Source organism: Trachemys scripta, chromosome 8 (genome assembly GCF_013100865.1).
Source record: "Trachemys scripta elegans isolate TJP31775 chromosome 8, CAS_Tse_1.0, whole genome shotgun sequence".
NCBI classification, from domain to species: domain Eukaryota; kingdom Metazoa; phylum Chordata; order Testudines; family Emydidae; genus Trachemys; species Trachemys scripta.
Window position 1 is genome coordinate 2,748,844 of NC_048305.1, and position 72,089 is coordinate 2,820,932.

The following is a 72,089-nucleotide window of genomic DNA, read 5'->3' on the forward strand; positions in this document are numbered from 1 at the left end:
AGGTTAAGGCAGATCATCTTGCTTCCAGAGTATATTAGGACTTTTTTTTTTTTTTTTTTTTTTTTTTTTGGAAGAAAGCATTAAAAATCAGGCTTGTAATTAAACGTTAACATTTTCTGTAACAGCTATTCATTAAGAAGGCAGATTCTTTGACTCTTTTAGAGATGATACTGAAACATCTTATTTCCTCTTTCCATATTGCATTTTTGCAAGAACTCCCGCAGAGGGTCCTTGAACTCTCGATATTGTTTTCATTCCTTTAATCGGCATACAGGGAGCCCTGTAGCTTCTCTCCCTTTCTCCTTCCCATTTTCCCTTAATTAAAACTGTTCAAGCTAAAAAACATACTTCCCTGTGAATTTCTCATCTCCCTTCTTTCCAACTTCTCCTATCTGTGTAATTTTGCTAGCACCTGCTGGGATACTGACATTGTTTGGATTTCATTATAATGCACATGGTTTGAGAAAATACACATCCACTTCTGTTCATTGAGTTATAGAAGTACTGGCAAATAATTGTGCAACATGTAAGCCGACAAGCAAGCCAGCTCTAGCTTGGGAAACTACCAATTTAGACTCTAGTGGTTGTTTCAGTTTTAAGTTGACCAAAAGCCATTTTTACTGGACTGATTCCATCTCTCATGTAATCCCTAGTCTGTCATCTGTATTCTTGAAGACTAATGGAATAGTAAAAACCTTCTTAAAGATAACTTAAATGTGTTGTATAATGTCCTCAGGGTAGCTTCTGCACTAAAGATGTTTTCTTTCCCACCCTGTAGAGGTATCTCATTAAGGTACCCACTAGTGTCATTATTAAGTTTTCATGTGTTTCTCAGTTTGATGCTAATCTTCATGTGTGTGTTAATTTTTTTCCTTTGCAGCACCAACGTGGTTATGAATTATTCAGACATTGAGTCTAAGGTTCGAGAAGCAACCAATGATGATCCATGGGGACCTTCAGGGCAGCTCATGGGAGAGATTGCCAAGTAAGTGATAATTTGACTCAGCGTTGAAGAAAAAGATGCATCTTTATACAGAAATATAAAATTTGCTGCCAGACCAACAGGGTTGCCAGGTTGATATAGAGGAGCTGACAAATAATTAAAAATTAAATTTTAAGATTATATGCTGGGGAAAAAATCATCAGAATCACTGAATCAAAAACCTGTCACAGTATACTTGCAGTGTATTTTATTTTATTTTTTATTTTATTTTTTAATTCTTGGTCTTACTATATGTATCATTTTGTGGGTTTTTCGGAATAAAAAAGATCCTATTTGGGCCCGTTGCTTCAATACTTTTTAAAGGTTTTAAGCAGAGTAAGATTAGCCAAATGTTTGCTCATGAACATATGTATCACTTTATCTTTCAGAGAAGGGCTTGGATAGTGTGTGATGAGCTAGTTATGAAGGGCACCACCATAGTCATGTTGTAGACATTAAACCATTGCTTTGAAGAGAATAGATTCCTCTCCCTCCCCCCCAGATTGATAGATACTCAGCTTTGTTTGAAATGGTGGTGTGTGAAATACATCTGTATAAATAAGAAATTTTGGTAGCTCTTCACTTGGAGTTTGATGGAATTACAATAGTTTTAGACCAAGTCTGCCATCTACTGTCAACATTAAATTGTAGCAAACTATTATGGAAAGTTATGAAAATAATTGCTTTGCTCCTTTTGTTTAATTCTCTTAGAGCTACATTTATGTATGAGCAGTTTCCAGAACTTATGAACATGCTGTGGACTCGAATGTTGAAAGATAATAAAAAGAACTGGAGGAGAGTTTATAAGGTGTGTGCATATAAAAGACATTTTTAGGATGTGATTACTCTTACTCTGTGTACTGCAGAACAAACACTAAGGTATTAATTTTAGTTTCATATCTCGATGCACTGTTGTGCATGTACGTATTCAACTGTTACATTTTTGTATTATCAAGAAACACTAGTTACAATAAACTTTAGATTTCTCCTATCAGATGTTACTGTTAACTCTGTTATAAAAGTCTAATTTCTCTTTTGTTGTTCTGCAGTATTGAGCTTTCTAAAAACAAGTGTTTTGTGTAAAATGCTTTTTAATTAACATAGCAATCTTATTTTACTGTTGCACAAGTGTCAAACAGAATAACATCTACATTTTGTACTTAAAAAAAATCATTTGCATGTATGCCTGTTGATAAACAATTCTTTTTCAAATTATTTTCTAATTCTTTTTAAGCATTCTAAAGGATATTGTTTCTAACTAGAAAAATTAAAATTGTTTCCAAGTTAAACCACTTAAAACTTAATTTCCATTAGCATTCTGCCTCAAAAGAATCCAAATTTTCCCACTCATTTTGAAGATTGTATTTCATTTGCCTTTTTGTCTTACTAGTGGTAGAGAAGCACTGAACACCAGTTGAAGTTTTCTTGGCTTTGAATAATTTGTGTAGCGCAGATCAACTTTTTCCTTAATATTGTTATGCTGTACTTCCAATGTAACAACATATGTGGGATTATATTGGGGGTTTTCGAGGGTGGAGTGGGATTGGTATAGCACATACCATTTTTAAAATTTAAGGTTTAGATCCTACTGTATCTTGTTTGAGGCTCAGATTATAACTAGACAAAAATAATTCTAAGGCATACTCTGTTTTCTTGGGGTGCCCAATGCTTTGTACTCATAGTAATTGTTTTCCCTGAAGTATAATGTAAATTAATATTTAATGCTATCATACATACTACTTAATGTTCTAAAGACTCGTTGGAATTATCTACCAGGTTAGAATATATTGCATTTTGATTACGTATTTTAGCTAGTAGACTCTGCTTCACGTATGACTTTTTTTTAAGATGGAACTTACTGAAGTTCAAGGAAGTTCACAATTTTAAAAAATACTTTTTCAACTTTTAAAAATTTTGTCTTGAAGTTTTCTTTAAGCTTACTCCAGAATACTGTTTTATACATGAACACATTCCTGTAGACAGCAACATAAATAAGTCACCATAAAAATTGCTTTTAAATGAAAAACATTGGGGGAATTGAAGGGGCGGAGGGGAGACAGGAAAACTGTTTTTTGTTTTACAGGGTTAGGTTTGCTTTTTAAATTTCCATAACCATCTTTTTCTGATGAAAAGTTATTTCCTTCAAGAATTAGTGATGATCTAATATTAACAATCTACTTTGGTTTTTACTGAACAAATGCAATCTAAATTTGCTTGTGATACTTATAAACAAAAAAGGGGAAGAAAAAAGAGAACCCGATAAAAGGCAAATCAGTGTAATAGTTACTTATTTAAAAGGGGAACAAATCTTGTCATTGACTAACTTTTGGATTTTAGGGTTTAGTTTTTTATTACACTTAAAACAAATTCTGATAGAGCTTTTGTTCATGCAATCATTTAATGTGCTTTGTATTTTTATAGTCTTTGCTGCTCCTAGCTTACCTCATAAGGAATGGATCAGAGCGTGTTGTTACGAGTGCCAGAGAACACATTTATGATTTGCGCTCCCTGGAAAATTACCACTTTGTAGGTGAGCAATAGAAAAATCTTATAAGCAAATTAAAACAGTAGTTGGAGTTGTCAGTCACCTGAACCAGCTTAGAAGCCTCCCTGCTCTAATTAGAATGTGACTGTTGCCGGTTGTGTGAAGAGTGCAGAATCCAAGACGTGGGACCCTAGAGTATTAATTAGTGAAGACAAGAACTTGCAGAAAAGACTGGCTAATAACAACAGAACCAACACAACATGAGTGTTCGGGTTTATATTAAAATATGCACTAGAGACTGGTCCCCTGTGGTGTCCGTAAAGGAATAGCTTTAATCATATGGGAAGAAAAGGTTAGAGCTCCAAAACACACACATCTGTTTGAAGCTGGGGGTTTTTTTTTCCTCCCACCAAATAATATTTACAGTGCAAAGGCAGCAAGGCCAATGTGTGTTTTGAATGTGAAAGAGGCTGGTGAGAAAAGCAAATTTTAGTTTTTAGCTGAAAGCACTTTAAAAATTCAGTTTTGCAGTGAGACAGAATTCTAGCAATTAGTGTTTCAAAAACTGCACTAAAAAAGCTAAAAACTGGTGCTGCTTCTTAAAATGGGTTAAAATCGGAATAAAATATGAGTGAAGAAAATAGTTTAAATTTGAGCCTGTTTTTTTTTTACTCCAAAACTTACTGCTGTTGATCTGTTAAAGATTAATGTTAGACTTTTCTAAATACAAATTGTACTTAATGAAAATACATGATTTAGTTGATGAAATTTCAATTGAAATAAAATATTGTTTGACCTCCTATTTTAGACAGGTTCAGTGCACTTTAGGATTTTTCTCATAATTGTTCATTTTGTAACTTTTTTTAATTTGTTACGTTGTCTAATGCTCAGTACTAACTGCTACTTCTTTTTTTCCCCCTTTGCCGATATATAGATGAGAATGGCAAAGACCAAGGTATAAACATACGCCAAAAGGTGAAAGAAATGGTAGAGTTTGCCCAGGATGATGATCGACTTCGTGAAGAGAGGAAAAAGGCAAAGAAGAACAAAGACAAATACATTGGGGTTTCTTCTGACAGTGTCGGAGGGTTCAGATATGGTGAGTACAGTGCTGTGTTCCTCAAGTAGATGAGGAGAGCAGTTTGCACCCAATGACATAGCTTGGTTTCATGGAGCAAGGAGCAAATAAATACTGAGCAAATCCTTCCTGGAAATTTGTCCCTTTGTAAAGGACTCTTTAAAATATGCCTGGCACTTTTATTACTCTTATCGAGCTAATAACTTTTCAAATCCTTCTGGTACATCTGAATAGAAATGAAATATTTTCAAATGTATTGGTGGCAGTTTCTCTCAGTCCCTTGGTGGGGTGGGGGGTAGGGGTGTCACTTAAATGAACTAAATGGAGATTTTATTATATGGCTGGTGGTGATCCACTGATGCTTCCAAAACTTAACTGATCTATCTGAAAATTGGCATGTAGGGTCCTTTGCCCCAATGCAATTCTAATGGAAAGTTTGAAGCAAATCAAACCGCATTTTCAGGGCTCCCAGAAGAATTCTGGTTTTGTTTTTCCTTTTTTTTTTTTTTTAAAGATCGCTAATACTTTCTCACGTCTTCATAGCTGAAAATGGCTTGACCTAGACATCCTACCCTTGTCTCAGGGAGCTGACCTCACTGAGTGCCTTTGATTTGTTTTGGTGATGGTGGTGAGTGTGTGGTGTTAAAGTAAAACAATGTGTACCTTAGGATATACAAGCAGATCTTAAACTCCCATGTAGCATTATATGGACACTTGGAATATAGGCCACCATATGTATGTATTTTGATATTCACATCAGGTCTGTGTGTTCTTGTTAATGTGCGTGTGGTGCTGCTTGCTGATCTACAATCTCTAATGGAATTCGGGGGTCTGCATCTGGTCTATGTGATTTTTATGGCATGCGTTGAATCTGCAGCTCCCATGTGCACCTTAAGGAGCATGCTTCCCAGTGCCAGTACCACACCCACTTTGCCTTGACACACTAGGAAACTTGCTGCTGAATATGTACTGTGCTGCTTTATTGCACCCACCAGGCCTTGCAAAACTGAAGGCAGGTCACCTGTTCAGTGTTTCAGTGGGTGCTTGGGAAACTTAAAGGAACCTTGTTGAACAACAGCTGGTATTGAAGCTTAAGGAACTATGGATTTAAGGGGGGAAAACTAAGCAGTAGCTTTGTCTTAAAAATCAGTTTAAAGGGATATTCTAAGGTTAAAATGCAAAAACGTGTAAGTCTGTAAATGCCATTAAGGTCACTTGACCATTCATAACTCTACATCTCTCCTTGACAATAGGCACTCCAGAGCCTAATATGTCCAGGGAAGTTGCCCTTCATCTGCAGGAGTGGTTGCCTAAAAGCTAGCTTGACTTAGGCATGGAATCTCACATCAGGTCTTTTTTTGCCATGCCTTGAAGCTTGCCCACCTCTGTCTGCTTTGCTTAGATGATCACTCATGAGCAATGTAAGGCACTTCTTTATGCACCACTCCCTCCTTGGCCTCCTCTATGCTCCCAGTCCTGCCACAGTGAGGAACAAAGGTCTGAGTGTGCATCTAAATTTGCATCTCTTTTGTGTAGCCCAGTATGTTGCATATAAACCATCAGTCTGTCCATATCCTCCCTGGTATTACTAGAGATCAGGATATTTTCCACTAAGAGGAAAGTCCAACCCTCATGTTCACAACTTCTGAGTGCTCCTGTGCAGTGGAACCAGTGTGGCTTTGTGCGATACTGGACTGTATGTGAAGGAGCTGTGCCAGGAGTATGCATCCTCTCTGTGTGACCTGGAGATTTGCTCTGCACAAGCCACTCTGTGGCACTGGGGACCCTTCCATCACAGTGAGGAGGAAGGATACATGTAAGTGCCAGTTGGCTGAACCGTCTCCATGGTATAGGGAAGGATTTCCTCCCTCTTCTTTCCTCCTCTTCTCCGCCCCCCCCCCCAAAAAAAAAATAGGGTAGACAGGCAGTTCCACCATGCTATAGGATAAGTGCCTCCTTGCAATATATTCCTTTGGATTTATGCTACCTGCTGGGGGCTCTGGTAATCCTCTTGTCTTGTAGAATGCTCACAGGCCACTGCCTCTGTACCTTCTTCATTGTTGTCTCCTATCTTTCTGTCTGGGTTGGCTCTTGTTTCTCTCTGTCCAAAGAGAACTTACCCACCCCGTGTTGATCAGTGGGAAACTTCATTCCTTCTCCATATTCTATTCAGCTCTTTTCACCACACTTCCAAATCTGAACCCGTGTCATCTCATTAAAATGTATTTGTTTTTATACTAAAGGATCTCTAATTAGCATCACTTCATTTATCACTGTATTGAAGTGTTTGCAAACATTTTCATCATCTTAAAATGCCAGCACTAAAAAACCCCTTCAGGCTGAAATTCTACATATAAGGTCAGGTCTTTCAGCTAGGAAGGAATAGTCTCTTATACAGAAAATTGATTTTTTGCAGGAGGATCCAATAGGAATTTTGGGGGGAAATAGTTTTAAGAGTCTTTTTTTTTTTTTTTTTTTTTTAAGTATCCAAAAACATATTAGTTTGGGTTATTTTATGAGTTTAAAAAAATGTGAACAGGCTATATTTTATCATCAAAATAGCCCACAGTTTTTAACAATGCTGTGTCAGGCTAATGTGTAACAAAGTTCTGGAATATGTGGATAAACTTTACATTGGAAAACTTTTTTTTTAACACCCCCACCCAACCTGATATTTCTTTTTGTTGTCTCAATCTATATTTTGGTACATCAGGCCAGGTTTTTCTGCTGCTTGTCAGCATTCTAAATGTTTATAACATACAAGGAAACACAATGTACGTTAAAATACAGAAACAAAAAAGTGCACATTCAGTGCACATTAATGTGCTCCCTAGCACTTTCTCTGGGTAGGAATAAATGATAAATTCTCAGAATGGAGAGGGGTAACTAGTGGTGTTCCCCAAGGGTCAGTCCTAGGACCAATCCTATTCAACTTATTCATAAATGATCTTGAGAAAGGGTTAAAAAGTGAGGTGACAGTTTGCAGATGATACTAAACTGCTCAAGATAGTTAAGACCAAAGCAGACTGTGATGAACTTAAAAAAAAATCTCACAAAACTAAGTGATTGGGCAACAAAATGGGAAATGAAATTTAATGTGGCTAAATGTCAAGTAATGCACATTGGAAAAAATAACCCCAACTATACATACAATATGATGGGCGGCTAATTTAGCTACAACGAATCAGAAAAAAGATCTGGATGTCATCGTGGATAGTTCTACGAAGACGTCCACGCAGTGTGCAGAGGCAGTCAAAAAAGCAAACAGGATGTTAGGAATCATGAAAAAGGGGATAGAGAATAAGACGGAGAATATATTATTGCCCTTATATAAATCGATGGTATACCCACATCTTGAATACTGCGTACAGATGTGGTCTCCTCATCTCAAAAAAGATATACTGGCACTAGAAAAGGTTCAGAGAAGGGCAACTAAAATGATTAGGGGTTTGGAACAGGTCCCATATGAGGAGAGATTGAAGAGACTAGGACTTTTCAGCTTGGAAAAGAGGAGACTAAGGGGGGGATTTGATAGAGGTATATAAAATAATGAGTGATGTGGAGAAAGTAGATAAGGAAAAGTTATTTACTTATTCCCATAATACAAGAACTAGGGGCCACCAAATGAAATTAATGGGCAGCAGATTTAAAACAAATAAAAGGAAGTTCTTCTTCACACAGCGCATAGTCAACGTGTGGAACTCCTTGCCTGAGGAGGTTGTGAAGGCTAGGACTATAATGGGGTTTAAAAGAGAACTGGATAAATTCATGGAGGTTAAGTCCATTAATGGCTATTAGCCAGGATGGGTAAGGAATGGTGTCCCTAGCCTCTGTTTGTCAGAGGGTGGAGGTGGATGGCAGGAGAGAGATCACTTGATCATTACCTGTTAGGTTCACTCCCTCTGGGGCACCTGGCATTGGCCATTGTCGGTAGACAGGATACTGGGCTAGATGGACCTTTGGTCTGACCCAGTATGGCCATTCTTATGTTCTTCCTGTGATGGAGAGCACTATTGATTACCTGGTTTGGTAGACACTTACAACAAACTCTTTCAATATAGTCTTGGTACATACAAGATGGAGAAAAGGCTACAGGCAGCTGGATACTAACATTGAGCCATTTGATCAGAAAGCATATCTGTACTTGTCCGGATTCTGTATTGTACAAAAAACTAACAAAGGAAGTCATTTTGATGTTCACATTTTCTTTTTCAGAGATTAAGATTTTTATTTTTGCATGTGTAATTCAGGTTGGAGAGAGGCATAACTCGGATTCAATTGGACCTTTTCATATTCCTATAACTTATTCATTGTGTGTGGATTTAAAACTGTTTTAATTGAGCATGACCCTTGTATTTTTTTAAGTATCTTACAAGTTTCTTATGAGTTCCCAAATAATTTAATTAATTTACCATTTTTGCTGTCTGCTTGCTAGTTCCATTTCACTCAGGTAAGGCAATAAAAGTAGGCTGGTCAATGTCTCCTTTCTAATTTTCATGCACTATGACCAACATGTTCAAATGTTTGGTGCTTAAATTTTAGCACCTGAATACAAATTTAGGCACCCCATAAGTGGCTTAACATTTCCAGGATCCAAATTACCTGCCTGTTGAAAATCAAGCCACTGATTGGGTTGCTAAAATTTTCAAACTTAGTGCAGTCATCATATTGTTTCAGATTCCAACAATGCAAGGGGAAGTTTTAGTGAAAATATCTTTTAAATTCTTTTTTAAAAAAATTAACTTTACTAAATCTCAGTTTAGATGTGTACATGAAATATTTGCAGGTAATTGAAGAAAAGGTATAATCTCTTTTCTAAACTAACCAGCAGCTAGTTGGAGTTCTTGATTCTCAACATTCAGAAGCAAATTTATTTTGTTGTTAATTCTTGATGGCACTGTAGTGTTGAGAAATGAAAGCACTGACTGGCTGCTGAGAAGGTAAGTTGCTGTACTTTCCTTAATGGTTTCTAAACCTTGTTGTTTGAGGGTTTTTTAACTGGAATAGATGCTAGAAATATTACCATATGTTTTCACACTAGTCTGTTTTGGTGTTTGGTACTGTGCCTCTGTGTATTCATGAGCTTTTAAAATGTATAAAATCTTTGAAAGATTTACCACTTAGTGTGGCAGCTTGGCCAGGAATGCAATATTACACATTAAGTGACCATTATAAAAATGGCATGTTCCAATTCTGATAAGTTGCTTATACAGCCTGAGTTGATTCTCTTATGCTGCTCCTCCAGCAGGGTTTAACAGTATCCTGATGTGCTGTGCTGTGCTGTGCATTACGGTTGTGTAGTTGTCATAAACAAAAGCTTTTGAATCTGCATTCCTGCCACTTAATGATTGGCATTCCATGCTGTGCCTTGCTGTAATAGTGTTGATTCAGCACTGTGGGAGCTTTCGGTTTGCTTTGAAAACTCATAAGGTAACAGTTTTTGTGGGGGTCATGGGGGACAACTCCAAAAAGACTACAGGCTTTTTCTTGCGTTTATCATCAGTGTTATTTCTTCACAAATTGTATAGGTGAAAGATACGATTCTGAGCCCAAGTCAAAATGGGATGAAGAATGGGATAAAAACAAGGGCGCTTTTCCATTCAGCGATAAACTAGGTGAACTGAGTGACAAAATTGGTAGCACAATTGATGATACCATCAGCAAGTTCCGGAGGAAAGATAGAGAGGACTCTCCTGAAAGATGCAGGTACTTCTACTATGTTAAAACAGCTGTATCTATTCTGAATAGTCACTATAATTGTAAGGCTTATTAGGTGTCTGCATTTTTTTGCCTCTTAATAGAAATACAATTTTGGGTCAGTCTGTTGTGTGACACCTCCCCCCCGTTACCCTGCTCTGTTGGTTCAAGGGGGGCCATGTAGCTGTCATCCCCAACCCCAGAGAATAAGGAGGCTCTTTGGGTGGTCTAGAGTCAGCATAAGTGCCCTGGCCTTAAGGGGCAGCTCTGTTTTTTGCAGCCTCAAGCACGGCAGTCAGGCAACCTTCGGCGGCACGCCTGCAGGCGGTCTGCTGGTCATGCGGATTCGGCGGTGTTTCTGGGGTGATCTGCTGGTCCCGCGCCTTCAGCGTACCCGCTGACGAATTGCCGCCAAAGCTGCGGGACCGGCGGACCTCCCGCAGGCATGCCGCCAAAGGCGGCCTGACTGCTGCCCTCACGGCGACTGGCACGCCGCCCCAGGCACGCGCTTGCTGCGCTGGTGCCTGGAGCCACCTCTGCTGGCCTTGCAACTGCTTGTCCAGGGGGAGTCTGGCCAAAGTGCACTGAGCTCTAGTAATTCTCAGCTATTGCAGTGGCCTCCTGGACCCACTGCAGCAGCCTTGAAGCTGCTCTATTTTATAGACGAGTCCCGGCAAACTCCCAAATGACCCAAGAATAAGACGAGACACAGAAATTGCTTACAGCCACTTTAGCCCCACCCTCCACCTCCTATTTTCATTTTTTTTTTCACTGGGTTTCTGTATTGAGCAGATCTCAAGAAGAACAGAGAATTTGGACCACTTACTCCTGTACTTGAAACAAATAGTTTCATTTTCAACTAACCCTTTTGTAAAATATGGCAGATGTTTGTTCACCTGGCCTCTAAATCCTCTGCAGTCAGAAAATAAAACTGAGGTGTTTTTGCCTGCAGTATGAACTCTAAATGCACCACGCTTCAACAGATGTATTAAATTTTATTATTGGGAGATCAAACCCATTCTTAACAATCTGAAATTGCTACAGAGAAAATGCTCATTTAAATAATTTCCTTTTGGGTAAATGTTCTAAAATTGTAGGAATTCTAATACATCTTGCATTTACGTGTATTAGTGGTTTTTCACAACCCTATGTATAAGTGTTTTTAATACCAAGTAGTCCAGCAGGGAAGTGAAAGTAATACTAATGGTGGCACTTTTCAGAACAGGGCAATATGGCCTTCCCCCTAGGACATAAATAAATCAAAAACTGGTACTCTATGCACACATCAGCGTTCCCTCTTAGAATTTATCATCAATAGACTACAAAGAGAGAGAATCAGAAGAAACAAACAACTTGAGATGTAACAATAATGGTACATTGATTTGAGCTTTGTCCTTATCTTTCAAAAGCAATTTTGCACATGAGAACATCCATAAAGATCCTTAGCTATATTTCAAATAGAAAATGAACAAATATTTACCTTGATATTCCCCTTGTGTTGTCTTGTGCTACTACGGTTCTTCCTCCCGCTACTGCTTATCACCTGGATGGATCCTTATCTCCTAGTGTGCCAACCAAGCCCCTCTCTCACCTTCTAATCCCTCCCCAAAACCCTCTTCCTTAGCTAGCTTTCAACTGCTCATTTCTGCTCTACTCCCGTGTTTTTAATCTTCTGCACTAACCAGTTTTCTAACTTAATCATTTGCTCTTTCACACCTCATAGTTATTACATCTTGCATCTTTGGTTGTTATCCTTTCTCTTTCCTTTCATCTTTTACCAGAAATGTCAGCCCAGGGACAATGTCTTTGATTCTATAAAGGGCCATAAAAGCGTTTGGTACTATTAAGTAATAACATCAATTTTAAACAAGGAGTTACAAGGGGAAATTATGCAACATACACCAGCAAAAATGCTCTTCCAAGTGGTAGTTAAGGTTGCACTGCTGAGTCCCACAATGCAAAATAATCGACTTCTGCCAATATGCCGTGTCTCTAGTACCGCACAAAAAGCAGTATTTTTGCCTCAACAGCACACATGTGGCGCCTAGTCTAGAAGCCATTACGTGTGCATTGGGAACTGAAACAAATGGAAGTTTTGTCTGTAGTCCTCAGGCCAGGTCCATATTGTCATAGGAATCTCATGATGTAATGTGTAATTAAAACCCAATAAAAATCCTATTGATAGTTCTTTATACTCCTAGAACTGTTGTACCTATTTTTATCATTTCCCGTTTCATAACCCACTAATTGAATACTACAGGTGCAAGTTCTACATAAATATTTAATATCTAAGCATCGGTGATCGCAAGAAATTGGATTTTAGTAATCATGTGTGGCTTAAAAATCAAAAATCCAACACTGCACAAAATGGTACTTTGAAGAATGTGTGCAGTAGATACGGAGTTTGTATCCTTCCCTTCTGGGTTCATGGAAATAACGTAAATCAGTGGTTCTCAACCAGGGGTACACATACTCATGGGTATGCAGAGGTCTTCCAAGGGTACATTAACTCATCTAGATTTTGCCTTTCCCAACTTATCAGTATGGCTGGCTCATTGGAACTGAAATAGTAGAAGAGAAGGCAATTCAGAAAGCAGTCGCTAAAAGCCTCTGGTTTTCCTTTGTTGGGATTCCCGCTAATCTTACACTAATGATCCAAGCTTGACCCCAGTATCCTCCTTGCTTTGCACTCCATTAATGCTGATCCCATCCTTATGTACAGAAGCAGTATTTTCCAAATTGTCTGCAGGTACCTTAATGCATCTGTAAAACAGTTTTTTAATACCAAACAGGAATTCTTGAACTCTGTCCAAATTTATTTCTCTCCACCTTTTAAGAAGCTAGGGTAGGCAGCAGATGGCAAAGGAAAACAAAATGTGGTGTTGGTCTCCTATAAAACCATAAGTGTCATCTTTGCTAAAGGTGACCTTGGTTTAAAGAGTGGTAATCCTTCTTTGCGGGCTGACTAGGTTTAGACATTCTGCCTCAAACTATCTCCCCCCGAATCAAAGAGACAGTAAACCATTTTCACTCCTTCGGGGTGGGGGGGGGGAGGAGAATCTAAAGCAAAGGAAGAGACCACAGGCTAGAGTTCAGCTCCTGGCTGTTACGTGAACATGCATCGCTCATAGGACCTTATCTTTAATGATTCAATATGATACTAGATGAAACTTCTTAACATTCACTATGCAGTTCTCACATGAAGCGGTACGATTTTATAGGGATTTATTCCGTACATAGTAAACACACTTAAAGTGAACGTTCATCTATAATGTTTCATTGCTGTTAATGTGACCATCAAAGAAAAATCAAAACAAATCTCCTGAGACATTCAGTTTGAAGCAGTACAGTTTATTATAGAAAATTGGGCACTGTAATATTTTATGTCCTACATTTCAGTGTATATATATTTAACCTCTCTGGAAAACGTTCAGATATAACACATGCATCCACCTAAACATTGCTTCTCTAATGCTGTGGATTTTGGAGGTCAGTTGACCACTCAAACCCTTTTTATTTTTGTAGAGCTAGAATTTCTGGTAGTGCAGCAGTTAAGATGGTGTAGATCACTAAAGGGTCATGTGTGTCTTACTCTTGAGCAAGTGAGATTAACCTTACTACGTTCCTCTGAAACTTATGCTATAGTGTAATATGGGCATGCATCTGAAGTGCACATTTCATCGGTGCATGTGACAATACCTGCACTTGATAACCTCTCCTCTCCCTCAAGTTCCCCACAACACATGCACACTTGGGGCTGCACTGATGTGGTTAACAATTAACAATAGTAATTGTATTGCAGTAGTACCTAAAGGTCCCAATCAGGGTCGGAGACCTGTTGTGCTAAGCACTGCATGAACACACAATGGAAAGAACCTGCCCCAAAGGAACTTACACTCTAAGCCAGGAGGGGTGACTAAATGATGCATTGCATTAGTGAGCTTGCCAGTCATCTTTGGAGACTTGGATTAAAATCCTGATATTACAACTGAAAATGAATGTAGTGGTCTCCTTCTATTCCCGCACTTGTACATGGTGCTAATAGTACTGTAGGCTCAGAGGGCCAAGAGCTGGAACAGCTGAGAGTTGCTACAAGTCTGGGACTAGGTGCACTGGCAGAGCTGTGTGCAGTCTTTCACCACACGTGCTTGTATGTCTGGCTAAAGCTAATGCTGTTAGTCTTTGAAAGCACTTCCAGTGGCAACTAGATTGTATGTGTCCCATTTCCTCTATGTATATGAAATATGCCAAACTCCCCACTATTCTCAGCAGAGAACAAAGGCTACCCTTTAGAGTATATTGTGGTTGTCCTATCCCCAGAGGGCTGGCGCTTCCACTATGCGACCCTAGGGCGGCAGGATTTGGGGGGGCGGCATTTTGCCGTCCTTGGCGGAAATTCGGCGGCGGGGTGTCCCTCCGCTCCAGGTCTTCGGTGGAAATTCAGCAGCGCGTCCTTCACTCACTCCAGGACCCACCGCCGAAGCGCCCTGAAGACATGGAGTGGAAGGACCCCCGCTGCCAAATGCTCTGAGGAGGGGCGCTGCTGCCTAGGGCGTCAAAAACCCTGGCGCCGCTCCTGTATCCCCACTGACAAAAGGACAGTCTTTGTTCAATTAGAGATGTTAGTACTCTTGTGCATTATTAAAATATAAAAACCTTCCACTTTTAATTATGTACCCAGAAGGGGATTGCTATTTCAAAATAGTTTTTCAATATATTTAAGCTTTCTGTCCAGCATTTTTCATTGTTATGTACAATTCTGTTGCCCTAATGATAAAATGCAATATGCCTGTTGCAAAAATGAATGATATTTTACATCTTTTTGGGTCACAAGCAAAGTAAGAATGGAGAATTTAATATTCAGACTAAACGTACATTACACTGTGGTACATAAAAAGATTTCAACTAAAACAGACACGTGCTTTGAGGTGTTCGAATAAATGTGTTTTCTGAGCTGGGAAATTTAGAACAGTTTTGTATAATACTGGGAAACAATCTTATTAAAGCTGGGTAACCATTTTTCACAAATACTTGAAAGAAAATAAAAGCCCATATATCTCAAATGGGATATGGGCTGGAAGTGGAGTTGGTATGCTTGACATCTTAAGGCCAGCACCCTTTCTTGAAGCGCCGCTTCATTTCGACCAGTGAATAACCTTTTGGGGCAAGTATTGAATAGGCCTACCAACTTCACTCTTTTTCTAAATATCCCTAATTATAACAGGCCAGACAGCTGTATCTAACAAAGACCTTTAAACCCCACACATGCACAGAAAAGTCTCTGAAAAATTGGGATAATGCTAGCCCCACTTTTGTAAAGTGCCCCATAAGTGTAAAGTATTAATTTCTCAAATATTAAAGCTGTGTACTCCTTTCCCTAAGTCGCTGTCTACACAGTCTTTTGTTAATACAAATCAACACTCTTGTCAAAATTCTTAGGCCAGAGTTCAGCGTCCATTGAAGTAGATGAAAAGACTCCATTGATTTCAGTGGGCTTCGGATCTTGGTGAGGAGGAATTGAATCATATTTGTACTGATTACTATCAGTTTTGTTTCATTCTTCATTGCTCTTCTAGTGATAGTGATGAGGAAAAGAAAGCAAGAAGAGGTAAATCCTCCAAAGGTGAATTCAAAGATGAAGAGGAGACGGTGACGACCAAACATATTCATATAACACAGGCCACAGAGACCACCACCACCAGACACAAACGCACCGCAAATCCTTCCAAAACCATTGATCTGGGAGCAGCAGCACATTACACGGGAGACAAAACAAGTCCAGATCAGAATGCAGCTCATACCCCACAATCTACAATAAAGGTAAGATGTAACTTCCATTCTTCCAACTCTGAAACCATGTTTGTTTTAAGAACAAGGGAACTCGGAATTAAGTAGATTATAGAGCAGCCCAAAGACTAACTATTTTCCCAGAAATTAAAGGGTTGGATTTTCAATAGTGTCTAAGACCCTAAAATTGGACCTAGAATAAATGTCCCTTATCTAGTAATATAGTGCCGTCGCTACACAAATTTAGAATGGACAGGCTCTGATGGGTGGATGTTTTTTTTTAATCATTTCTCTATTTTAATCTCTATTTAAAAAAATAGCAGGAGGAGAGTATTTAAGGTTCAAAAGATACTTCTATTTTTAATCTCCAAATGTCTGGTATTTCAAAACATTAGCATTCTATACAATACGGATTTGTAACAGTTTTTGTTTTAAAAACACCACATTCAGCCATATGTAATTAGCAAAGCTCTCAAAATACAAAGCCCCAACTTAAAATACAGAAACATGATTTTGATTTATCACTAGACTGAATTTCAAGCTTCTAAATTGTTTGGACATACCTAAGGGGAAAAAAATACTTGTGGCAAGTTTCTTTTTCCCTAGCCATTTAGTAAGTTCACCAATATTGTCCAACTCGTCAGTCTCTATTGCTACTGGGTACTAGAAAACTCAGTGTCTGGGGCCAGTGTTTTTAATTACAGTCATATCTAAGCGACAAAATAATTGTTGGAACAAGTTTGTGGCCCAACCACAACTAACTTTTTTTCTGTACACACAGGCAAAAGGGGGAAGGGGGAGAAGTCTTATAACATGGCTGAGTTGAAAGCCTGTTTCACAATAGTGTTTAAAATATCTACTTATGTAGTATAGGTGAAGGCTCTAGTCTTCCTAGCTTCCCTTGGGTTTCTACTAATATTGTATTTCCTTACCTGCCCCATCTGTTATCTTTCTGCCTTTTGTCTCCCTGTAATTGTGGGCATGCCAGACTCTGCGAAACAGTTATTTATGGTCAATCCACAGTATGAATCTTTGTACAGTTCACTTACACGCATCAGAAAATATTGAAAAATTCAAGAGCCTATTGACATCTCTTGGAAAATGGCAAAAACTTTTAGATGCACATCTTGCCTAAGTGTCTATCTTTTATATTGTCTATTTTTAGTCTGACACTGACTTGCAAAGTGGATCTTTATTCCTGGCCTGCTCTTTGTTCCTTATTTGAAATTGTAATCCTCTGAAATTAAACTTTCTTGTTATAAAAATAATTAGTGTCACTGAGACTGCCTCAGGCTGTTAAACACAATGCTCTCATGCATAGATGTGTCATCTTTGGTTAGACTCCACAAGAGGCTGTTGCAAAGATTTCTGCTGCAAAGTTGAGTCCACTTGCTTCTCTGCCATAAAAAGGAAGAGCCTGTTTCCCATTGGACTTCCAATTTTTTCCTGTGGTGATCTTTCATCAAGCGCTCCCTGACGGGCACTATGCAGCTGTCCTATCTGCAAGAAGTCAGAAAATAATAGGGGCTAGTTGTTTCTCAGGTGTGGGGGGTTCACCTTGGGCTCCCACACAACCCTCAGGGCATTTAGTCATCCACAGTGTGGAAAAGGCTATCAGTGAAGTTCACATTCTTAGCTTCTCAGACCTCCGGCAGGGTCAGTACTTTAAGGCAATAAGTGACCACCTTTGTCTGCATCAGGTGCCCGGGGGGGATCAGAAGCTCTGAACTGCTGTGAGACATTTCACAGTATGGAATGGGAGGAGAGAATCCTAGCCTTCATTTAGCCCTACATACCTGAAAATCCAGCCTGGCTGAATTGTCAAATTGTCCACTCGTCAGAATGGAGAATGAGCAACCAGTACTTCCATATTGTATCTGAGATTAAGCCAGCCTTAAGTGTTCCTGTTTGCTTCACAGCCAAATCACAAGTAAAACAAATGTCTTGAAGGACACACTCAATAGTTCTAGGCATGGAAGCTCTCTTCCAAGTTACTTCTGCTCTCCCCATGCTTTTACTGCACAGAACAGTGTAAAAAGAGAAAAATTACTTGTCATCCTGCTCGTAACCAGTTGGTTAATGAGGCCCTGATACTTTGAACAAATGGAGATGATAACCATATGTTCATTTCATCTACTGGTTACCCAGATCTTCCATCTGGAACCCACCTTCCTGAATTTTGAAGTATGGCTCTTGAATGTAGCATAACAAGAGATTTTATCTAATGTATACGTTATACCATCGTCTCAAAAGGAACAGTCTGAGAAGGCTTCTGCTCATTTCTGGCTCAGACTCAATGGTTGGAACTAATGGACTGTGTGATGACACCAAGAAGAACTAAAGACATTCCTTCATTCTTACTAAACAGTCTGATCCCGTAGACAAGCCATTTTTACTTGGATCTTTACCATATCTAGCATTCTAGGAGCTGGCAGTAAGACTCCACTATCTTTCTTGCACAGCATGATTCATCAGAGTCAAAATAAAGCCACTTTATACAAACATTGGCCTATATGGAACTTGATCTGGGTCTTAAACTCTCAAACTCCATGTTATCATATCCATCTACTTGTGGTCCATTGAAGTAGCTTTCTTGGTTTCCATTACCTCTGTAGGTATTCAAACTACCCAGATAAAGAAGCATCCTGTATACTTCACAAGGACAAGGTGATCCTGTCAACTTTTGCTTTCAATAATTGCTGTTGTGAATTCTGTGATGTTAAGAAAATCATCTTTCCCTCTGAATCTGAAGCATAAGGAGGAATTCAGCACAAACTGGATCTCAGATGAATTATCAGCTTGACTAGAGATCTATAAATCTGCAGAGCTTCCACTCCAAATACAGGAATAAAAAAATCTTCAAAATAACCATTTCTAAATGGCTAAGATGTGATATTAGAAAAGTCTACCCCAAAATTGGCAGACCGGTTCTCAAAAGTCTATAGGAGCAATGCTCTCGATTGACAAATACCCTCACCTGAAGAGATGTTCAGAGTTGACTGGCCATTGATGCGTATCTTCACCAGGATCTACAAACTAGACTACAGCCTTAGTGCTGCCTGTGGGAAGAGTGTTCTGAAGCAGTTCTTGAGTTTTAAAACTCTTTTGAGAGTGGGATTGTAAGGCTTTTCCCCTCCAAATGATCATGGGCTTATAAATTTCAATTAGGTGTCTCAGATTCTTACTGCTGGTTGTATAACACAAGTACTAATTTAATGAGTGCGTTAGAAGGGTACAAAACTCGCATTGGAGGAATAAAGCTAATGTCAGCCATTCGAGTTCTTTCTCTCTCTCTCTCTGTCCTCCCTACCCCCTGCCCGACTAATGTCTGAGTCCATGACTGTTCCTCTAGTAGGTAGAAACCATCTTAAAATGTGGAAGCCTGCCAGGAGAGTTCTGGAGAGTCAGCAGACCTTCCCCTTTTTCTCATTGACCAGGATAGATTGTTCTGGACTGCCTCCCACTTCCACCTAAAGTAAGAGAATCCACAAACTCTGTGCCAGTGTGACTGAGGCAAGTAGTCAGGAAGACCGATAGTAAAATGGTACTTAACAGACTTTTCAGCAGGTCGTCAGTCTGCCATACATGCACTTGACCCCAGTGCCAAGATTTATAGAACAGTAAGAATGCCATTGTACTGCAGGAGTAGTAACGATGGCTAAATGTGTGCATTCTTTGTGATGTTTCCTGCAAGAATATAGGATTCAGATTAACCAAACTGATGGTGATCTCGTGTATTAGAGCTGAGTGAGAAGCAGTTTTCTCATCCCATAAGATTTTTTTAAAAAAAAAAAACTTCCCATCCTGAATTAGACAAGTACACCTCTACCCCGATATAACGCGGTAAAGCAGTGCTCCGGGGAAGTGGGGCTGTGCACTCCAACGGATCAAAGCAAGTTCGATATAACGCGGTTTCACCTATAACGCGGTAAGATTTTTTTTTTGGCTCCCAAGGACAGCGTTAAAATGGGGTAGAGATGTAGTTGAAATTTCAAAAACAATACTCCAAAAATTTCAGATTGGGTTAATTGAAATGTTTCACTTCAATTTTGACTTTTTAAAATTTTTATTTTTAGTATAAATTAACTAAAGTTTCAAACCAAAAAAACAAAATATTTTTTGTTTCGGGAGTGTCAAAATGAGATGTTTAGAAAATTTCTAAACTCCCCAATTCTTTTTCAAAATGTGTCAAAATTAACCCTTTCCTGAAAACAGTTTAGCCAAATCAGCATTTTTCTGATGGAAAAACATTCTCTTGGAAATTCATGACCAATACTAGTATTAGTGACTATGCTAGTGAAGTGACTTCTGATGTGCCATGGTACTGTCAGGAAATGCATTCTCTTCCTTGTTACATGACTGATAAAAGGAAGGCTTCAATACTGCTTTCCCTCTGTCTTCTTTGTGACCTTGCAAGCTAAGTCAGGGTCCCACAGTAACTTTGGAATTATATTTGATAATACAAGTCAGTTATTCTGAGATTTTAGATTAATGTGTTGCAAAACAGTCTGTCTTCCAGATAACTCTGTCCATTAACTAAGGGCTTGTCTACACGGTAAAATTTTCTTGCATAGCTATACCAGAATAATTATTCTTCTATAGTTGTACCAGTGTAAATTCCCCTGTGGACACACAATTCCAGAATAAGTGATTTATAATTTTCCAAAGCACAGTCATCATTCTGGAATAAAATCAATGTAATTCTTGAATAGTGTTCATGTGGAGACTTATACCAGTATAACTAAATGGAATAATTATGTATTAATGAATTAATAATTCTGCGATAAGTATGTGGGAAGGAAATCTCCCTATGTAGACAAGCCCTAAGATCCATTACTTGGAGCACTGATTGAACATACTCACCACCTGTTAACGGTGACGTTCTTTACTAGTATTTTACATAAGGTTTATATCATTCAACCAAAACCAGAGTGATTTAAACATGCACACCTTTGATGTTTGCTTCTCCGGTTTAAATCTTCCGTGGACATAAATAGCTACAGATAGTAAAAATAACATGGGTAGGTAATGTTCCTTTTTTAACTTCAGATTCTCTTAAATATATTCTAGTGAAGTCTGTCTTTGCTTAATTAGGTTACTCAAACAAGCTCCCCTCTACCCATCTGCATCTTTGCAGACATTCTGGCCATTTTGGGGGGCCATTTCATCAGGAGAACAATACTCAATTCATGTGTGAAGTTTGTGATAAGACAGTTAGAAAGCTACACTTGCAGTTGAACTATAAATAGTACTTCAATCATGTTTTTTAAAAAGCTGGTAAATTCTGTCTTCTTTAGGCTTCAGTACCCCCTGGCAGCAAGTCTTCTAATGATCTGTTTGATCTGTTTGATGGTGCTGGCCAGCCAGTCTCAACAGGTATATATCCTTATCCTTAATCTATGATTTGTTTAATTTTGACTGTCCGTGCACAAGCTTGTGGGTTTTAATATTGTAAGGATAAAGGGGAAAGAAAAATGGTGACAAGCAAAGCAAAATGTTTCAAGTACCCAAAAAATGGACAACTGTGTGTAAGTTTATAACTGCACACAAACTACCATATTACATTTTTTATCTGGCATGTTGGGAGAATGGGGGGTGCCAGTAAGTGAAAAATTCTGGTTAACTAAGAGGGAGGGAGTTTGAGTGGGGGAGGGGGTGTGGGGCTGGGAGTTGGGGTGCAGGAGTAGGTATAGGGCACATGCTCTGGGTGGGACTTGGAGGGAGGGAGCTCGGGCAGGGGTTGGGGTGCCGGATCCAGGTGGCGCTCACCTTGGGCAGCTCCCTGCAAGTGGTGACATGTCCCTGCTGCTCCTAGGCAGAGGCACAGCTAGATGGCTCTGCACACTGCCTCCGCAGGTGCCACCCCCGCAGCTCCCATTGGCCACGGTTCCCTGCCAACGGGAACTGCAGAGCCAGCGCTTAGGGCGGGGCCGGCGCAGAGCTGCCTAGTTGCACCTCTGCCGAGGAGCAGCAGGGACATGTCGCCACTACATGCTGAGCCATGTAGGGGAGCTTGCTGGCCCCGCACCAACTGGACTATACCAACCGGACAGCTCTATAAACCAGCATTTCTGGTCTTCATTGAAAGTCCGGTTTAAAGTGCTGGATAACACAGCTTTTATTATATATAGGATTAATAATAAGGTTAGCAAATCATAAAGATTAGGCACTAAATCAGTCTGTCAGAAACTGCATGGGTTATAATGCAGAGTTATTTATAATTAATTCTAAAAGCAAGCACAATCCAGTCAGCTTTAAGTTTCTCATGTTACAAGTTAAGGGATAGGCAGCTATAGAAATGGATGACCTCTATTCACAAGCCACATCTAATGTATACAGCAAAAGCAAACTCATTTCTTTTATCTCCTCATGACCCCTGGATAACCCCAACCCTAATGCCAAAAAACTCACTCTGAAGTTACAATTCTGTTCAATTAATTTATGGTGAATTATTCTCTGAATACTAAACTGAAATTTAAGTTCACTCATGTCCACGCTAGCACTAAACTGTGAAACCACAGTAACTCTTTTAGGCAAGCTTTAGATTTCAGTGACTTACCTACAAAAGTACAAAACTGGGTTGGGTGTGGGTGTGTATGGATGTGGGTGTGAGAAAGAGAGACATAATATAATTTAAAAAAAAAAAAAAAGTCTCGTGTCATGCTACAGACATTCATGCCAGCCACAGTTAAAACAGTTGATCATAAACTATTAAAGGGAGTTTGTCATGTATCTAAGGTGTTTTAATGGGACAATCAAAGAAGAGTTAACTGGAGGAGGATGGGGATGGTCAGATGGCTGGATATAATTTTTTCCCCTCAGTATCAAGATCAATTTTAACAGAGAATTACGCACCAGTGTGACCCTTTTAGTTGGCAAGAAACCTTTGAGAGAAGGTTTCTCTCTCAATTGCAAACAGAAATTGTACTAATTAACACAAGCTACTGTTTCTGTGTAACATGGGGCACCTTAGTAGTGCTTCTTTCCTCGCAGTATTTGTAGTAGCTTATAGTGGGGCTGAATGAGCCTCCTCCCCATAGCAGATTGGGTCATAATAATTAAATTCTGTGAATTGATTGCAGTTTTTCCAGCTGTATTCATTGAGCAAAACAAATTTAAATTTTTTCAAATAACTTGTTACTCTTTTATATAATACATGTTTTTTGTTTTTTTTAAGGCCACACTTCCTAGTTTTGCCCAACACCAAGGGCTAATAGCTTTGTGGTATGATGCATAATCATTAACTAGATATAATCAGAGGCGGCTCTAGTTTTTTTGCCGCCCCAAGCACAGCAGGCAGGCTGCCTTTGGCGGCATGCCTGCAGGAGGTCCCCGGTCCCACGGATTCGGCGGCATGCCTGCGGGAGAGCCACCGGTCCCGCAGATTCAGTGTACCAGCCGCCGAATCTGCGGGACCAGCAGACCTCCCGCAGGCATGCCGCCGAAAGCTGCCTGACTGCCACCCTTGCAGGGACCGGCAGGGCACCCCCCCACGGCTTGCCGCCCCAGGCACGCGCTTGGAGCGCTGGTGCCTGGAGCCGCCGCTGGATATAATTGTATAAGATTTACATAAAACTTAAAATGTATTTAATTCATAATATTGTGGGTTATTTATGAATCCATAAGTGCAAGAAAATTCAGTAAAGGATTACACTGTTAGCAGCCAGGAGCAATGTGGCACCATCTCAATGCTGCTGCATTGCACAATGTCACTTATCAAAAGAGTGCAAACTTGTTTAGTTTGGACATGTTACGCATTCATGAAATAACAGTCAAATGTGATAAATATCATCTGAGATACTGCCTGTGCTATAATGGTGTGATCTTGAAAATAGTCTGGGTGACAAAGCAGTGATGCTGGGTAGAAACAGCACCCTAGTACTCACCAGACAACCAAGTTAAAATAAATAATAAATTAGTATCGGTCTTAATTTCTCTCCTTCCCACTTCCCAAGATCTTTAAAGTTGTCATACGTTAACTTTTATTTGCCTTTATTGAGGGAAAGGTAGATGAGATGAGGCATGCATTTTGGGAATGCTGAGATCCATGGTCATTCTGATATGTTCCAAAAGCAGAATCCACATTGTCCTCCACCTTGCCCCTTTATCCATGGAAATACTCTTCATCAGGATTTTGTAAAAAGACTATTTTGTAACACTTTTTATTCTTTCCCTTTTAAATCCAGTTTTAATGGGAGATGAGAGAATTTTAAAATTCTTCTGTTTAGAATTTTTTTCATTTTTAAACTGAATCCTTTTCAAACAAATGGAGCTCTGCACATTTGAGCACATCTGAGCTGCTGATTCTTTTTGTTGCTCTACAGTGGTACAGCAGTTTTTCCCTTCTTCAGCAGCATTGAGGAGTGGTATTGAGAAGAGGCATATTACCAGCTGGTCATTGTAAATAATCTCCTTGCTGTCCTGCGAAGGCAGATGGAAAGAGTTCATTTATAGCGACAGATCTCCTGTGGGAATCTTTGAGGATCGCTCATGTTGTGAAGATTAGCACTGTCCTTCACATGCAGGTCGCTTGTGATGACCAATATGTTCCTTGCAGCAGAGGGTGTGGGAACATTTCCTGGGTCACACAAGACACAGTGGAGGGGTCAAAAGTAGTCTTTGATCTCCCCTGTAAAGAAATTGGCAGGGAAATACTATGAGTTCCAGGATCTGTGGAGGCGTTTGCTAAACAACTCCTCATCTATATCTGTATTTTTCAGTGTAGTAGGTGCTGTAACTGTTTCCCCTGAGATGTGGGAACACTGAGCAAGCTTTACAGTACAGGAAAGGGATGGCGAAGTTTGAGATTTACAAATTACTAAAGTTGCCCAAGTAAGTTGCATCCTGTTTACAGAAGGTGTGAAGACAGACTTGCATAGAGAAGTCACAGCAACAAGACAGTGCGATGTCCATGGTGGCACGTAGGTGGTCAGAGCTATTTTTTAGGATTACTGGAGACTAGGTTTAACTCTAGGCCAGTGGCTTCCTCCATTGAGAGCTGCTTTTGTTGCTATCGGTCTAGGTTCTGCTTCTTTCCTCTTGAGCTTAGTGTTCAATCCGAAAATGAAACAGGCACATGAGAGAGAGAGAATTGCCAAGAATGAAGAATATTCAGAAATCCCTTACAACTTTGGGTTCAAAGTGAGGGGGTTAGTCAATGCTGTAGCTACGGGTTAGCTCTTTTGGCTTGTCAGGAAAGCAGCTGATCTTGAGGTTGTGGTTTGACATAGGAGAATACAGAACCTATGCTGTATGTTCTATGTACAAAAAGATCAAATCTTCACCTTCTTCAACAGGAAGCAAATGAGGTATTACTATGAAAGTGTTTCCTTTGCAGTAGACCCAGTAAGTTTGATCTTCTCACTTAGTTTCCAACTTTGATATTTGACTGGCTCATGCCACCTCCCTCCCACGTTTACATTATATCCAATGCAAGGTTTTTATATCAAAATACAACAGACTAAACAAATATTTTATATAAATTCCTTCAATACAAATCCTACTGCATTTGTTCAGGCATCATCATCAGATTGAAATTTCCTATCTTTTCTAAAAAGAGTGGTACAGGTATTACAATGGAATTAACCTTCCGTGGGAATTCAGAGACGCATGGTCCTCCCTTTCTCTTTATTTGCTGCTTTATATCAAATCATACATGTTCTGTAGATAGACACCATTTCCCCTTTGAAAAACAGTCATGCCTTCCTGATATTGACGACAATAAAATAACATTAAAAAGAAATACAAGTACACATGTATTAGAAAGTGAATTGTTCCTTTTATTACTGCTAGCCGTTTATTATAAAGAAGATAGTTCTAGTTTAATTAACCCAGTTGAGAGTAGCAGATGGGGCAGAATGTCTTGCAGCGATAAGACAATTCAGAAATGGCACCAGATGTTGGAAGCTGTCCCTGGTGGTGTTTGAGTGCAGCACAGATGTTCCAGTCCCACCTGGCTAGTTTCTAAGCACTGCAGGCTAAGCAGCTGTGATGTAACCTATATAATGTACGCATAACACTAAAAGCACAATAATTGAACTGCTGCTGCTACTTCTCGGGGTGTGACTGTTCAGAGGTGAAATCTTTAAGGACAAACAAAAATAAGGTCAACTTTTTGATACTTTTAGGCCGTTAGAATGGCCACTTAAAAGCTGTAGGGGAAAGAAGTGACACAAACTACACTGTCAAGCAAAGTGTGTTTTGGACTAAGAAATTAGCCTTCTGCCTATTCTGTTGTCCCAAATATAATTATTAAAGCTTTTTTCCTTTTCTTTCTAGTTTGGGTTGAATATGCTTTAATGGAAAAATAGTTACAATACTATATTCAAAAGTTAATAATTTAACTGGTAGCTTACAAAGGCATGGTTGGGACTTTAATGTTGTTGCTCTAGAGAGAAAGCAAACTTATAAAAAATGAACACCAATGCAAGCTCCGTCCTTGAAATCTTGATACCAAGATCATTGCAGAATCATTCATGCTTTAAGAAACATAAAAACTAAATATAAGAAGACTTTTAATTTTTCATGGTAAGCAGCATAATAAATTAAGGATTCCTCCAGTAACAAAAAGTATTTATTTTGATATTTTTTGCTTCCCAAGTTTTAATTCTGTAATCCTCCCATTAGTTTACACCATACCAGCACCATCTCCTGTCAGTTTGATCTCTCAAGCTTCATTGCGCTGTATGAATTACTATTTTAGAATGAATTGTGAAACAGAACTTGCATCTTGTTCTCCCTGCCACCTATATGGCAAAGCACAATCAGCTAGATCTGCAGCATAGGCAAGAATATCCAGTTTGTCTAGGTTCATATAAATACAGAATGGTGGTGGTAATAAAGCCTCAAAAAATGGTACAGACATACGACAGACTCAACCAACCCTGACTGCCAAATGCAGGAGGTTTAAAAATAAAACAAAATGCCTGAAAGCATCTTACAGAAAGCCCTTGTCAAGTTCATTGAGCAGGGCATCGCTCCACAACCCTGTGATTCCTCTCCTTTCTAGGTGGATCAACTGACCCGTTCGGAGGATTCGCTGACTTTGGTTCTGCCGCTGCCTCAGCAAGTTTCCCCTCGCCACAAGGTAGGATAATTTACTGACTGAAAAACGGCCCTTAGGGATGAGGAGAGGGGCATGAAGCCACTTTCTTTTTTGTGGCATTATTGGCAGTCAGCTCCCTTTCCTGGGGCTTGTTTGTGGTGGTAGTTTGACCAAGAAAGCCACATGCTCACCTCAGTGGTGCTGGATGGTTTTTTGGTCTCTAATGGGTATTTTCACAGAGTTGAGGCTCAGTAAAGGACAGCTTTCTGGTTTTGATGAATGATTCTTTATAGTTCTTTAATGGGTATGGGTTAGAACCCTATGTTGCCTTATTTGATGCACCCTGCATTGTTGAGAAGCATCCCTTAGCAATGTTGCTATAAAGTCATAAGATATCTTAGAGGAAATTGGCAGACTTTATAGTCACATCCATCAAAAGGATACAGGGAGTGAGGGGAAATAGTACATAAGTAGTCAGAAAAAATGGTGGTTAATAACGGAAATTTAGATGAGTCTTTACCCTCCCTCTTCATTTCAAAGTGATTCAGATTCCCAAGTGGCTTTTAATATCCTTGCCCATCCTGGATGTCAGGTGGCTTAGAGGAGAGTTTGTGGGTGTCACAAAACAGTATTTAAATTTCAGCTTTGTATTGGCATAAGGTTTAAGTACTTAAATGGTCCAGGGAAACACAACTCTGGTATGTCGCAGACAGGAAGTGAGAGCCCCACTTCTTGGCAATATCAGATACAGTTGATTCTGAAATGTGTGAGGGCCTTATTTCATAAAACACCGTACCAGTGGGAGCTTCCGGCATAACTTTGTTTTAGTGAAAGTAGAATTCCATTCAAATTGACATTTGGAATTATGGTCTCACTTGAACCATAACAAAATAAGATGTGGCTTTTAGGGTGGAAAATCAAGACCATAAAACTTACTCAAGGTATTCAACACTTCCAAATTTTGTGGGTGTAGTGTGCCAGGTGAAAAACAAACAGCAGAAAAAACTTCACACAATAAAAACATGGTTTTTATAATATTTGGAAATGGGGAGGGGGAACTTTTTTAATAGGAGTCTTAGTGATATGCTGAGTGCTCCCACAGACAGTATTTGTGAACTCTTCCTGCTTTCTTGGCTGTTATTGATAGAACTAATCGCTAACTGATATACCTAATCACTGTTCGTCAAAATGGTCTAATGCCTTATGTAAGATCATCTGACCAACTTTTTTCTCTGAGAAAAGGCAGCCTTTCTCCTGATCTCTCCAGTCAAAAGTTCGCAAACTTTTTCAGATACAAGCAAGTGCTATAAAAAACTAATCTGAGTGGGGCAGCAGTATTTCAGTAAAGTATTTGATAGTTTGTCTTCAAAAACAAATTTATATTGCTTGACTTTGAGCACTGCCACGGACTGAAAAGTGATTGAAGGGCCCTAAACACATGGTAATGGCAAACAACAATGTAGCAAACTGTTCAGCAGTGTTGCAGGCTAAGTTCCCTCTAAGCTGCATGGCCACGCAGCAGCCTATTAAGTGCCACGCAGGTGCTCAGGGCCACGGTGAGGAGTGATGCCTCTCCTCCAGTCCCGGATCTGCCGCGGCCAGGGGAGAGGCACCTCTCCCCGCCGGCCCCAGCCCAGCCCGGACCTGCCGCGGCCAGGGGAGAGGCACCTCTTCCCACTGGCCCCAGATCTGCTGCAGCTGGGGAGAAGCACCTCTCCGCGGCAGGTCCAGGGCTGGGGCTGCAGGTCACCCAGCCCAGGTGCTGCTGCAGGGATAGAGAGCTGGGGGGAGTCTTCGCTTCCTGCCGGAGCCCTCACCCCTCGCCCCGCAACCCTCTGCTCCAGCCCTGAGCCCCATGCCGGAGCCCACAACCCCAGCCAGAGCCCTCATCCTCCCACACTCCGAACCCCTTGGCCCCACCCCACCCCATGAACATTATGTGCACCAATATGGAGGTGATGTGTCTCACATCACCTCCATATTGGTGCACATAACACATTTCATTCCACACATGGATGGGAAAAATTAGAGGGAACGCTGGCTGCAGGGATCCTTTCTAGGACTGGGGTATCATAGCAATTTTATTAATCTGGAATATGAGAGCGCACACTAAATTGGGAGGCTTGTGAATGTCTGAGGACACAAATACAAAGGAATTTTAGTATGTTGAAAATTCTGGGGGAAAATAACAATAGAATGTTTGACCTAGCCCAAAGCTCAGACTGAGTACTACATTAGCAAATTGGAATTTAAAGTCAGGATAACCCCACCTCCCCACACAATCCCACAAACAATTCACCTATAAAAGTCTAACAAATAAAAACAAAACTTTAGGCTCATATGCAATGAGGAATAGCAGCCCACCTGTGTTGGAAGAATGATAATCCCTAAAGATACCTAAAATCCCACTTGTCTTCCAAGATTAACAAAACATTTGTATAGTAAATGGAGAGACAAAGGTAAATTGGCTTTGACGGATGTCAAGGGAGATGCTATCAAGTTTTCAAAACCTCCAGGTGGAATAGGAGTTACACCTGGAAGGACTGATGTGAGGCCAAGTTATGCCCTCAATACTCTCGCATAACTCCATTGTCTTCAGCGGACTATGTTTATGCATATCCATGGGCTAAAACTGATGGATGGTCCTCCATAGCTTAGCTAAATGACAACTCGTTTACAAGTATAGGAAAGATATGAATGCCAAGGAGGGCAAGGAACTGTTTATGGGGGCACAAGGAATATATCTAGGAGTAAGAGAGAACAGCTCTTTCTTCGAACAAGGAGAATGTATCCATAATGAAATATCACACTGGGGAGTGGTTTCTCAAGGGAAATGGAGCCCACGTCGCTTGTGGTGCTTAAAACGATTCTCAACAAAGTAGTAGTAAGCAAACCAGAGTGAACAGTCTTATGCCAGCAAAGTGTGTTGGAGGTGACCACTTAAAATCTCCTCTTCCTTTAATTTGAGCTTTTCTGAGCTCAGCCTTCCAGTAGGAGTCGAGGGTGCTCAGGCACGTGCAGGTGCCAACTTAACAATGTTGCTAAATATGGATATTTGCAGTTGACCAAAAAGTAGGGCGCTCCAATCAAAAGGGGTGTAATTCTTGCTCTTGAGGCAGTTGGGAGTTGTGCCTCAGCTAGGGGCATAGGAGTAAATCCAGTATGAATGAAGACATTTCAGTGACAGATTAGTAAATCTCTGGGCAAATTGGCTGTAGATCAGCACCTGGGAATCTTTTTGCATTATTTGCTACATTTAGGAAAGCTGTATTGAGTATCTGTGGGTTAAAACACACCTTTAATATTTCAACCGGCAGGGGAAAAAAACACTGTCCTAATTGTACAGGCTTCCTTGCTTGTGATACTTATTCAAAATAAAGTTATTTTTACAAGTATAAAGCTGCCTACTATGCAAATAATTTGTGTATGAATACAGCCTAAAATGACACAATCCTTTATCTGCATTAACATGATTAATCTATACCGATCACCATTATGCAGTGGGCCAGGAGTCTTGTGAAATGATTAATCATTCTCTAACAATATAAGCCCCTCTAGTAATCCTTTCTTCCCGGATTAATCATCTTTGATCAAGTTCCCCAAAAGGGGGGCAAAACCTTCTCCTCTTACCCCTACTTTTTCTTATTGTGTGTTCAGATCTCTGCATCCAGTACACATGGAATCAGCACATTCAGCGTTTACTTGTCCATCAGGAATATTTAAAGTGGGTTTAAATCTTTAATATGCAGTACTAATTGAAATCCTCCGATACAGTCCCTTTTGTAAGGGAAATGAAAGCAAAATGTTCTAGTAAGGCCCTGAGCTAATCAACATTAGTTCATTTCTTGCGTTAAAACTACTGGTAGTGCTTGGATTTTGTAAACAAACTCACTTCTTTCCTCCTACCCCCTTTTCCATTACTTAAAATTTAATACACTAATGAAGGTAAGGGTAATTAAAACCAGGTTTGAACACAGGTGTTTAAGCATTTACATGGAGTGTAAAATATTATTGCAGTTGCCTTTGACGAGACAAAATACAGCTCTAGGAAATAGCCAGGTGTGTGGGTTGTACTCTTAGCTAGGTGCATAGGTCTAGTAACTTTGAAATCAGTGAAATCTCAATCAGAGCCTCTTCCTTTGCTCATGCAGGGGGCAGTGGAGTTGATTTAATCATTAGAGTTCAGAGCTCTTTCCCTACTGCAGGGATATTGCTTGTTGCCTAACTGGGAATGAGAACTTCATCATGAGATACAACCTACAGGGGAATATCATAATTCTTATGCATGATGGAAATGTTCCCTCTAAGCTGTGCATCCATGTAGCAAATAAAGCAGTCCTATGCATTTCATATGCCAGAAGAATGATATTCATCTACTACATCCAGACCTGTAAAACATTAGCCACATCACCAAAAATCTGACCTATGCAATGCCCCTCCAACCTCCCACCCCCAAAAAACCCTCTGGAAGATTGTGGCCCTTTAAAAACAAAACAACAAAAACCATCACAGCTTTTGGGATATTTTAAATAACTTTCACTATAAAATGTTACCCATGATGTTTCTTGTAACTTACTTTTTTCCTGTAAGTGAAGGAAACTTATTTTAATGTCAGTGGTTTGACTGATCCTTATAAAGGTAAGGAAATGGAAGTAAGGATCCTGTCACATCCTGGGCTTGCTGGTCTGTATGTAGGTATTGGGGCATGTGATCTGAAACAGGTACATATCAAAGCATCATGTACTCTCATAGCCCAGGGGAAATATTACTTATGTTAGCAGGCAACAGAGTAAGATAAGGACCCTCTGGTAATCTGTTTTGAAAGCTCTTGGTTTTATTGGTATCCCACTTAGTGTCACTATTTTCTTATGTTGTGCAAAAGCTATTAATTATATGTAATCAAAAAGTTTTGAATAAATGGCTGTTATCTTGTATGCTTTACTATGACCGTGGAATTGGGCTTCTCATGTACAGTGACTGCATAATACTCATTAGCTGGGATCATGGCTCTGTTGAGAATGTCAGAGCATTGGATTAAAGTCCTGGCAAGTTTGATTCTTAAACTTCTAGCCCTGCTTTTGACAGAACCTCAAATCTACTTTTCAATTGTCTGTTTGGAAGCATTTGGATGCTGCAAACTTAGTTGAAGGAAACCTGTGGTGCCACTCATCCAGGTCCATAGGTGACACATTATCAGATGTAGTTTTTTGTCTGTGCGTGGGTGTTTCATATTTCCTTTGCTACCTTGTTAAAACTGTTGGAATATTCATGAGAAGGAATGATGTCCAGATGGAGATTCTACCTGCAGATGTTAATCTGGACGGACACAAATCAGGTCTCATTTGTTTCAGTTCACAGAATGTGGCGTTTTTCTGTGCCTTTCAAAAATCTTTTACCTTCTTTCCCTCACCCCCAGGTACAGCAGCAACTGGGAACGGAGACTTCGGCGACTGGAGTGCCTTCAACCAAGCCTCTCCATGTCCCAGTGCTTCAGCAGGAGAGCACTTTGGTGGCACTGCCCAGCCAGCTGTAGAGCTCTTTGGTAGCTCACAGCCAGCTCTTGGCCATCCTCCAGCTGCCTCAAATTCTACTGACCTCTTTGATTTGATGGGCTCCTCTCAGGCAACCATGGCTTCTTCACAAAGCATGAATTTTGCGATGATGAGCTCTAGTGCGGTGGGCATCGGTCTACCCATGTCAAGGTCACAGGTATGCTGTTGTTACTCAATCCCTTAATGACTGGTTCCTCTGTGAAGAAAAGGTTCTAGAATGCTTTTGTCCTATTTTAGCTTAAACCTTCTTGTTACCCCTAGCTCTCAGATGCATTCTTTATCACTCGGTCGCTCTATCTGAGATGCTCTGTCATCCTTTTGGGGGGAGGGAAGGTTTTAAAGTTAGAACCTGAAAAAAAACAATAGAATATGTGTGCAGCCTACATCATCAGGCAACTGATGGACCAGTCCTCACCCTCATCTGTGTGCTGCCATGACACACAGTGGGGCTACTCCAGTGGAAAGTAATTGGCTGTTGAAACCAAAGCACATTGACTCTTGTGCAAAAACCTACAAATGCATTTCAAAAAGCCCAGAATAGAATGGGCTCCTTGTCTGGGAGATGCCAGGCAACTCTGATTTGGTGACACAATCCACTATGCAAAATGCTTAGTGCTAACATATGAAATACCATCCTGATCACTTCCAACAAGATACCAACTGATGGGGAAACTACTTTGAAAGAGATGAACATCCATGTCTCATAAAAACTGATGACATTTCTCTTTGGCTTTTTAACTTCTCATATGCAAACAAACAACCATTTGTTGTATTTTATGCTGACATGATGGAACTGTTTATTTCTTAGACACAGCAGTAGTAAATGTTAGGGAGTGAATGGCATCATTTAAAAAAACAAAAAGCTTTTTTCTTTTGTTTCTAGCCTTTGCAGAGTGTTAACAGTATGCTGCAGAAGCCCAGTCCTCTTTATAATCCGAGTACAGAGATGGTCCAAAAAAATGCCAGCAAAACTCTGCCATCCACTTGGTCAGACCCCAGTGTAAATATCAGTTTGGACAATTTAGTACCTGGTATGCAGCCTTCCAAACCCCAGCAGCCATCGCTTAATACAATGATTCAGCAACAGAGTAAGTGATCCCATTGATGTAATAATACTTCACTGGCATGACCTGCTATACAGACGTTACCAATGTGTCTTTTAAAAAAAAAAAAAAAAAAAAGGACCCTTTTGCTAGATCACCTTTTCTCTTAATTTTAATCATCATCCTATTTTTCATCTGCTCCATTGCCTCTTACCATTGGCAGCTCTGTTACCGTAACGTGATCCAGAAGAATGAGCCCGGGAATGTTTCAGGGATGTGAAGCCAGGTCTCTAACTGCAGAGGCTTGCATCATTAGGACTCCCGCATCTCTTAAGCTTTTCCTATGGGTGGTATCAACTCTCTGTCCTCGGAGCACAATTCATTAGCAATAGTGAACCTGGGAGAAAGACATATTGTAAAACTTTGTTAGACTTTTCTGAATTTTAACTGAAGAAGGAAGAGATGTGGAAATTAGTCATCTTTTGTAGGCTAACTGGCTAGTGAACATAAATATAACTTTTTCCTTGTCTTTGTTCATTGTAAAGTCACAATATAGTTACATAACTTCTAAAAGTAGATTGTAACTCACCATGCTCAACCCTAGGATATTGATTAAATTAAAGGCTGTTGTATTTTATTTTTCTGCAGATATGCAACAACCTGTGAATGTGATGACTCAAAATTTTGCAGCCGTGAACCTCAACTCCCAGTCCAACGTGATGCCTGTTCGATCCCCAACAAGTTCATTGATGGGAGGGCCCATTCCTGTGGGAATGGGGATGCCCAATGTTATGACGGGTACAATGGGTATGACCTCCTTGGGAAACACGCCTATGATGAACCAGGGAATTCTGGGAATGAATGTGAACGTGGGGATGCCAGCTGCTGGAATGGGTTTGACAGGCACAATGGGCTTGGGGGTACCCAATATAGCTATGACCTCTGCTATGACTCCTGGAACTGTGCAACCCAAGCAAGATGCCTTTGCAAATTTTGCCAATTTTAGCAAATAAAGATTGTAAAGAATTGGTCAGAGTGAATGAAGGATTTTTAGCTGCACAAATAGAGCTGGGGGAGGGATGGAGAACACTGATCAATACCTTTTTTCCTTTTATCAGTTAATTAAAATGAACCTACATAAAGAACCAAAAGGCTATTTTGTAAATGCTGAAACACCTAGCGTTCAAGCTCTGGGGAGACGAAAGGTTCTTCTGATGAATCAATTGGATGACTTTGCAATTAAGAGGCCATTGTTTTGTAGCAAGACCATCAAAAGCCTTTCTAGATGGAAGAACCAATTTTAACATTGAAACTTGTGGGGAGACTGGAATGGGGGTTGGGTAAATCTGTTTGAATCTAATTTTATACTTTTCTTTTTTTTCTTGAAGAGCTTGATTTTTCTCTCCCTGAATCGCTTTGTCATAATTGAAGCCATTCCTTTTACTACCACTCTGAGTCCATATTTGAAGTCACTCAAGTACAATGATCAGTTTTTTATAAGAATATATATTTTTGTCCAAAAAAACAATGGCTTACATATGTGCTTATGGCTAATTCAAAGGGACCTGGAATGTGTGTGTATATATATATACTTTTGCTGATGTTCCAGCAACACTGCTATAATATCCAAATTTTTATTGTAAAAACCTCTTTAAGCAATTTGATCATTAATAGGTTTAGGGGCTCTTCACACCTATACTGCTATAATTAATACCCAGTGCTGAATTGGGAGAAATTTCATCCAGAGCTGCTTTATGGTTTCCTTTCAGAAAACTCCAGCATATGAACACTTTTTGCAGTTCTATTTCAGTGGCAACTTTATGCCACATGTACCCTTAGGGGGCCACTGGTTTACCATGTCAGTAGCAGTCAAAAGGCAAAAAAAAAAAATCATCTTTACGAAAAGAAAAGCAACAAGGTAACTACATTGTCTTTTAAGTTAAATCTCTAAACCCTTGTCAATCCAACAGCATTGGATTTTAGATTTTATACAACATTTGGTGACTTTTTGGTGTAAATATGGCATTAGCAGCGGTGGAATCCAAAAGAAAGGAGTTAAATATATATAATACATATATATATATATATATATATATTATTATTATTAAAGGAAACCTGTAGCAGTCAAAGATTTTATTGATTTAATGAAAATAAAGGAAACTAATTAATTAAGGTTTTGTTTTCCTGCTGTAATTCTGCATTTTAAGTTCACACACGAATCATGATTTTCGAGTCTGGAATACAAGACATGGTTATACTCACAAGCTGGGAGTATTATTGAGAATAAGCACTATATTATAGGTATGAAATTTATTACCTCCCCTTTCTTATCTTGGATTTCTTTTTTATTATTAAATTGATAAAACTTTGTTTCCATTGTATTCACAATGTTCTGTTATACATAACATTAAAATGGTCATTAAAATCAATGTTGGGCCGCTTTTCCTTTCATTCCATTTGACGTTTATAAGAGTGTTTGGGGAAAAAATAATTATAATTTGGGCAAAGTAATTTTTATAAATAATTTACATTTGTTTAATGACTTCTTATCTCCAGCCTTTCCTATCTGGCTCTACTGTTAGGAATTAAAAATGAAGCAGGCAAGATATCCTGACCCGCTCCAGCCTTGCTAATGCTCCATCTACAACATTTCTAATTAGGCAGAAATTCATGTACTTCAGCTAAGTGGTAATGAAAAGTGATTCATTTGCTGAATAAGAGATGAGAGTGAGTGTAATTAGCTGACTGTGGTTTTTAATCTTTCAACAATTCAATGTGTTTAAATTAGTTTCAAAGAATAGGAGCTTTCAAGAGTTGTTACATCAAAGTAATCAAGGCAGACTTTAGTGGATGAGCAAGAGAGATCTTCTCTCCAGTTGCCATTTTGAAACCTTTAAACTTTGTTGGAATAATCATCTTCAGAACTTATCTTGTGACAGATGGTACTATTCAAGCTGGTTTGGAAAACAGAATTGCAAGGCGGAGGGAACAGATTATTTTTGGAGAGTATGGTGGAGATGCAGGGAAAGCCAAACTAATAGGACAAACTGTTAGATTGTGTCACAACTTGAGACTGTCAAAGACAGTCAAAGTGGACGTCCTCTGTGTAAACAATTGGAAGCTACAGTGAGCTGTTTAGACTGATGTGCTTTAAACTCAGTTTGGCTGGTTGTTCTGGATGGGGCCTGACAGTCTTTTATCTCAACATAGAATCTATGTCCCTGCCTGATTTCTTAGATATTTTTAGAAGTTAACTCATTGGGGTTATTCTGGTCCCTATTATTAATCCTCTTTTTTCCCCCTAAGATATCTTTTGTAGCCAATGGATTGGAATCACTCCAAATGAAGTCATCTTGGTCAATGGTTTATATAGACCCACCCTATTCATTTCATTGGTCTAATACCTCTGTCCTTAGACCATAATCTAATATTGAACTGAGTCTTAGCATAGACCAAGACAACAGTAGGCTATTGGTCCATAAAGAATTATGAAAAAGGTGAGGCATGGGCTAATATCATAGCTCCCTGACGCTCATTGGAACACCTCAAAGAGGTTTTTCCATCCTTAAAGGTTCTGCCCAAGGAAAAAGTGAATCCTATATATATATGCATGCACTTCTCTGCAAACTTCCGCCCAAGGTATGTATGTAAAGAGGGAGGACCATACAAGGTGTTCTGCTCATAGTGCAAAGCAGATGCTGAGCAAATATTAGGAAGATGCTGGTAGGTGTGACCCTGGGTGCTTCCCCTTAATGAAAAGCAGTTCTAGGGACATTCCACTCCCAGGATTAATTAACACAAGAATAATCCAGTAGTTTGCCCTGCCTGCAGCCTAGTTGATGTATTTAGTACTACTTAATTGTTTTTGTTTGGTTGGTTTTTTTGTTTATTAAAAAAAGTTTCCCAACCCTGCCATAAGTCTAATTCCACTCTGCTTATTTCTTTTAAAAATAGCAAGACTGGTTTGTGGACAGTTACATGACCAAGTTGACTAACATTTCTTATAACATATTGCAAATGTTAGGGTGACACATGCACGTGTGGAAGGATAGGAGAAACTTCCCAAAAGTCTTCCAATGAGAGAGCTTCCTGTTCAGGTCCTACACTAGGATTTCACAATCTCTCCTCAGTGCATGTCCCCTGTTGAGAGCACTGATGTGGACTGACCACCGGCGATTTAGCCTCCATGTCATCTAGATCTGCAGGGTTAGTCAACAGGGGTAAAAATACTTGTGACCAATATAGTCTAGCACTTCGGCTGGTGATATTTCACCTGTGGGGGAGAGTGACGGGTTGGATCACAGAACCCCCCCTTGGGAACAGTCAACTGATGTGCCAAGACCACTTCTGCCCTGCTTTCCCTGCCAGCTGGGACTTCAGCCCCTTGTCTTGTTGAGCCAGACACTCCCGTCTGCTCCAGCACAGACCCAGGGTCTGAACCATGTGCCCCAAAGCTGCAGACTTAACTGAAAGCAACGTAAGAAGTGTTCCTGTCTTTAACGCTCAGAAGCCCAACTCCCGACGGGGTCCAAACCCCAAATAAATCCGTTTTACATTCATAAATTGTTCGCCCTCTATAACACTGATAGAGAGAGATGCACAGCTGTTTGCCCCTCCCCCCCAGGTATTAATGCATACTCTGGGTTAATAAGTAAAAAGTGATTTTTATTAAATAAGAAAGTAGGATTTAAGTGGTTCCAAGTAGTAACAGACAGAACAAAGTGAATTACCAAGCAAAATAAAATAAAACACACAAGTCTAAACCTAATACAGTAATACAACTGAATACAGATAAAATCTCACCCTCAGATGTTTCAATAAGTCTCTTCCACAGACTGGACGCCTTCCTAGTCTGGGCACAATCCTTTCACCTGGTACAGCCCTTGTTCCAGCTCAGGTGGTAGCTAGGGGATTCCTCATGATGGCTCCTCTGTTTGTTCTGTTCCGCCCACTTGTATATCTTTTGCATAGGGTGAGAATCCTTTGTCCCTCTGGGTTCCCACCCCTCCTTCTAAATGGAAAAGCACCAGGTTAAAGATGGATTCCAGTTCAGGTGACATGATCATGTGTCACTGTAACACCCCAAGCCTTCATTCCTCCCAGCCTGACTCACAGGAAGGCCTGCAAGCAAACAGAGCCATCCACAGTCAATTGTCCTGGTTGATGGGAGCCATCAAGATTCCAAACCACCATTAATGGCCCACACTTTGCATAATTACAATAGGCCCTCAGAGTTATATTTCATATTCTAGTTTCAGATACAAGAGTGATACATTTATACAAATGGGATGACCATACTCAGTAGATTATAAGCTTTGTAATGATTCCTTACAAGAGATCTTTTGCATGAAGCATATCCCAGTTACATTATATTCACACTCATCAGCATATAGAGTGCAACGTCAGAGAGAGCAATAAAAATGATACTCAGACCTCAGTGGTTCAGGAGCCAAATTAGCAATCAACATTATCCAGAAGAGTCACAGTATTAAAACAACTGACCAAGTATTCTACAATTGGTTAATAATACAGTAAAAGCATCCTGATTGGTTAATAATTATGTCAGTGTTTTAATATGTGCTGCAAAGAATGGCAGGAGACACATTAAAGAGCAACGGGCGGCTCCCGAGCCTCTGTCTGAGGATCACTGGGGTAGAAAGAAGTTGGTTCTTCACCCTTCGTTGTGACTGGCTGGGCAAACAACTCCTGAATGGACACCTGTGTTAGCTAGCTTCCTGGGAGGAACAGCTTTGCTGACCAGGATCTTCCTGTTCTGGCAACAGCCTATAGGAACAAAACTCAAGAACTCTATCAATCCCTTGAAATAGGTTTGCTGTAGCTTTTACCTGAGTGTTCCTCTTCCAGCTCCTTAGAAGTATTGACAAAATATGAAGGGCCTAAATGTTTACCTTAGGGCTGGTCTACACCGGGGGGGGAGTTTGATCTAAGATACACAACTTCAGCTACGCGAATAGCATAGCTGAAGTCGAAGTATCTTGGATCGAATTACCTGGGGTCCACATGGCGCGGGATCGATGGCCGCGGCTCCCCCGTCGACTGCGCTATCGCCGCTCGCTCTGGTGGAGTTCCAGAGTCGATGCTGAGTGTGTTCGGGGATCGATATATCGCGTCTTAACAAGACACGATATATTGATCCCGGATAAATGGATTGCTACCCACCGATACGGTGGGTAGTGAAGACATGACATGATCGAAGACTGGAAGCCCAAAGTTCAACCTATTTTTTCATACATGTGTTTACATGGAATCTGCAATTCTTTCCATTTCATGAGTTGGTTTATGATGACAACACAGCACTCCTGAGACACCCTAGAGAACATGTGCAAATGGAGGAATCCGGGCAGAATTCTGCAGACTGCTTTTAGTTTCAAGCTACTCAGCTATTAGACCCAGCGGTGCTGGGAGAGGAGAGAATCTTTCAATCTTATGGCTATGCTCTGTTGTACGTTTTTTTCCGAGCTGTTTCTCAGTGGGCTTCGCTGCCTGGTAGCCCACGTAGCTGGCCTACGCATGCATCCAAAGTCCATTGAAGCCCTTTTAACAGGAAAAAAGGGGGACGCATCAATATATTTGCCATAAATTGCCGAATGAGGGCCTAGTTTAAAGCTCTTTGAAGTTGATGGGAATCTTTCCATTTAATTCACTGGGATCAGGCCCAGAGTTGCAGCACCTGCCATCCTGCAAAAATATAAAGCTTACAATGCTTTTAAGGATGAGCATAATCCATAGGTGACCCATATTTAACCCAAAGCAGTGGATGGAGGGGATTACTTACTTTGGAAAATCCTGGATTATTTTGGACATTACCCGACCCAAGGCAGCGTGGTCCCAGCCCAAGGAGCATGCAAAGTGTAGAGACAGGTTAAGGGAACACGTTTAGATAGTGGTCAAAGGTAGTGCTTGGACCCAACTTGACAAAAGGAGGTTTACTTCCTTGTCGATATAAAGAATGCACAACAAAGACTGTCTCGGTGTTGAAGTGACACTATGGAGGATGAATGTAGAAGTATTAGGCAGGGAAATGATAGTTTCCACTTCTCTTTAAAGGGATCTGTATCCTGAAAAACTGAAATCACATCCACAAATGCATCTTGTAAGCTTTTATAAAAGGTATTGAACATATATTTAAGAAGTCTCACCAGCCAATTTTCAGGATATGAAATATGTAAAGACCGTTATTTAATACTCTTTACCTTGCTCACACAGGTAAAGATGAGGAAAATATTCTAGGAAACTATCAAATCGATCTTATTAAAAAAATATATAGCTGGAACTTGTAAAAACTGATTCACCTATTCCTTAGTACGGTCACTAACATTTTGAATACGCAACCTAAATGATCCTGACACATAGAACCTGTACAATAGCTTTCTATTAACTTTGCAATTATCACCAAACCATACATGTGGCTAACTAGTCAGTTATATATGCTGATAAACATGGGAGATGGTGGGTCGGATGATGAATTATTACTGGTAAGGGAGGGGCTGGCTTTTTTGCTGCTTACATCTAGTCCAGTAATTGTGCTACAAGTGTCCTAACTTTTGTATGACCTACTAATGGTGATAAAGTGCCCACAGGTTGGGATGGGTGCTAAAAAATAAAAGTAAATAAATAAATTCAGCCATTCCCTAGGCCAGTGCTTCTCAAAGTTGGGGCTGCCGCTTGTTCAGGGAAAGCCCCTGGCGGTCCGGGCTGGTTTGTTTACCTGCCGCTTCCGCAGGTTTGGCCGATCGCGGCTCCCACTGGCTGTGGTTTGCTGCTCCAGGCCAAAGGGGGCTTCAGGAAGGGCAGCCAGCACATCCCTCGGACTGTGCCGCTTCCCGCTTGCCCTACCAGTGTCCCCGCTTGGAGTTTTCAAATTAAGTTAACTTCTGCCTGCTGCTTTGTTGACCCCTCAGTGACATCCAGCTTCCGCCACTCTCACAATGACTAGCTGCTCGATCTACAGGTAGTTCCATTGCGAGAGGGTCCATGATTTTAAAGGCTGGTGGGTAGGAGACTCTGTCCCTGTATGTCTGGCTTTGTGGGTAGGAGCTCATTTAAAAACACATGTATCTTCCTGTTTGCACCCAGAGCCTTGCAAGTAAAACTGCAGCACAGATGCAGGTTCAGAGATAACCAGAGCATTCAGTATGTTCTACATTCAAAATTACATTCAAAACAGCGAAACCAGGGTATTTATAGCAGCATCTGTTTCAGCTAGGAACTAAGATGCAGCTTGCTGAGGGAGGTAGGGGAGGGATTTATCAATGAAGTGTTTACATAATGCAGGCAGGCATCCTATACACAAGGTGATACCAACAATAACAGTATAACAAATATCTGAAGACTTTTTTAGTCTCCAAGGTCTTTGCTCCTGGAGGCACTTACTCCAAGATCTTGTTTCTGCGGGCTCTGCCTTCCTCTGTGAGTGTGTGTATTCTATAAGTATTTATAATTACTAGTCAACTAGCTGCATACGTGGTGCTGATGAATAGTTTTAATGTATTTGTGGAGGAGGGGGGAATGTTTTAAAGGGACACTTCTTTCAAAATTGGTCCAAAAATAAGCCTCTGTGAAACCAAAAGGCCAATGTTCGTTTCCATTTTTTTTTAACATTCCAGTGGAAAATTGTTAAACAGCACTTACTTCAAAGTTTTGGCAACTTCAGCATTGCAATTCTGAGAATCTGGAAGTGAAATTAACTATAAACCAAAGTCAAACAGGACTTCATTGCAAAAACAGTGAAAAATAAATGTAAACATTTTCTTCAGTCTAATAAACGAAGGAGTTAGGACCACAGGAAAAGAAAGTTGCTTCACGATATGGTCAGGTTAATGCTTTTCTCTTGTAGATATCACAGCCCTAGTAATGTCAGTTTGCACTGATGGGGAGAGATGGCCAGATGTGAATATTTTTGGACTTCTGATGTATTTGTATTGTATTGCTGAACGATGAATTAGTTTCCTTTGTCTGAGGGTTGACATCAGATGGAATAGGAAGAAGGAAAAGCAGGCTCCCAATGCTCTGGTGTTTGACTATAAAAGAGTAAGAAATGAAAGTACAAGATAAAGAAATGGAAGTCCAATATTTATAGATAGCTATAAACTATCTATTACACCTGGAGGCTGCAAACAGGCATAAGGGGAATGTGACTACCATACCCTTCCCCTATTGCTAAATGGGAGAGAGGTCCCTGTATACAACTGGGTGAGAACCACAGTACTGGATGTTCATCGGAGTCTCCGGTTCCTCTTTCTGCTGCGGAATGGTATGATGCCCAGCTGTTTGTAAACTTCACTTCTGTTTCCACCATATTATCCAGAATCAGTGTGAACAATTTTCCCTTAACATTGTTAGCGTTAGAGCTGACCTAATGTTTTGAGCAAACATATTAATAAGGGGGTGTGTTTTGTTTGTTTTTCCTGTAACATTTCAAAAACAATTTGAAGGCTTGTATTTTGGAGCTGATGTTTTCAGTCATTCATAGAGTTTTACAAACGTAAAAAAATATATATATTAAAGTGAAAAGCCTTGAAAGGGATGGGGAAGAATCAGGCTGTTATGGAGACAATCATTTAGTGAGCTAATGTACATAGGACTTCCCGTCCTACGGCGTTCGTAGGCTATTTTGGACAGAGAGCCCGCTGGCTCACCAGGGATGTGGCTACCCATATGTGATGCAAGGGATTTGCTTCTCTTCAGACATCTAAAAGTTTCAAGGAAGTAGAAGAAAAGAAGTCTCCATTTGTATGTTGTTCCCATACACAATGATAGGAGGAACACCATACCAGAAACTACCGTATACTGAATGGAAATGTTTATTAGAAAGGAGCCTTTAACTAGGTTTTGAGAACCTTCCTTGACGACTGTAAATCTGAATTTTTACACTCACAGTAGCAATAAATACTGACGGTTGCTAGGACTCTTTACCTATTCTGGGTATATGCTATATATAAACGGGTATAGGCCTATTTATTGGTTCTTTTTAAACAATTTTGAGCAGTCCCCAAGAGTTTGCAGATTTAAATTATAAAAAAACATACAACCTTGTGCCATAAGGTACCGGTTTAGTAATTAACTGGTTCTTTAATAGGGCTTCAATTGCTTTGCTTCATGATAAGGAAAAAAAAATTACATTCCAAGACAGAGCTACATTCGACATCTGGGAACCTCCTAACAGCTGGCTATCTAATGAATATGCATCTGCTTAGGAGGCTGTAGTCCATTAATAAACCACTAGATATAAAGCAGAAACAATCTTTGTCAGCTTCAAATGAGATTGGGTGCAATGTGCTGTGAAGTGTCACTGTCACATTGAATGGAATTGGCGAGGCTAACAATCAACTCTTCGGTACCAGTGTCTTTGTGCCTGAGAACAGGACTTCTGCTTCCGTTTATGAGAAGGCAGGGGAATGGTGGTGGAAGTCACAAAGCATTGGTGGTGGTTTCTATTGCACATTGTTTTCCTTATTTCTCCTGGTGCCAGTTGTATGCTGGGCACTGGTGACCTTTTAGTTTCAACGCCACGCTCTGCTTTGTCTGACTGTGTTCTACAAAGCTGGGAGTTGTTTTTCAGCACAAATGAGTTAGGAGACCTAGGAATCCAACATATGAATAAATGACTGGGCAGGAATTACAGGAACTGCGATAAAACATACCTATTTGACAGAGAACTGCAGGTTTCGAAGTGGAATGGTAGCACTCTGGGAGCTGTTCTGACACAACAGTGTGTTCATACAGTGAAATCAACACAGCAGGTTTCAGGGACTAAGCCGCTTTTCCTGTGAAAAGAAGGCTGCAGAAATTGGGAACTCTCAGTGGCTGTATTCCTAAAATCCCCGACCTCGAGAGCTGCATCCAGCATATGTAGCAGCATGTGTCGTACCAATCCATGGCAGGAGAAGGTGAATGGTGGATGGCCTCCTCTGATGTCATCCCCCACCTTTGGATTCTAAGCAGGATTGTCATTGTCAGGCACCCCGGGCTCTGTCTGGTACAGATCCTCTCGGCGTGATCCAATGCCCATTTCCTGTGCATGACTAAATGGGTCTATAAGCCATGCAAGAAGTACTGCTAATTGTTCCGGATTTTGGATGCAAAGCGATAAACAGGTGCAGTTCTGTACTGGGGAAGCTTGCGATACAGTCCAGTTCCCATTAGTGATAGATGGTTAATATTGATCAGCACTTTCCTTCAAGTGCTAACTAATCTTCATGCACCCCCTGTGAGATAGGTGTGTATTTTTCATATTTTGCTGGTGAGGGAAACTGAGGCAGTGTGTGGCTTGCCTGAGTCTGCACTGGGGCTGGCATTAGAACACCGATATCTCTGGCCCCCAGGTTGCTCCCATTTCTGGCTCACAAAGTTGTTCGTAGTGAAACTTGTCTGGTTGGCGTCAAATAGAAAAATCTGGATTTTTGCTGTGGCTAAAGTCAGTATGATTGCAGGGGCATGGCACTGATCTCAGCACTGCGCTCTTTCCTCGTGAGCAAGAAACAAAAGAGAAAAAACTAAAACCAGAAGCAAAGCTGTATGTATTTGCTACGGATCTGCTGCATATTGCTTCTGATAACTTTACTTTTCCCCACAAAGCATGACACATACAACTGAAGCTAAACTCTGCTAGTTGGAGCGATACCGAGTCCATTCCTGGAGTGATGTGTGTGTGTGTGTTCGTTTTTTCTCACTGCTCCTAAGATTTGAAACAAACGACTGATTAAAGTTGTTTTATAACAGTGGCCACGCTGATGGTTAGCTTGTTTGCAGAGTTAAATTCTGCCACTAGGTGGGGTGTGAATATTTGAGCTCCGGGGCTGTTCGCTATCAATTCAGCCTCTTGTGTCCTTGTAGATCATGACAATTTCTCCTCTTTCAGATTTATTTTTTTTTGTGGGACTGTGTGTGCGCATATGTAATACACAATTGTGGGGTGTAAAGGCCTGGCCGGAATGAGGGGGACAATACTTAGCGGCTGGGAAGTCACGAGTGAGTGTTGCAGATCATCTCCAATGAAACCTTTCCCATCCCACAGCATCCTGTGTGCATTATACACCTCAAGCGTCTTTGGCAATGGGGACTGCTTCCCAGTCTACATAAGCACTGGAAGACTCCACCAGTCTGCCCATAGGTGAGAGGAACCCTGTTATTACTGACAGATTATTTAAACCATGGTTACTGCTAGAATTTCAATTCCAATTTTTCCCCACCACTTATTTATCCTACATTCTGAAAACCAAAACTGGACCACTGCCTTTTATTAGGTCACTTTCCAATGGCAGGGTACAAGGAGCCCTGCCAGCCAGAGACAGGCCCACAGGTCCATCACTAGAAGGTAGTGAGTGGTGTGATGCAGACTGAAAGCAAAAAAGACATTTTGCTATTTGCTCATCAGCAACTGAAGACGATTGGTTTACAGCCGGGGCCAGAGGTCATGTGAGTCAAAGGATGTCCGAGTGTAAATTCCATTGGCAGCAAATACTTGTGATTTTAGTGAAAATTGGTGCAATGCAATATGCACAGCTGAAGAACACACTGGTTTTATCTTAGCCCTGGAGCCCAGGGGGTTTAATTGTGTTTTGTGGGAAAGCCTAGTCCAAACTTCCCTGGAAAAGGTGACTAGATGTGCAAATGTACACTTTGCAAAGAGCGTGAATCCTGCTGGTCAGACTGATAACCCCTGGGAGCTGGAAACCCCCTCTCTAGCTACAGAATAGTTTTACCATTCCCAGTGGCAGAGTAAGCTATTGTCCATTGCCTGACTGGACCGTGTCTTAATGTTGACCTAGAGGGGCCACTTCTAAAGGTGATGGTGGTTTATTTACCACCTCCATTGAGCCTGTCTCTCTTCGGCTGAGACGGTCAGCAAATGGAGTACTTTGCGCTGAATAGAGACTTTGGTGCTCTCAGTCCAATCCTCAGAAGCAAACAACCAGCAAGATGGTGACAACTTCGGTCACAGCTGACCTGGGCTTGGGTGTACCAAGCTTTAACGAAAGGCCGTAGGTAACAATTTCAAAAGCACCTAAGTGACTCTGAAGCCCAAGTCCAATATTCAAAAGTGACTTAGGCACTAAAGGGGTCAAAATCCTGTTGACTTTTAATGACACAGGATCCTAGGTGCTTAGATCTTAGTCCGATTCTCAGAAGTGTTGCTTACGTCCTCTTTGTTCCTTCGGAATGTTTTTACTTTAATTTGAAAGCCTCAGCTCAAGAGAACGCAGATGCACCATGCAAGTGAGATGCCCTGCATTCGCTATTGATAAAGGAGATAAAAGAAGGGCTGTAAAGGAGTCAGAGGGTCCCTCGAAAGCTTTTACTTTTCAAGGGTTCAGATGCAGCAGAATCACTCACCTGTGGCGCTTTCGGCAGTCGAATCTAAAGTCGTACACAAAGTACTAGATGTATCTCTAATGAACCAAATGTACCTTGACGCTTATTCCGCAGCTGAATAGGAATCACCCTCTGAGTTCAGCACCTCGCTGACTGTTCAGAAACTGAATCCGCCTATGGACATTGCTGGTGTCCTTTTTGGCATCTATCAGTTTCTTGCTTTTTTTCATAATTGGCTTATTAATGATAGAATCTTAATGATCTGTTTAAAATAAATAAACCATTTACACCATTTCAAAGATTTTGGGATGCACAGCTGATATTAAAATAGCACCCGCCTTATGTGCTTTTTCAGCAAGTGACCTAATTAGTTAATAAAGTAATTGAATATTAAAAAGGATGTTGCAAGTGATTAAAATTTAAGAGCCTTCAGAACATTATTAAAGCTATAAATCATACATCACTGTTTTAATTTGCATAGCTACAGAATTACTAATGGTCCCACATGCATACGCTTCTTGGCAATTAGTCTTTTTACAAAATGTTGGTGATGCCAGGGGGTTACCAAAATCTTTCACTAATTTTTGATTTGCGCACACAACTCATGGTGGGAGAGTGTAAGGGGTTAAACGCCATGAGGCCAGCAAACTGGACTGTATACAGTCTCTCCTTTGTCCTGCAGGCTCAGCCTCTGATCTGAACCCCTTCCAGAGAGAGGACCTTGCCCTTTGAAATCACAGCTAGGGATAAGGGGGAACATTTTAAAGAGGAGATTTCTGTTTCTGCTTTGAATTTCTTAAGCCAGCCCAGCTCTGGTTTTCTAATACCGATGTCTGTGTGTATGAATTTCACTGCATCACAAATAGTATTTTGGGCTGACAATGGCTTACCATCCGAACGCCCTTTATTCTTATTTACGCTGCTGCAGTTCCACTGACTGCAATGGAGCACCTTCTAATGCATGTTTAGGTGTGGGCCCAATGGATCTAGGGCCGGATCCTCTGCTGGTTATACCTCCATTGACTAGGCACTACTGCATTAAAAATAATTTATAATCCAGTACGTTCAGCACTCTTTTACTCCTCTTAGCATTGCAGGAGCCAACCCAGCTAGGAGAGGGTGTCTTGGACTGCATTCTTGTGTATCTTCAACAAAATTCTCTACCAGCTTTCAATGGGAGGGCCACTCCTTTCTGCAGAGGGCAGTGAGGTTGAAGAGGTGCAATTGAGGGTATACCTGTTCTGCAGAGCCTCTAGTACAGCTGGTGATGTAGGTAGTGGAATAAACCCAGCTTAATCTTCAGATCCCAGGTTGAGGTTGTTTGACTGGCACTTAGAATAAACATCGTTTTACTTGCAAGTCCCGCAATTTTTCTATGGAATCACTCATCTACACTACAGCTAGGGGTCGATCTAAGATACGCAACTTCAGCTACGTGAATAGCATTGCTGAAGTTGACGTACTTAGATCTACTTACTGTGGTGTCTTCACTGCGGTAAGTCAACAGCTGACGCTCTCCCATCAATTCCGCTTGCGCTCCTCGTTCTGGTGGAGTGCTGGAGTCGACGGGAGAGCGCTCAGTGGTCGATTTATCACATCTATATTAGACATGATAAATCGATCCCTGCTGGATCGATCACTGCCCGCCAAGACCGGCTCCAGGGTTTTTGCCGCCCCAAGCGGCAGAAAGAAAAAAAAAAAAAGCCGCGATCGCAAGCGCGATTGGCAGCACTCCAGTGGCAGCTCCACTGCGCCGCTTTCTTCTTCGGCAGGAATTCGGCTGCAGGTCCTTCCCTCCGAGAGGGACCCGCCACTGAATTGCTGCCGAACAGCCTGATATGCCCCCCTTCCCCTTGGCCGCCCCAAGCACCTGCTTGCTGGGCTGGTGCCTGGAGCCGGCCCTGCTGCCCACCGACCCGGTGGGTAGTGTAGACAAGCTCTGAGAGACCACAAACATTAGAACTGCATTTTAGAAGCATATTCCAAGTACTGACACATAGATGAAATTAAAGAAGGTATAATCTCTTTGCCAGGGAGAGGTGTGTGTGGGTGTGCGCGTGTGCACACCCACGCGCACACACACATCTATTTCTAGTGCACCAGGCCCCATGCTCTGTGCTTCCACAGAGCCATCCGTTGTACCATGTGATGCAGAATCAAGGATAGAACCAGGACACTTGCCTCTAGACCTCACACCACTACCTTCTCTGCAGAATAGCTCTATCTATCGCTGTACTTCATGTGAGATATGCATTAACACTAGGGAAAGTGAAAGTCACTAGAACATTGCAACACCCAACTGACCAGGACAACTTCTAAGGCACCGCTGCAGTTTGATAGTCAAAAATCCACGTTAAAGTACCGAATCTGCCGTTTACACAGTAGGTTGTAATGCTGTCTAGTGTGCCCAGAATCTGTTCACTGAGCCAATGTGCCTCCTTCCATCCAAATGGGTGTGTAAAGGTATTAACGTGAGTGGAAAAACAGTGAATGTACAGACAATTGTGGCCACAAAAGAAAAGATCAAAAAGCGAATGTGCTTCTAAACACATTGGTTGATCCAAACACCTAGTTCTGGTAGGTTTAATTACGAACTCCCCCCAAAGAGAGCCCCCGAGGGATTGCTATACATTTCCTAATCTTCCAGGCAAGGAATGTTTAGGTTGTGGTTAAAAGAAATGGGACATTTCAAAGCTAATTAGCAGCTTGACCCTTCTGTGCTCCTCACGTTGCATGTCAGCTCATTGGCCTCCCTTGAAAGTCAGCAGAGCATCGGGAATCCTAGGTCTGTTTAGCAGGCCAGGAAGGTGCACACGCCTGCTCCCTTTGACCCCACGGGAGGCAGGTGCATGTCAGGTTTGGCAGAGGGAGTGCAGGCTGGGCGCATGGGCAGCGTCTGGAGAAAGCTGTTATGCATGGCAGCCCGCAGGAGCTGGGCCACTGGATGAGGGTGGAGTCGTTGCGTGGCTATAGTCCTGCAGTGGCAGGCACAGGTGCTGGAAGCAGCAAAGGAGAAGTGATTAGTTGATACTCATCTAGTCTTTTTAAAAATCCCGTCAAGGACCTAAGATGACAACAGTCCATACACGTAATGGGAGAGGGTACCAATCAGGAAACTAGTATGGATGGCTGGACTTTTCAAGGTAACTGAAGATAGGCTGCCTACCGAACTCAAGGTGATCCCATTAGGTCATAATCCAAAGGGGGAGTTAGTCACTCAGGGAAGGACCCACTCATAGCACAATTGCTATGAGCAAGCCCAGGTGGGGTAGCTGGTTTGGGGGGAAGGACAGCTCCCCCAGCGTTAGTGGCATGGAGAACTAAAGCCTGGGAAATCCTGTCAGTGCATAAAATGACAGTCAGCCCGAGGGTCAGGATCAAGTGGATTTTATAATGCATGGTGCCCATTTTTGGAATTTGAACAAAATAGACAGACAGCTAAAAGGCCAAACAAACACAAAGGGGTCTTTTCAAGGGAATAAATACAAGTTATTTGTACGGAAAGTTCGTGTTGGTAATGACTAAAGTCTTCAAAAAATGCAGTACGGGTGGGTCTCAGTGACACAGTGCTGTATGTCTGGAACCAGAGGAGGGTGAGACTGGATGGACACTTCGAGATTAATTAAAATGGAGACACTGCTTGGGCCAAATGATCTTCTCTTGCTCCTACCTTCAGCCAGCGTCTGGAGAGTCTCTGCAAAGGTTGTTTCAGGCTTCACTGATACATGAGGGCACCTTATCCGAGCTCTAGTGAGGGGTGGGTCGTGCACCATGCTGTCTGGGCTGGCAAAGGAAGGAAGAGTGCTTTTTAGCCATCCCCTTTAGGCTTAAGCACGCACCAGGAAGGAGGAGGTGATCTGGGCGGGTTTGGATGCATTCGGGAAGGGGACCTGGTCTGCTATGGAGTGAGTACAGTCCCATGGTCTTCCAGCCTGTGGCTCCAGGACTAATACTGCACAGGCAGCTAACAGCCACCTTAGATATCAGCAGTGTCTGTGGTTTGGTATTCTCTCTCTGCTGATGCCGCCTAGTATTGGGTTTGCCATTTTTCCTATTGCTTGATGCTGTTGGGCTGGTGATCTCAGTTCTTCCACAGAAAGCCCCACATGTCAGAGGACTGTTCCACTTAACACATCAGATCTTAGCAGTCCAGGATGGGAAAAGGCTATCTGCCTGGAAGAAGTAGAATAGTCTCCCACTAGAGGACACGTTAGAAATTGTTAGCTTGTTCCTACTTAAATGATTCTATTTACAGGCAGCTCTATTTGTGCAGCCATCAAAGTGATGTGAATTTTCTGGTATCCGAATGCATTGTTCCTCATTATTTGCTCTACCTCCAGCCTTCATAGTGCCTGGACACACACAGATGTTGCTAATACCCTATCCCAGTTATGAGATACTACACCCAGTGACCCTGAAAGTGACACGTAAAGTAACCCAATTCCGAATGACTTTCCAGGTTGAAAGGCATTCCCGAACAGCTACTGCGTGTAGCCATGTTCTCCTATAACATCGCATCTGAAACCCTTAGGTGGCTGAACAGCAGAAGGTAATTTTACTTTCCCTGGCTGTTTTTGTCATTGTTGTATGACCATGAGTTTCCATGCTATGACTGTGCAGGAGAGAAACATGCGTGTGCCATTCAGTGTCATGGAAGGTACCAGCTTGACAGGCCGGGAGGCTGAAGGCCGATCCTCATCGACAGGACAGGTATAGCACAGGGCAGCAGCACTGCTGGCTTCCCCACCCTGCCCTTCCAACCAGTGTCCTTTCTGCTGGGCAAGAATCCCCTCCAAGACGGAAGGGGTGGTTCAGCCTCAGCTCCATTCAGTCTTGGGATTTCCAGGGCCAATTGCAGTGACATTTTCTTAGCAGGGACACCTCGCACTGGGCTCTGGAATCGAGCCCCCACTCAATTTGCACAGGCCACTCGACAGCTGAGTAACCATTTTTGGTCAGTACCAACCTGGATTGAATGTGACCCCGTGACCTGAAGGTGAAAGGCTCTATCTCCTCATTACCAAGCCCCTTGAGCCATCCAGGATGTGGTCACAGAATTGCAGAGTGAGACGCTCCCAAGCAGGTTGTACCCCGTGGAGAAAGTGATGCTCTGTCCAACCGAGCTGCAGGGTGTCTAGTACGGGTCGGCCGTCAGAGCAGTCTAAATGAACGTCTTCATTAATGATCTCTGGTTTGATCTGGCCTAGGTTGCGACCGGTTCCAACTCTCACTAGCACGAGTGCCGAGCTCGTAGGGCACGCGGCAAAGGGCAGCAGTGCTATGCGTCGGGGCTCGAATAACTTAACTGCAGCTGAGGAAGTGTCACCCTGAATGAGGCACAATGCCCTGCCCGGCTCTTTCCAGTTCGAGACGCAGGTATGTAAAGTTTGTCAAGGTAACGTGTTTAACTGAATGTAGCCCCCTTCTGCCGCCAGCCCACGCTGTCCTTGACCCGGCCTCTTCTACACAGCTGGCTTCCCAGAGCCTCAGACTAAATACACTCAGGGTTGATAAGAAATGTCAGTGTTGCCACTTGGCCCAGCTGTATCGTGTGTAACTTTCATGGCCTCAGTCTGGGCTTGTAAGTATTCAGCCCTAAACGGCTACTGCGACTGGAGAACTCCCCAGCCAGCCTTGCGTAGGGGTTTCTCTTTAACCTAGTGCCACCTCGTGGTGGAATGAAAAAGCTAAAAGGGGGATTTCTTGTCATAAGACTACCGTATAGCAAAATTTCAGGATTTTCACCTCCAGGAGTGGGTGGGAAGGGAGACGAGCCGCCTGGGATTTTGCAGTTGAAGCTAAGTGCACAAGGCGATTTAAGGTTCAGCTGAAGTCAGGCCTTGTACTGGTATGAAAAGGCAAGAAAGCAAAGCATCCCCTCCTATTACAATCACCTTGAGTGTAGTGACTCCCCCTTTCAGAGACTGGCCCGGTCAGGGCTTGATTCCTCCAGCAGCCCACACTTGCAGGGCCCATAAAGCCCATGCTAGTCGATCCGACACCGTCTCCCATCCCACTCCCGCCCCCCGCGCTAGTCGATCCGACACCGTCTCCTATCCCACTCCCGCCCCCCGCGCTAGTCGATCCGACACCGTCTCCTATCCCACTCCCGTCCCCCTGCTAGCTGAACTCTGAAGGAGCAATGTGCTCCAGGAACTTTTAAGTGAAGAAAGAGCAGTCTAAGGGTGTGTATTTCAAAGGGGGCTTTGGTTCAAACCCTGTCTCTTGGGCATTTGGCACCTAGGGAAGATGTCAGGCTGAACAGCTATCAACCTGGGCTGGGTTTGAACTATATGCTGCATCTGAGCCATCCGCTCTCAATCTGCCTTCAAAGGGAATACCTAGCCACATCCAGGGGCAGCTGTTTTACAGCGAGACCTGTGAGTCAGTTGTGCTGGGCGGCATGGGACTGTTACAGGAGGTGATAATACACACAGGCCCAGCCCTGCCCCTGGACTTGAGCTTTATAGATGAGAAGCAGCACCGCTGCTGACCTGCATTAAGTGTCCAGAAACAGCTCCCATTTCTAATGACACCATAAAACAAGGGAAGAGTCGCGGCTGTGGCACCGGCTAGAGTGAAACAGAGGCAAGCAAATTAAATGTGATCTCAATCTGTTCAGCTTGTGAGCTGGAGAGCAGAGAGCAGCAGAGATGACTAGCCCAGGGAAGAGATTTAGGGGCCATTTGGGCAGTTATATTAAAACCATCTGTTATAAAATCTGCCAGACATTGTACAAAGCAAAAGGGAAGGCGATAAAGGTCCTGAGGCACGGACGGGGTCAGATAGAGCCGGTTCCTCAAAGCAGCCCCTCCCAAGGGTGCCCATCAGCTTCGAAAGACTTATTACTTTATTTTTTTAATGAAAGCTTAAGTTTCCAGCCTTTGTTATGAAGAAAACCTCCTGAACATGACCTGATCTGCTGTTGTCTTACTGAGTCTGGAGTCAGAAAAACAAGGCCTCCACTGACTAGAATGGAGCTATGCCTATTGCCACCGACAGAGGTTCCAGCCCAAGTGCTTTAATTAACTATCCAGTTCAAAGCCACTGGGTATTAACTCTGAAACCTAATGATGACACATTAAAATATCAACGTTATTAAATATTTTGCTGCTGATTGCTTTTAGCAGAAGCAGCTCTGTGATGCTTTTCCGGTAACACCGTTAGCAGTGTGCTCCCTTGTGGCTAGGCATGGCCTGTCAGGCGCTCCTGCTTCGGCAGCCCCTGCTGACGTCCACTCTGACTCAGCCCTCTGGCTGGGAAATTTATAATCCCACCTCCTCTGGGGTAAATTAGTAGTCCAACAAACAATTGTCTCCACGCTCGAGTTGGGTCTTCAGCCCAACTCCAGACTCACTAGTCCTTACCCCTAATAGCAGGAGGATTTGTGCTCTACCTTCCTCGGTGGGCTGGTTGGGGAACCTCAGCCTTCGCTCTCTTCTGGGCTCCAGCCCAGGGCCCCTTTAATAAGCAGCCAAGGATTGTCTACCTGGCCCACTTCCTACGTATCTTAAGCCTTTCCCCCAGCCTCTTCTTGGGCTCACTGTGTATCAGCATCTCTCCCTAGACCTCGTCTCCAGGCTCACTGCTGAGCGTCTTAGCACTGCCTGCTGCCCCGCTGGTGCTGCTGCAGGAGAGCTCTCTCTACCCCCCTGGCAGGGCAGTCCCGAATGATGGGGCGGGGCAAGGCAAAGAGAAAAACCCAGAACACCAGCTCAAGGCTGGGCCATCTATTTATTTGCATAAGCTTTTTACTGGTGCTCATCAGCGTAGTATCTGACTCCTCGCAGCCATCAGTTCTGAGCACGCCCCGGCAGAGGTTCAGCAGGATGATTGTCCCAATGTTCTAGATAAGACATGGACATGCCGAGATCACAGCCAATGTTTTCAAGAGTCGCTGCTAAGCCTCAGTTTTGGTGTTGCCAACTTGAGCCCCTGGGGGCTGGTTTTCAGAGCGGCTGAGCACTCCCCCAACGCTCAATGATTTCAACTGGGAGTAGAGGGTTTTCAGCATTGAAAACCAGGCCCCTGAGGCACATGTAACATGCCCAAGGTAATGCACAAAATCTGTTGTAAAGCTACAGCGCCCAGATCTACCAGGTCCAGTCTTGGCAGCCAATAATCCTTCTTCCAGCAAGGCAGGCTTCCATGGACACCTCCAAGTGGCAGGAGGCTTACAACAGTTTGCTGAAGACTGGAGAGTTAGTACTGTTCAGGCTTCAGCTGCCCTAACGCTACGTGATTTTTCTTCTCTGGAGGGAAAAGTTCTGAGGGAGTTCCCGAAAGCCCTTAGAGGGGACCTGCAAAGAAACTAACACTGGGGTTCTGCTCCTCTCCCCCCGCCAATGAGCTGCAGAGAAGGCCTGAAAGGTTTTTATTCTTGTGTCATCACAGAGATCCTGGAAGCAAAACCTGAACAGAGAGGGGAAGTGACTTATTCAGACTGGTCAAAACTTCAACATCTGCTTAACTCATACTCTTAAAAGAAACCGTGTCGATTAGGGTGTCAATTGCTCCTTCAAGGGCTGAGAAAACTCTGTGCATGTGTGAAGCACCAAAGCAGTGTTCCCACAAAGCCTGATGAGACTTTTTTTCCAGAAACTCCAAAACAAGGCAGTTTTATTCCTCAAGGTGGTGTGTGGTAAAAAACAAACAAACAAATAAATATTTTTCCCCCTCTTCTTTTTACAACATCAACTCCTTCCCAAAAACCGGAACAGAGCAACACTACAAACAAGAGGCCACTACTTCTAGGGCTCTGGGGACACTGTGGGGCAGGAACCTGTAATCCTATCTCAAAAGCTGTCGTTTTACCATCTGAACCAGCATTGGTCCCATTTGATTAATCTGAAGCAATTAAAGAGCTTTGGCTAGGATCTGCTTAACTAGCATTAGATGCACATCACCTCTCCATTAAAAATAGTACAGGAATTAAGTGAGTTTAATTCCACTGCACCTGGGAGCAATAAACCAAGGAGAGAGATGCTCACATCAGGTATTTGCAGCCGTATAGCACCTGTCTTTCCAACCCTTTGGGGGCACAACTAATGCAACTTCTTTGAAGCCCCAAATCAGGAAGGTATTTAAGCACATGCTTCCTTTGAAGTTAATGCAGACTACCCAGGTGCTTTAAGTTAAGCACCTGACTTAAGTGTTGTGCAGATCTGGATGGAGTCTAAACTAGTCCTGTCTCCACAGGGCAAGAAGCAGTTGTTGAAATCTCATTAAATGATTTATAGTCAAGGAAAAGGTTAGAGGGACAGGGAAGAAAGAGCTGACTCCTAGCAAAAAAAAAAAAAAAAAAAAAAAAATTTTGGAGTTGGGTAATGCTTTAGATTCCCAATGAAAGTAAATGAGTCATAACTGGTAACCCCAGGCCAGATCCCACTTCCTATATACATCTTAGTGCTGTCACTCATTGTCTTTATTAGGTTTTCTGTTTTTCTTTTTTTAATAGGACCTGGATTAGACAATAGATTAATGCTTTTAATAATTCGACATGTGCCTGGATTAAAGAGCCTAAGAGCACAGCTACTCCAGCCACAAAGGATTTACATAGCAAACAGAACTGCCGCAAGACACAGTACTTACATCCTTAACGTCTGCCACCTACTTAAGTACTTTGCTAAATTAGGGCCTAGTTAGGTAAATGGCACACCATGATCACGCTCAACAATCTCTCTTGCCTACTGTCTTGAGCTTTATAAGCAAGCTGACTGATGGCAGGGAAAACTGGCACAGATGAGGGATTCTTGCCTAATCTCTTCCACAAGTGTCATAGGATGGGAATCCTCATTTTCAGTGGCTGGCCAGGTGGAACTTGGACATAGGGACTTTCCCTTTAAGAGGCTCTTTGGGGGCAGGGCCCATCTTTTTGTTGTCTGCACAGTGCCTAGCACCATAGGGTTCTGGTCCATCACTGGGATGTCTAGGTGCCACCCTAGTACTAGTACTCCCTCAGATAGCTAGCAGCTCCCCGCCAAGGGTCTCCGAATGCTTTACAAACATTAAGTCTCAACGGCCTTGGCTACACTTGCGAGTTACAGCACTGTAAAGGCTCCCCAGTGCTGTAACTCACTCCCCGTCCACACTGGCAAGGCATTTGCAGCGCTGCATCTCCGTGGTTGCAGCGCTGCATGTACTCCACCTCTCCGAGAGGAATAGCGAGTGCAGCGCTGCGGCGTCAGTGTGGCCGCCCAATGCGCTGTGAATGGCCTCCAGAATTATTCGGCAGTATCCCACAATGCCTGTTCTAGCCACTCTAGTCATCAGTTTGAACTCTACTGCCCTGGCCTCAGGTAACCAACCATGTGACCCACCCTTTACATTCCCTGGGAATTTTAAAAATCCCCTTCCTGTTTGCTCAGCCCGGCGTGGTGTGGAGTGCTATCAGCGAATCTTTCCAGGTGACCATACCTCCACACGCCAAGCGAGCCCCAGCATGGAGCAATGGCGAGTTGCTGGACCTCATCAGTGTTTGGGGGGAGGAAGCTGTCCAGTCCCAGCTGCGCTCCAGCCGTCGGAATTACGATACCTTCGGGAAGGTATCAAAGGACATGATGGAAAGGGGCCATGACCGGGACGCCCTGCAGTGCAGGAGCTGCGGAGTGCCTACCGCAAAGCCTGCAATGCAAACGGCCGCTCAGGTGCTCCCCCCGTGACCTGCAGAGTCTACAAAGAGCTGGATGCGATACTTGGGGTTAACCCCACCTCCACTCCGAGCACCACCATGGACACTTCAGAGCCAGTGGGGGGGGGGTGATGGTGGTGGGCCGGCTGGAGACACCCCAGAATCCCTGGAGCCATGCAGCCAGGAGCTCTTCTCGAGCCAGGAGGAAGGTAGCCAGTCGCAGCGGCCGGTACTTGGTGGAGGACAAACAGAAGAGCAGGTTCCCGGTAAGCGGTTTTTTGGGGGGGGGCGGGGGAAGGAATTTTTTCGGTGCGGGCTCTTTGGGAGAGGAGGATTAGGCATGCATGCCTAGATGCGGAATAGTGCATTGATGTGGCTTATCACATTGCGGTAATTGGCCTCGGTAATCTCGAATGTCTCATCCAGAACGTGTGCAATACACTTGCGCAGGTTTATAGGGAGAGCCACCGTGGTCCTTGTCCCAGCCAGGCTAACGTGTCTGCGCCACTGTGCCGTGAGGGGCGGGGGGGCCATTGCTGCACACCGGCAACCTGCATATGGGCCAGGGCGGAAGCCGCATTGCAGTAGAAGACCCTCCTTTGCTTCCCAGGTCACCCTCAGCAGCGAGATATCGTCCAGGATGAACTCCTGTGGAAAATGTTGGGACAGTGTTCAGTATAGATGTTCAGTATAGATGCCCCCTGAAGCTGTTGTCTCTCCCCAAGGCACAGAAACCCAGAGGACAGTGTAGCTCTGAAACAATCTGTCCCCCTTACTCACCATTTTGAGGCTCCTGTGGGATGTGTGTGCTCTGTTTTGGACGGGAAAATTATGCTATTGTGTAGACCCTGGGTGTTTCCTACTCCTTAAGTGCGGGGGGAATCATTACTCTGTCTGGTATAAACAATGCTGCCTCTGTTAAATGTTGCATTTTGTCTATACAGCTGCATCAACCTTGAGACCTCAGCCGTCCCTCTTATCGCCTGCTCAGAGACTGCAAAGACTTAGGAAGAGACCGCGAAAAAGCAAAGAAGACATGCTGCAAGAAGTGATGCGGCAATCTATTAAAGAGAATGAGAAATCACAGAACTAGAGGGAGAGAGAAAGCAGGATCCGCCAGGAAAACGCAGCACACCAGCGGCAAAGCACCGCGCACCGGCAGCAAAGCACTGGTAGGCTCATAAGCATCCTGGAGCGCCAAGCAGACACTATCCAGGAGCTGGTAGCCATGCAGAAAGAGGAGCAGTACTGCAAACGCCCCCCCCCCCCCCACAGCCCTTGTCCCAAAACTCTTTCCGTTGTGCCCCACTGTCACCTCCAATCCACTTTCCCCAACTTCCGTGTTCTTCACGCCACCCACTGCCTCCAACACCAGTATCTTCACCACCCAGCCCTGAAAACCACGACCCTTACCCTCTGCGCTCAACCCCCATCACCATGCAGTATAGCTGTCCTGAAGTGCAGCACTCACTGCACAGCACACCAGACAGGACATACGTGAATCTGTGATTGTACCGTTCCCCAACCCACCCCCTTGTTTCTTTTCAATAAATAAATACATTTTTTTTCTTTTCAATAAATGGATTCTTTGGCTTTGAAAACATTCTTTATTATTGCATAAAGTAAAAGACTCCTTAGCCCAGGAAATAAACAGGCACTGCAAGTCTGCTTAGCAAACACAGATTCCTAAAGATTGGAACTACTGCACTTCACTTCCATGCAGGGCACCAGATGTCACTGCTGGTTTTCAGCCTCAAATTGCTCCCTCAAAGCATCCCTAATCCTTGCAGCCCCTGTAATAGCCTTGCTCACGGGCTGTGCAAATTCAGCCTCCAGGTGTTGAAACTCGGAGGTCCATGCCTCAGTGAAGCTTTCACCCCCTCCCTTCACAAATATTATGGAGGGCACAGCACGCGGATATAACCGCGGAGATGCTGCTTTTGGCCAAGTCCAGCTTCCCATACAGAGATTGCCAGCGGCCCTTTAAACAGCCAAAGGCACACTCCACAGTCATTCGGCACCAGCTCAGTCTGTATTGAACCATTCCTTGCTGCTGTCAAGGCTCCCTGTGTAGGGTTTCATGAGCCACGGCATTAACGGGTAAGTGGGATCTCCAAGGATCACAATGGGCATTTCAACTTCACCTACCGTGATCTTCCGCTCTGGGAAAAGAGTCCCAGCCTGCATCTTCCTGAACAGCCACGTGTTCCGAAAGATGCGTGCGTCATGCACCTTTCCGGGCCAGCCTGTGTTAATGTCAATGAAACGCCCACGGTGATCCACAAGCGCCTGGAGAACCATAGAGAAATACCCCCTTCCGATTAACATACTCGGATCCTGGGTGGGGTGGTGCCAGAATAGGAATGTGCGTCCCATCTATCGCCCCTCCACAGTTAGGGAACCCCATTTGTGCAAAGCCATCCACTATTTCCTGCACGTTACCCAGAGTCATGGTTCTTCTGAGTAGGATGCGATTAATGGCCTTGCAAACTTGCATCAACACGATTCCAATGGTCGACTTTCCCACTCCAAACTGGTTTGCGACCGACTGGTAGCTGTCTGGAGTTGCCAGCTTCCAGATTGCAATAGCCACCCGCTTCTCCACTGGCGGGGCAGCTCTCAATCTCGTGTCCTTGCACCGCAGGGTGGGGGGCAAGCTCCTCACACAGTCCCATGAAAGTGGCTTTTCTCATCCTAAAGTTCTGCAGCCACTGCTTGTCATCCCAGACTTGCATGACGATGTGATACCACCACTCGGTGCTTGTTTCCCGAGCCCAAAAGCGGCGTTCCACGGTGCTGAGCATGTCCATGAATGCCACAAGCAATTTCGTGTCGTACGCGTTACGCAGCTCGATAGCATCGTCGGACTCCTCACTGTCACTTTGGATCTTAAGGAATAGTTCGACAGCCAAACGTGATGTGCTGGCGAGACTCGTCAGCATATGCCTCAGCAGTTCGGGCTCCATTTCCCGCAGACAGATCGCGCTGCACAGAAACTGTTGAAAGATGGCGCCAAAGGTGGATGGAAACAAAGGGATTTCTGGGATGCGAAGCGATGCATCACGGGGCATTGGGACAGGACCCAGAATCCCCCGCACCCACGCTCCCTTCCCACAACCCACGGCGCCAAAATGGGAAAAGGTGCTCTGTGGGATAGCTGCCCATAATGCACCGCTCCCGGTAGCTCTGCAATTGCTGCAAATGTGGCCATGACAGTGCGCTGGGCAGCTGTCAGTGTGGACAGGCTGCAGCGCTTTCCCTACTCAGCTGCACGAAGTCAGGTGTAACTCACAGCGCTGTACATCTGCAAGTGTAGCCAAGGCCAACGTCTCTCAGAGGGGTGCAGGCATTATCCCTATTGCACAGCGGGTAACTGGAACAGACACGTTAGACATCTTGCCCAAGATCACATAGGTCACCTACCCTGCTGGGAAGAGAATCCAGTGGCCCGGGCATAAACAATTTTTTTATTTTGAGAGGGTATGAGCTAGAATTAAATAAAACAGCTGCTGAGTATCACTTTAGTGAGTACCCTGTACCACAACTAAATTGGTCCACTTTTAATAAAATGAGATGAACTAGTTTGGAACAGAGTTTCTTTATTTATTGATGCAATCCCTATTTTTTTACTCCCCCCTAACTGCCAGTTGTCTATGTGCGAGTGGTCTCTACCTCCAGTCTTCTGCTCTAACCACTAGGGTAAGAGCCCCTCAACACACAAATTAACAGATCAAAAAAAAATCCCCTTGGAACAACCAGTGTTACACAGATATTTATTGCTTTGCAGTTTCAGCACTTTTATACAAACATTTGTATTTGGAGAGCAAATTCCTTGTTAGAATCAGAGCAGCAATTCCTTCCTAGAAACGAAATGTTTAGGAAGACAGAGAACGATAATTATGAGCAAGTTATACACTTGTTTATAACCATTTTACCAGAGCATGGTATTCCGGTTGTGAAATAAAAATTTGCAGTCCCTCCAGGTGTAGCCTTGTAGACACAAGTGATTTCAAGACTGAAGTGTTACAGCTGATTGCTGAACATCTCTAGTGTGCCATGACAAGGCTAAAAGGTCAAGTGGCTGAAGAGGACAGATAACCTGTATCTGCTTCACTTGTTGTATTATGGCTTTAAGAATACTTGGCATTTATATAGTGCATACCTGTGAGATAAGCAGATGTGGACAGTGAGACAGAGTGGAAGTAAACTTGCCACAGCCATGCAGCAGGTTAGTAGCAGCAGTAGGATTAGAACTAGGCAGCTCTTCACTCAGGCCTGAGTTCAGTCCATTAGATCATGCGGTTCTTCACGTATAGAGCTTAATATTGTGGTACCTGATTAGCAAGTCCCAACCCATTCAGCTACACTGGATACAAGCACTAGCAGAACCAAGGTCAGCCTGCCAACTCCCCTAATAATGCCCATTTTAGGTTTTAAATAAGTGGAACATTTCTCTCCATTTCTAAACTTCAAGTGATCTATCAAGTAGAAGATACAATGATACAGCTGCACTTTGCTCTGAAGCAGTGAAAATCAGAAGCAATTGCTAAAGGAGTAGAAGCGGCTTTCATTTCTTTCCTGAGGGAGAGCTCCAATCTTTTGAGAGGAGAGAAGGATGGATATGTTTTTACACAAACTGATCAAACTACTTTTCATTCTCAACGAATACAAGGCTGACAGTCTCAGGTGTACTAATTTTCTTCAGCTATGTCATCCTACTGTATGCTATGAAGCTAGAAGCTAATAAAATAGCTATCCGGGAACATCAGAAGCCATTTCTCCTTCCTTGACAGGCTTTCAGTTCTGTCAGCTGAGAGCAAGAGCACTTATAATGACATCTAAAAGGGCTTGTAAACATCATGAGACAAGCCATCTCTGATCTTCCCCCCACTGAAGTAGTCTTTTCTCCTCCATCCCTAGCAGGGCCGGCTCCAGGCACCAGCTTGTCAAGCAGGTGCTTGGGGCGGCCGCTCCGGAGAGGGGCGGTACATCCAGGTATTCAGCGGCAATTCGGCGGACTCAGCCTGGGAGCGAAGGACTTCCCGCTGAATTGCCCGCCGCAGATCACGATCGCGGCTTTTTTTTGTTTTGTTATTTTGGCTGCTTGGGGCGGCCAAAACCCTGGAGCCCGCCCTGATCCCTAGGAAACAAACAAGAATCACCAAGACATCACTATCTCTAGTGCAAAAAAAAGACAAAATTTGCTTACCTGATTTTTCTTTTCCCAATGGGTTTCCTCTGCAAATTTTGGAGGCAGGATCAAACATGTCAGTTAGCAGAGATGGGGCTTAGCTATATCCCCTAGAATCACTGCCAGAGTGTGTGTTTCATGTGCTGTAAAATACGCAGAGAACTAATGTCATGGAAGTCTTGTAGTTGAGAATGCTTTCCCTTAACACTTCCTACGGTGTCTGCAGAGCATAAACCACCTAATGTTGGCCAAATTACATTAAAATCTGAGGAGGTTAAGAGAAGAAAAACTGTTGTCAGGTAAAGAAATCTCTCCGCTGTACTCTTATCTAGCTTTACCATTTCTTAGTATGGCATTTTAATGGCGGTAAAATCCAAAGGATGGACTAAGGGAAGCGGCAGATCTAGATGTACAGGAAGGAATTTGGGGTGTGGGTGGAAAGCGTATTACTGCATGCAGTACCTGTCCAACAAAAGCAGCATCCGTCACCAAAGTCTGTGCATTAATTGTGCAGTGTCCATATGGCTGGAGGACCAGTTGGCTCCCTTGCCAATCTTTTCATAGTTGGCCTGAGATTTTCCTGCCCAGAAAGCTGATGGGGATCTGGTCTGATGGGCAATAATAGATTATAGAAAGAACGTGTGCTTAGAATGATAAACTTCTTCACCGCATCATTTCAGCCATAAGACAACTGCTGACTTAAAGGCCCTTTTTCCCCATTAGCGATATATGGCACAGACAGCTGTGGACTCTCTGAAGGTACTTTTGAAATTTACTTGGAATGAATGAGTTTTCCTTAAATCCAGCTGATGCTATTTTCCTCTTGAGGTACAGAGTTAGGACAGAAGGAAACAAATGCAACCTTGTGACCTATGAAGTAGTATTTATTTCAAGGATGGTCTAATCTTAGGACCATCTTGTAGGCATGCAACGCACAGGACTGGCTTCACAGACAGACTGTCACGCTGACGTAATGTTACTTTGATGGCAAGACAAAGATAGTGGCTGAAGCAGTTTGAGTGCCATTTTCATTACGGCATTGTAACTAACTGTTCTGAACAGAGCGCACACACACACACACACACACACACACACACTCCCTAAAGCCCTGACTTACCCCCTTGGGGCTTTGACATTTTTGGTAACAAAAAGGAACATGGACTTCACCTTAAATGAGTTTCCTTGAGTTTGGCAGTTTGAAGATTTCCCTGCAGTGCCTTTGTCCCTGCTTCCCTCTGCCTTCAAGTGAGGCATTCCAGACCCACGTGCTTCCACACTGGAGTTAATTGGTCACAACTGATCTGTCCTCAGAGTGACTTAGCAACAATTACGGAGCACTTTCTGCAGAGCACCTGATAAAAGGATGAGCTGCACAGGCCTTAGAATCTGCCACCTTTTTGCAGGCATCAAAATACCAAGTTAAGCATCCGCAGTGCTACTTGGTGGATCTCTGAAGATTAAGCAGCTATGCAGCTCCTCTCAAGAATCTTCTGATGCAAGATTAGTCAACTGCTCCCCCGTAGGATAGTGAATGGAGGCAGGTTTACGCCGGGCTCTATCTAGAACTCATCTGTCTGATGTGAAGGCATAGATTCCGCAAACTGAAGGAGTCTGTCGCTCAAGGTCTCTGGTCCGTGGGCAAGTGGAGCAGAGTCAGGTGAGATTTTTTTTTTTTTTTTTTGCTTACTTGTGGAACTGGCTTTGCTTCTAGACTTCTCTACACTAGCTGCCATCAAGCCCTAGAAATCTGGGAAGAACTGAAGCCTTGAACGGAGTATTTCCCTTTGGTAGGATGATCTGAAATCTCTTTTCTACTGACTACAGAAGGGAAATATTTCTTATTTCTGTTACAGTTCTCCAGTGGTTTCCCAAAGAATTTTCCACCTGCACATTTTGAGAATGCTATGAGATGTTTGGCTTAGCCCTCTCCTTCTCAGGAACATAAGTTACCATAGCGGTCTCTTTGCTACTGCAGTGTATGCCAAGGACTCAGAGACAAATCTCAGGGAGCCCAAGCAAGAAATGAAGCTCACTTTGGTGGCGAAAAACTCTTAGTGTAGCACTGATTTCAGGTCTCTCTTTCATTTGGGTTTATTTTTGGACAAAGTCTCTCCATGGTAGGTTCGACCCTGGAAAGTAGGCAGAAAACGTGATGTACACCTTTTCTAACAAACCAGGAAATTTCTCTCTATGGGAGGGGGAAAACACAAAACAAAAAACCCTGCAGTTCACTCCAGACAGGTCAAAGAGCAATCTCAACTAAGGATTCTGCCCAAATACGGAGTTTAGAAAGTTTTGCCCAATTGCTCTGTAAGAAGGGGGTAGAAGATCCAACAGCCTATGTCTCTGTCTGGTGCCCAGTGCCTGCTAAATGTCAAAACCTATCTCCAAAATTTGCACAAGGGAAACCCATACCTAGAAATATTGAACGTGGCCATGGAGAATGAATAGATTAGACACCCAGTAAAAAATACCTGGCAAGAGATAACAATGAAAAACTTTAGTGAGCCATCTACAGATGGGCTAATCGGTTTAGAACAGGAACAAACATTTTACACTTTCTATTAAAGCTGGTTCCATTTTTTTGGATCCATTTATTCTAATACAAGAGCCACATTTAAGCAACAGCGGATATCACAGAAGGAAAACGGTGGAAACAGTTCCTGCCCTGTCCACAAGGAGAACCAGAAGCACAGCACCTTCACCTGTACTTAAAACACCTGGGCCGAATATGCTATAACTCTCCTTAGCAGTTTTCATGCATCCATACAACTGTAACTAAACACTTCTGATGCCAGTGGGGATATGGCTCTGATTTAAAGATCACTTCTTTAAAAAAGTAAAGTAGTAATAGATTTTTTTCCCATTGTATTGTGTTGGCAATAAAGAGATTACAGCATATTTGGTAGTGTGAAAGCACAGTTTGATTCAAGGACCTTTCACGTTATAACAGCGGACATCAAATGATTCCACAGATTCTGTATTTTCTTAGTATTTTTAGAACCATTTCTAATATTTACCAGGGTTTCATGATCCTTCTTCAAAGGCAGTTTAGAGCACTTTGTTTCATGTAATAAAGTTTGGCAGGTCAAAACACACACCTTGTGAATGAATTATTGTTATCCAACCATCTTGCAGAACAGTAAAAAAAGACTAGACGGAATGCAAGCGGCATGTCCATCCCTTTCCAGTGTACTGTAGATATTCTGTCCATGTATTTTTTTGTTTCCCCATCTGCTCCGGCTGTTTGTTCTTCACCTGAAGTTCTCTCATTTGTGACAGCACAGTTAACTGCTGTGGTAAATGCATGGTAGGAGCAAATGGTATATGTATGAAACAAAGACCCTCTTTTTAGACAAAAACAACCCAGAAGGGGGGGGGGGGGAGAAATCAAGGAAATAAATCAAAAAATATAAACAAAACTATTTTTAAATACAGTTTTGCAAATATTAACATGAAGATTTAGATGATGTAGAAGAATTCATTCCAGCAGCAGCAACCAGATTGATGGGAGTATTATCAACAAGTAAGCAGTGGAGATGGAGAGAACATTCATCTTCGTCATATCTAATTTAAGGCAAGTGGCTTTAGTCCAAGTGGAAATGGACTCAAGCAAGGTAGAAAGAATTATGGGTATATGAGAAAAAGGAAAGGAAAGAACACAACTAGATGTTACCCTATGATTGGGCCTGAACAGAGATGATCACACCCAGCGAGTGAGTTGGAAGAAACAGAGTAGGGGACCAAGAACAGAGCCCTTTGGCTGAGACAGAGAAATGGTTGTCCCAGGATACCCTAAATAACAAAACGAGATAAGAAAATCATTGGACTACAGTCAGAAAAAACAACTGAGGCAATGAAAAAAAGAAGTCAGTGACTCTCAGATGCTGAGAAGTCAAGAACAGAAGTAAAATTTTTGGCTGCAACCTCAAGCAACAATAAAGTGACCTGATAGAAAGCCAAACTGGAAAGGCTGAGTGAATTAAGGGCAAATTTCTGCTCCAAGATTTTAGAAAGGACTGCAGGGAGAAGGAAGAATCAATAGAAGGCTTTTTAAGAATAGGGAAAATAGCTCAAAAGAGGGATGGACAGAGCCTGAGACCAGAGAAGTCTTTTTAGTGGCCAAAGTCTGAGATTAGGCAGTGGTTTGGTAACAAAGCTATCCTTAATTATAAGAAGTTACAGTAATTCACTTTTTTCATAGCAAGTTTTCAGAATCTTATTGAATTTGTTTTATTCCCACTACAGTCTTCAGTGACAGTGATTAATTCCATTTCATTTTCAGTCATTATTGCAGACTGGATTTGAACTGGCAACTTTGAGACTTATCCTATCAGTCATCCAAGCCCCAATAGGTGCTTTATTTTAAATGTCTTCAGAAGTTTCAAATAGCGCCCCAGACAAAAGGCCGTTTTGAATGTCCAGAAACTCCTGTGTATTAGATGTATTTCTAATTATAAACAATTTATACATCACTTTTAACAGCAAAATTATACTCCTACAGTTTTATATAACCAGTAAATTCCAGAACTGGCTTTTTATTGCATTATGACTCAGGGTATAAAGCATTAAGTTGTTCTTGCATCAGAATGCTGGACGGTCTTAATCTTAATTTTTAGTGGGGGAGTTGCTATGCAGCATCAGATAACTGAGATCAATACAGGAGAAATGTAATGGCCTATGATATAGATCCCAAGGCCAGAAGGGACCACTGTGGTCATCTAGTCTGACCTCCTGTAGAACGCAGGCCAGCGAACTGCCCCAAAATAATGGCTAAAGATCTGCTCTAGAAGACAGCTATTCTTGATTTTAAAAATGGTTAATGATAGGGAATCCACCACAAACCTTGATACATTGTTCCACTGGTTAATTACTCACTTAAAAATTTACACCTTATTTCCAATCTGAATTTGTCTAGCTTCCACTTCCAGCCAGTGGATCATGTTGTACCTTTCTCTAATAAACTGAGGAGCCCATTATTAAATATTTGTTACTCAGACTGTAATCAAGTCACTTCTTAACCTTCTCTTTGTTAAGCTAAAGAGATCAAGCTCTTGGAATCTATCAGGAGAAGGCAGGTTTTCTAATCTTTAATAATTCTCATGGCTCTTTTCTGAACCCTCTCCAATTTATCAACATCCTTCTTGAATTGTTGGCCCTGGAAAACACAGTATTCCAGCAGCAGTCGCACCAATGCCAAATACAGAGGTAAAAATAATATCTCTGCTACTCAAGATACCCATTTATGCATCCCACGATTGCATTACTCTTTTGGCCACAGCGTCACACTGGGAGCTCGTGTTCAGGTGATTATCCGTCATGACCCCCGAATCTTTTTCAATGTCACTGCTTCCCAGGATAGTCGCCTCATCCTGAATGACCTACATTCTTTGTTCCTAGATGTATACATTTACGCTTAGCCATCTTAAAATGCTTGTTTGCTGGCACCCAGTTTACCAAGTGATCCAAATCACTCAATCAGTAACTGGTAAATAATGAAAAGGACACTCTCCCAATCCGTGTGTCATATGCCAAGAGATCAGACTAGATGACCTAATGGTCCCTTTCAGCCTTAGGCTCTAGGAATTTACCAATAGCTGTTGAACAGTTTATACATTGCAGTGGTTTGAGGCTATTCTTTTTTAGATACAAGGAGGGGAACACTACTGAAATTAAACCACTGATTTGCTGGGGCTTAGCACTAATTTTTATGTTTCATAGAAACATTAAGTACACCTCTGAAATTCAATTCAACTGGAATTAGAGGGAGCATCATTCATAAAGATATACTATCCAGAAAGAATCACTAAGACTTGTGTTCCCCTCAGAACTGCTGGAGAGGCAGCATCTCACCTTTCAATAGAGGGAACGTCAAAGGCGCTTCGATACAGTACAACTGTGCTAAGTACAAGCTATTTTTCAAATCTGACAAGAAAAGTACATCGTATAACAGTGCAATGTGAGACTGTGGCAAATGGCTGATAAATACAAAAGACTGGAGTATGATTTCTTGTGTTTCATGTAGAAGTTCCCAGTAAGAAAGTTATTGGATTGACTACTTTAACTGCTGGCTGGTGGTGCAGGCAGAAAGCATGGCAAATGGGAAAAAGCACAAGCTATGCCAATGGACACAAGTTCAAATCCTGACAAAGAGGGTTTCCCCCCCCCCCCCTCCTTATTTAGATACATCAGACCACCTCAACATTCAGTCTTTGTTCAAAAGACAGGCTTGGACAACAGAGGGTGCTGCAGCTCAGGATTGGGGTGCATTTACAGAGCTGTGCCTGCCACAGCAGGACACGAATGGTTAACGCCATTGCAGTTGTCCCTCTTTTGCATAGGCTGTTAATTCCCTTACAAATTAAGATACAAGAGTTATTCTTTGCCAGACTTTAAATTAACTACTACTATTACATAAGTTGTTGGTTTCATTAGAAACGAATTTCTCTTGCAATTATGAGACAGTATTTAGCATTGGTCACTGATTTTAGACTTGTATGCTGAGTCGCATGCTCTTTAAATGTGGGGTGACTATTTTGTCCCATAACGAAGCACACTGATGTCACCCCCTCAACCCTCTTAAATTTAGCCTGTTAAGAAGCCTCCTGTCCTGCCTTGAGGATTCTTCTCATTTCCTCATCTTGCAGAAGCAAACTCTTGCTGAATTTGCCTTCAACCCCTTGAATGGAAGAGGTCTAGCGAGGCTGATCTGGCGGCTGGCTCAAGATGCAGCAATTTCCCCTATCCTGTTATGGCTGAAGGAAGGGAACCAGTTATGATACCACGGTACTTCACAACAATGCTAAGTAGCACAGAGCTGTAGCTGCAATTCATGCTATGCGTTAAATATACTGACTAAGGCTCGGCCAAGTCAATGTGCTAAATGAACAAGCAAGACATTCTCTCCTCGGATAAATATCTGGTTTATATGACGTGTAAACACCTGCTGATAATCCACTTTGGGCCTCCGTTTTTTCCGTGGCTGGCCTTTTGCATTAGCACCCCCTGTACTAGTACCCTCTGTCTGGGCAGTCCTGCTCGGCAGGTCAGCCTTATTCCTGACTGCCAGATGCAAGTTGTCATTCGTTGTCTTCTTTTCTTCAGCTCCACTCAAAAATTTCTGCATCCCACACTCGTCCTCTGCTCTCTCCCGTCCTGACCCAGCTTTCCGTCCAAACGTCTTGGATTCATTTGTCAGGGCTAGCTCCTCTGCTGCAGTCCTCGAGTCAGCTCCCTTCTTGATCAAGGACTCCTGCAGTTTGAGTCTGTCAAACAGCTGCAAGGGAACATTCAGGTAAACGATCACATTCATGAGCAGAGGCGTCTCATTCTCCCCTCCTAAATGAAGCACTGAGCACCTGGCCCAGAATCAGCAGCCAGGACACAAGATTGGTGGAGAATTTTATCATCAACCGATATTAGATTTTTGCCAGAGTTAGACCAAGTAGTAAGGTGAATGGGTGTCTCACGCATACAGATCTGTCAGACTGACTATGCAAGAGTGCCTTTAGCATCTCATGACTAATAGGGAGTTTGGTTTTGCAGGGGCGATACTGCCGTGGAGGCAGTACTCAACACGATGGCAGGGAAGACAGGAGTCAGCATGTTGTTCAATGACCTCTAAACCACCCTCTACCCCAAAAACAATCAGTTCTAAAAGAATCCCTATCCTCTCCGCCTCAGCCAGGAGACAAACAGCTGTGACGTGGAGCCTCGATATGTCAGGACTTCGTTCAGGGAGAACAACAGATCCTTGGTGCCCCATTGTCTCATTAAAGGAGCTCCAGAAGAGGGCCGTTTTGGGAGGTGAGCGGCCAAAACCAATAGTAACTATTCATAGAAATGCCTAGGATAGCAGAACTGATAAATAAAGAGTTAATTACTCTGAAAATGTAAAGGTGCTGAAGTTGGAAAAGAAATTATTATGCTGACATGTGAAACAAACACTGGATTGCTTGGCATGTCCAACCACAGGGTTTCTTAATGGAAACCCCCCCAACCCCCAATATGAATGGGCTTAAAAGGAACACTGGCAACTTGAATATTTAACTGATAGTTTTTTAAAAAAAAAGGGGGGGGGGGAAGAGGGGAGGAGAGAGAGAAGGGGGAATCTATCCAAACAGATTTAAATAGCATGCCCCCAATTTAAAAACAAATTCCTTATAATAAATTTGTTCAAGGATTTCTTGGCTCCTCTGCTGAGGTTTAGAAAAAAAGTCTTTTGAGCAGGCCCAAAGCAACAACATTAAACATGCATCTCCTGTCCCTCCTCATCCTCTTCCTCGCTGTTCATGTGTCTGTCTACTGCCTCCTCAGTTTCAGCTTTGCTGTAACTGGTAAATGCCCTCTTGTGGTGCTTGGGAAAACAGCAAGCATGTGAGCTCCAGAGCAGGACATGAGAGGGATATTCAACAGACTGACATTCAAATGACTACCAAATGAACAGTGAAACTGACTGTAGACACAATGCTGTCAAATGCACAAAATAAACAAATTGTTATAAAAGTGTGTGTGGGGGGGAGTTTTCTCTCTGAGCTCTTTCAGCTCTAGTAATCTTCTAGAGTTATCTGTAAAAGTTACTACAGGTCTGTCTCATCTTACGCTGGGGTTACGTTCCGCAGTCAGCGCCTAAAGCGAAAATCGCCTATCGTCAAAATTACATTGAGTGTAATGGTGGGCGGAATCGCCCGCACTACAGAAACAGTATTTAAATTGTTATTTTTCTTTTTTTTTTTTTGTTTTGCTGACCGTGTAAAGCTGAAATCGCATATGTTAAATGCGCCTAAGATGTGACAGACCTGTACAATTTCAGAGGCAAATGCTACCTTTTTAACTACTACAAAAATAAGGCATAGAAAGTCAGTTATTAAGCTATTAGAAAGCTATTTACCCTGGTAAGAGTCAGCTGAGGTTCACTGTAGAACGCTTTGCCCAGTACAGGCTTTCTGTACGTCTCATCTACATCTGTCAAGGCCTGGAAGAAGACAAAGGGAAAAGTTCAAGATAAAGTTCTAAACACTGTGACCTTCAAAACAGCTTTGTATCATACCTTATAAAGCCATGAAAAAGTGTCTGGTCTCAAGGACAGTCTAGGAACAAGCACTACATAGGAATGTGTTTCTTTAGGTATAAAAACAAAGGACCTGTAGCACCCAGCAGCTTCTTCTACATTACTTCTACATCCTCCCCATCGTCCTCACACACACACACTTTTGTTTTATATCCCAAGAGAACACTGATTTTTCCCAATCTTCTCCCACCTTCA

At 42.4% G+C, this 72,089-nt stretch overlaps 2 protein-coding genes across 3 annotated transcripts in view; one reads left to right on the forward strand and one right to left on the reverse strand.

Annotated features, from left to right (window-relative positions):
- The first annotated feature begins 880 nt into the window (after positions 1-880).
- Positions 881-36,097, forward strand: CLINT1 (clathrin interactor 1). 2 transcript variants are annotated; one of them, XM_034778977.1, is made up of 11 exons: positions 881-985; positions 1,694-1,790; positions 3,404-3,512; positions 4,402-4,566; positions 10,074-10,251; positions 15,819-16,062; positions 21,327-21,405; positions 27,038-27,115; positions 32,490-32,782; positions 33,509-33,713; positions 34,317-36,097. In XM_034778977.1, exons 1-11 carry the CDS (start codon positions 894-896, stop codon positions 34,679-34,681), a joined length of 1,905 nt encoding a protein of 634 aa, XP_034634868.1. In that variant the 5' UTR covers positions 881-893; the 3' UTR covers positions 34,682-36,097. The 2 variants fall into 2 exon arrangements, with proteins under 2 accessions (XP_034634868.1, XP_034634869.1); XM_034778978.1 differs by lacking the exon at positions 27,038-27,115.
- Positions 36,098-67,767: 31,670 nt separating this feature from the next.
- LSM11 (LSM11, U7 small nuclear RNA associated) overlaps positions 67,768-72,089 on the reverse strand; it is a 9,344-nt gene continuing 5,022 nt past the window's right edge. The window contains exons 4-5 of the mRNA XM_034778857.1: positions 71,715-71,798; positions 67,768-70,100 (exon numbers count right to left, since the gene is read on the reverse strand). Of these exons, the coding sequence (XP_034634748.1) occupies positions 69,696-70,100; positions 71,715-71,798 (489 nt within the window). The 3' untranslated portion in view covers positions 67,768-69,695. The remainder of the gene's footprint in view (positions 70,101-71,714; positions 71,799-72,089) is intronic.

What these genes read in the sequence shown, in the direction of transcription:
- CLINT1 (XM_034778977.1), top strand. Translation starts at nt 894, where the DNA reads ATGAATTATTCAGACATTGAGTCTAAGGTTCGAGAAGCAACCAATGAT. An exon ending in GGAAAATTACCACTTTGTAG is followed by an intron (nt 3,513 to 4,401) that starts GTGAGCAATAGA and finishes GCCGATATATAG; the next exon opens with ATGAGAATGGCAAAGACCAA. An exon ending in TGGCCAGCCAGTCTCAACAG is followed by an intron (nt 21,406 to 27,037) that starts GTATATATCCTT and finishes TCTCCTTTCTAG; the next exon opens with GTGGATCAACTGACCCGTTC.